This window comes from Aegilops tauschii, chromosome 5 (genome assembly GCF_002575655.3).
Source record: "Aegilops tauschii subsp. strangulata cultivar AL8/78 chromosome 5, Aet v6.0, whole genome shotgun sequence".
NCBI lineage: Eukaryota > Viridiplantae > Streptophyta > Magnoliopsida > Poales > Poaceae > Aegilops > Aegilops tauschii.
Window position 1 is genome coordinate 125,699,395 of NC_053039.3, and position 72,089 is coordinate 125,771,483.

General features: G+C 45.8%; 1 protein-coding gene across 1 annotated transcript; it reads left to right on the forward strand.

Moving 5' to 3' along the window:
- Nucleotides 1-32,637: 32,637 nt before the first annotated feature.
- LOC109763505 (zinc finger CCCH domain-containing protein 67) lies at nucleotides 32,638-35,728 on the forward strand. Its single transcript, XM_020322353.4, has one exon. The coding sequence runs from the start codon at nucleotides 33,316-33,318 to the stop codon at nucleotides 35,167-35,169; it is 1,854 nt and encodes a 617-aa protein (XP_020177942.3). The 5' UTR covers nucleotides 32,638-33,315; the 3' UTR covers nucleotides 35,170-35,728.
- Nucleotides 35,729-72,089: the final 36,361 nt, after the last annotated feature.

The following is a 72,089-nucleotide window of genomic DNA, read 5'->3' on the forward strand; positions in this document are numbered from 1 at the left end:
GGAAGTAGCTCTATGGCCCATTTGGCGATCCGTCCCGTGGCATCGCTGTTGTTTATTATGTCATTGAGTGGGACCTCAGAAGCCACCGCGATGGAACACTCCTGGAAGTAGTGTCGTAGCTTGCGGGATGCCATGAAGACCGCGTATGCTATCTTTTGGTAGTGGGGGTACCGGGATTTGCACGGTGTGAGGACAGTTGATACATAGTATACTGGTTTTTGTAGCGGAAATTTGTGTCCGTCCTGTTCTCGTTCGACGACGAGCACGGCGCTCACCACCTGATGTGTTGCCGATATGTATAACAACATGGGCTCGCCAGTGTTTGGTGCGGCCAGGACTGGGTTGCTTGCTAGAGGGCCTTTATTTCCTCCAGTACGGCAGTCGCCGCGTCTGTCCATTCGAAGTTATCAGTGCGCCGTAAGAGGCGATAGAGTGGTAGTGCCTTTTCTCCTAATCTGGAGATAAAGCGGCTTAGTGCTGCCACGCATCCCGCTAGTTTTTGGACCTGTTTGAGGTCTGTTGGTGTAGCCAACTGTGACAGAGCTCGGATTTTAGCCGGATTTGCTTCGATTCCTCTATTGGAAACAATGAAGCCCAGCAGTTTTCCAGCGGGGACGCCGAAGACACACTTTTCCGGGTTGAGCTTAATGTCATATGCCCGGAGGTTGTCGAATGTAAGACGTAAGTCGTCTATTAGTGTTTTGACGTGCCTAGTTTTGATGATGATGTCATCAACATAAGCTTCTACCATTTTGCCGATCTGTTTCTCCAGGCATGTTTGAATCATGCGTTGGTATGTGGCTCCGGCATTCTTGAGCCCGAAGGGCATGGTGTTGAAGCAAAATGGCCCATATGGGGTGATAAATGTTGTTGCGGCTTGATCGGACTCCTTCATTTTGATTTGATGGTATCCGGAATATGCATCGAGGAAACACAGTGAGTCGTGTCCTGCGGTGGCGTCAATGATTTGATCAATGGGGGGGAGGGGGAAGGGATCCTTAGGGCAAGCCTTGTTGAGGTCTTTGAAATCGACACACAGGCGCCAGGATTTGTCCTTCTTTGGTACCATCACCAGGTTTGCCAGCCAGTCCGGATGTTTGATTTCTCTAATGAATCCGGCCTCGATGAGTTTGGACAGCTCCTCCCCCATGGCTTGTCGCTTGGGTTCAGAAAAGCGCCGCAGTGTTTGCTTAACCGGTTTAAATCCCTTTAATATATTAAGGCTGTGTTCGGCCAGCTCGCGTGGGATCCCTGGCATATCTGAAGGGTGCCACGCGAATATGTCTCAGTTTTCGCGCAGGAATTCTCGTAGTGCGGTGTCAACTGTTGGGTTCAGTTGAGCTCCGATAGATGCTGTCTTCTTGGGGTCCGTTGGGTGGACCTGGAATTTGACTATTTCTTCTGCTGGTTTGAAGGAGGTGGATTTGGGGAGTTTGTCAAGAATCACGTCGTCCCTGTCCACAGTGGAGCGTAGTGCGGTTAACTCTTCGGCCGCGAGGGCTTCGGATAGCGCCTCCAGGGCCAGGGATGCGGTTTTGTTTTTGGCGCGGAGTGCTATGTCTGGATCACTGACAAGAGTGATCATACCGTTTGGTCCGGGCATTTTGAGCTTCATATACCCGTAATGGGGTATGGCCTGGAAGTGTGTAAAAGCATCCCGCCCCAACAGGGCGTGATATCCGTTGCTGAAAGGGGCCACTTGGAAAGTTATTTCTTCGGACCGATAGTTCTCCCACGTGCCGAATACTACATCAAGTGTGATTTTGCCCGCGCACCGCGCCTCCCGACTGGGAATAATTCCTTGGAAGGTTGTGTTACTTTGCTTGATGCGGCTCCTGTCTATTTCCATTTTATGGAGTGTGTCCTCATAAATGAGGTTTAGTCCGCTGCCGCCGTCCATGAGGACCTTGGTGAGTCGAAACCCGTCCACGATGGGACTGAGGACTAACGCGGCTGGCGCTCGTACTATTCTGTATTTTGGTTCGTCACCGGCGTTGAATGTTATAGCCGTGTCGTTCCAGGGGTTTATTGCAGCAATTTGGCAGAGTTCGGCGAGCTCGCGAAGTGCCCTTTTGTGCTTGTTGTTTGAAGCGAATGTCCCAAAGACCGTCAATACTCTTGAGTCGTCGTCTTCTGGGGGATGCTGTTCTGGGGCGTCCTTGATAAGGATGTCCTCACCGCTCTTGGCTACCTATCTTAGTATCCAACATGCTCTAAGGCTGTGGGTTGCCACGGTATCTGGTGTTGTATGTATTTTGCATGGGCCATCGAGCCACCCCTCCAGAACGGTGCCGTGCCGCATAGCGGTTTTGTGTTTCTTGACTGTTAGACTGGGCGTGCTACGAGGGTGCGCCCTTTTCTCCTGTAGGGGGAGTTGAGTTGGGACTGACGGTTCCCAGCGAGCTGCCTGATTTTTCCAGGCGCTCTCCATCGCGCTGTACTTTTGTACGATGGTTGTTAAGTCAGCGAATTTCAGTATGCGGCGGCGATTGATGGCGTTGAGGATTCCTTCGTCCGCGCAAATGTTGCAGAACGCTGATATTGCGTCCTCGTCACGGCAATCTTTTACCTTGTCCTTCACAAGGAGGAATCTGGCCCAAAAGTGGTGGACCGTTTCCTGAGACTGCTGTTTTATGCTCCTGAGAGCGTCTATGTCCGGGTGGGTGGGTGGAATTTAAATCCGAACCCCGACCTTTCCGATTATCTGGAGTCTGACGACCTTCCGGGCTTGACAGTCCGGGTTCCGGAATATCTTCTGATTGTTTAGGACCGTCATCCGATTCTATGTTCGGAGGGCTGGTCGCATCCTTTCGCGGGTGAGTATCCGGCTCTTCCTGACCGGCGATCCGAACATAGTCCGTCTTCGATATAGAAGAATACTCGCCGTCCTGCTCCTCGACTACCGCAATCTGGTGGGTGACCGGTGGAGTCTTGATTTCTCCATGATCAGTTTTAGGCCCGATCCGATCGTAATCTGTGGCGATTCCCAAAGCGGCGATGCAATCTAGGAGTTTGTTCAAGGACGAAAACTCTACCGGGTCCATCTGTTTGGAGTGCTCACAGTTGATGCGAAGGGGGTTTTCGATGGCCCGAGAGGTCATCGTCGGCTCAACGGCTGGGCGATCATAGTAAAGCCGCCCAGCCGGAGGGTTTGGCCTGGGGCCAGAGCTCCCCCGGAGGTGATGTTATCTTTAAGGACAAGGCGAGCCATTGAGCCTTTCGTCGACGGCACAGTGGAACTCTCAATGAAAGCCCCAATGTCGATCTCAAAACCGGCGGATCTCAGGTAGGGGGTCCCGAACTGTGCGTCTAGGATCGATGGTAACAGGAGACAGGGGACACGATGTTTACCCAGGTTCGGGCCCTCTCTATGGAGGTAATACCCTATTTCCTACTTGATTGATCTTGATGAATATGAGTATTACAAGAGTTGATCTACCACGAGATCGTAATGGCTAAACCCTAGAAATCTAGCCTATATGACTATGGTAATGTATATATCCTTTTCGGACTAACCCCTCCGGTTTATATAGACACCGGGGGGGTCTAGGGTTACATAGAGTCGGTTACATAAGAAGGAATCTTCATAGTCGGTTGCCAAGCTTGCCCTCCACGCCAAGGAGAGTCCAATTCGGACACGGGTACAGTCTTCGGCCTTCATGTCTTCACAGCCCATCAGTCCAGCCCATTGGACAACAGGCCGGACGCCCGAGGACCCCTTAGTCCAGGACTCCCTCAGCTCCCACAACGTGCTGTCGGGGGTGTACCTCGGCCCTTCTCTCGCCGCCTGCAGCAGAGAGGCACGGATACGGGCGATCTCCGCACAACACACCGCCCCGGTGGGCGGCGGTGGCATCGGGACCCCGCCGGCGCTTATCCTCCACGCCCCGGGCACCCGCATGTCCGGCGGGAACGGGTACTCGGCCTCATAGAGAAGTCGGGCTTCGTCCTCGTGATGGTGGTGGCGGCCGAAGACGTTCGCCGCCGCGCCATCGCCTGGGTAGCACTCGGCCATTGGGTGAACTGGGAACGGCGAGAAGAGAGGGAGGAACGGGGGCGTCTGCGATGGAGAGTGAGGTGAGTGCGTGGCTCACCGGTGCGGGAGGGGGCGGCTTATATAGGCGGCGCTCGCGTGGCCGCCGTGTGTACGCGTGGCGGGCGAGGGACGCGCGTCGCCCCGTCTTCAATGCGCCGCTCGTGAGGCATCAATGGAGGAGGCTGACCGGCGCGGCAACGCGCGGCAGCTTTGGCATTGATTCCCCCACGGGAACCGAGGCGATGAGGACGACGAAGCGACGAGAAGATCCGAGTCGCTGCCAAGGAGGCCCCGCCGATTTTCGCACTAAAAACGATTCAGCCGGCGCCCCCAGCGCGCCGGGTTTGGCCTGGGTCCGCCGGCGCCAATTTCGGCCCGAGCCGGCGAAAAAGGGCCTTTGGGGGCGCGACGGCGGCCAAAAAATCGCCTCGGTGGCCTTGTTGGGGGCGCGGCTGGAGATGCTCTAACTGAGCATGGTTAATGGTTAAGACTACGGAGTACCCACAGTGGGAGTAACATAGCGGTAACATCACACATCTTTAGGCAAAACTGATGATGTGACGAGTAATTAATGAGGAAATAGAGGCATATGGTAACATAGCTAGTTACTGTAACATCACACATACCAATACAAAATGAGTCTACAACCTAAGGCTGGTCATGGTGGGGAGTAACTTATACTAATGTTATGCATATGACACTAGTCTAAGTTACTATCTTCATAATGCAAAGTAACATACTCCCTTCGTCTAGGTGATTAAATCACATTAGAAGGAGCAGCGCGACCTAGGTAGCTTAAGATTGAACGAGAAGCGGCACCTGATACGTCCATTTTGCATCATGCTTTTATATCGATACTTATTGCATTATGGGCTGTTATTACACGTTATGTCATAATACTTATGCCTATTCTCTCTTATTTTACAAGGTTTACATGAAGAGGGAGAATGCCGGCAGCTGGAATTATGGGCTGGAAAAGCAGCAAATATTAGAGACCTATTCTGCACAGCTCCAAAAGTCCTGAAACTTCATGGAAGTCATTTTTTGAATTAACAAAAAATACTGAGCAGAGAAAATACCAAAGGGGGGGGCCACACCCTCGCCACGAGGGTGGGAGGCGCGCCCTACCCCCCTGGGCACGCCCCCTGCCTCGTGGGCCCCCTGGCAGGCCTCCGGTGCCCATCTTCTGTTATATGTAGTCTTTCGTCCGAGGAAAAATCATAAGCAAGCTTTCGGGAAGAAACTCCGCCGCCACGAGGTGGAACCTTGGCGGAACCAATCTAGGGCTCCGGCAGAGCTGTTCTGCCGGGGAAACTTCCCTCCGGGAGGGGGAAATCATCGCCATCGTCATCACCAACGATCCTCTCATAGGGAGGGGGTCAATCTTCATCAACATCTTCACCAGCACCATCTCCTCTCAAACCCTAGTTCATGTCTTGTATCCAATCTTTGTCCCAAAGCCTCAGATTGGTACCTGTGGGTTACTAGTAGTGTTGATTACTCCTTGTAGTTGATGCTAGTTGGTTTATTTGGTGGAAGATCATATGTTTAGATCCATTATGCATATTAATACCCCTATGATTATGAACATGAATATGATTTGTGAGTAGTTACGTTTGTTCCTGAGGACATGGGAGAAGTCTTGGTATAAGTAGTCATGTGAATTTGGTATTCATTCGATATTTTGATGAGATGTATGTTGTCTTTCCTCTAGTGGTGTTATGTGAACGTCGACTACATGCGGATTTCCAAGCTTCCTTTCGTGCCCGCTTCATTCCTCAGTGAATCATGGACAGGAAGAAGCGAGATTTCCGCAACCTCACTCAAGGCAACAAGTCTATAGATGCTTATCAGCGGGAATTTCTTGACTTGTCACGTTATGCTGAAGAAGACATTGCAACTGATGCTCGTAAGCAAGAGAAGTTTCATGATGGACTTCACCCTGATATCAAGCTAGCACTGCTCGTCCATGACTTTGCCGACTTCGCCACCTTGGTGAACAAGGCCATTCATGTCGAAACTGGTCTGCAGGAACATCAGGGATCCCTCAGGCGCAGTCGTGACGCTGGCTCATCTTCGGGCCCGTCAGCGCAGAAGCGTCAGATATGGATTCCCCACAGCATGTATCGTCCAACTGCACCTGCACCAAGATAGTCCTATGCTGCACCTCATCTGCCTCCTCCACCGCAGAGGCAGCCTCTTCGAGATGTACCACCCCAAGCTTCTGCTCCCAACCCCAATGACGGTCTATGCTTCAAGTGTGGCCTTCCTCTAGGCCAAAATAATGGTGAAGTGTCATGTAGTCGACGTTCACATAACACCACTAGAGGAAAGACAACATACATCTCATCAAAATATCGAACGAATACCAAATTCACATGACTACTTATAGCAAGACTTCTCCCATGTCCTCAGGAACAAACGTAACTACTCACAAATCATATTCATGTTCATAATCAAAGGGGTATTAATATGCATAATGGATCTAAACATATGATCTTCCACCAAATAAACCAACTAGCATCAACTACAAGGAGTAATCAACACTACTAGTAGCCCACATGTACCAATCTGAGGCTTTGGGACAAAGATTGGATACAAGAGATGAACTAGGGTTTGAGAGGAGATGGTGCTGGTGAAGATGTTGATGAAGATTGACCCCCTCCCTATGAGAGGATCGTTGGTGATGACGATGGCGATGATTTCCCCCTCCCGGAGGGAAGTTTCCCCGACAGAACAGCTCTGCCGGAGCCCTAGATTGGTTCCGCGAAGGTTCCGCCCCGTGGCGGCGGAGTTTCTTCCCGAAAGCTTGCTTATGATTTTTCCTCGGACGAAAGACTTCATATAGCACAAGATGGGCACTGGAGGCCTGCCAGGGGGCCCACGAGGCAGGGGGCGCGCCCAGGGGGTAGGGCGTGCCCCCACCCTTGTGGCCAGGGTGTGGGCCCCCTCTGGTACTTTCTTCGCTCAGTATTTTTTATTAATTCCAAAAATAACTTTCGTGGAGTTTCAGGACTTTTGGAGTTGTGCAGAATAGGTCTCTAATATTTGCTCCTTTTCCAGCCCAGAATTCCAGTTGCCGGCATTCTCCCTCTTCATGCAAACCTTGTAAAATAAGAGAGAATAGGCATAAGTATTGTGACATAACTTGTAATAACAGCCCATAATCCAATAAATATCGATATAAAAGCATGATGCAAAATGGACGTATCAACTCCCCCAAGCTTAGACCTCGCTTGTCCTCAAGCGGAAGCCGATAACGATAAATATGTCCACCTGTTTAGGGATAGAGGTGTCGATAAAATAAAATACAGACATGAGGGCATCATGATCATTCTTATAACAACAACATATATGGATATTGTCATATGATTTCTTATGCTCAAGTAATAATCTATTCACAATGTCAAGTATGAATCAGAAACTTCATTGAGAACTAACAAACTATGATCTCAGTCATTGAAGCAATTGCAATTTATCATAACATCGGAAAGAGTCAATATAAGAGCTTTCAGCAAGTCCACATACTCAACTATCATTTAGTCTTTCACAATTGCTAACACTCACGCAATACTTATGGGTATGGAGTTTTAATCGGACATAGAGAAAGACAGGGGCTTATAGTGTTGCCTCCCAACCTTTTACCTCATGGGTAATGTCAACAATAAAAGTTCATGATGAGTTACATCCAATTGGATATATATATATATATATATCAGGATCTTTCCACAATGTGCTTGCCAAAGGATAATATGTAAAAAGGAAAGGTGAAGATCACCATGACTCTTGCATAAGGTATAAGACAAAAGTAAAAGATAGGCCCTTCGCAGAGGGAAGCAGAGGTTGTCATGTGCTTTTAGGGTTGGATTCACAAAATCTTAATGCAAAAGAACGTCACTTTATATTGCCACTTGTGATATGGACCTTTATTATGCTGCCCGTCGCTTTTATTGCTTCCATATCACAAGATCGTGTAAAGCTTATTTTCTCCACACTAATAAATCATACATATTTAGAGAGCAATTTTTATTGCATGCAACATGACAACTTACTTGAAGGATCTTACTCAATCCATAGGTAGATATGGTGGACTCTCATGGCAAACTGGGTTTAAGGATATTTGGAAGCACAACTAGTATCTATACTTGGTGCAATGAGTTTGGCTAGCATGAGGGAGAAAGGCAAGCTCAACATGTTGGATGATCCATGACAATATACTTTATTTCGGATATAAGAAAACATAACCCATTACGTTGTCTTCCTTGTCCAACATCAACTCTTTAGCATGTCTTATTTTAATGAGTGCTCACAATCATAAAAGATGTCCAAGATAGTATATTTATATGTGAAAACCTCTCTTTCTTTATTACTTCCTATTAATTGCAAAGATGACCAAAACTATGTTTGTCAACTCTCAACAACTTTTATTCATCATACTCTTTATATGTGAAGTCATTACTCCCCCATAAGATCAATATGATCTCTTTATTTCTTTTTATTCTTTCTTTTTCTTTTATTCCCTCAAGATCAAAGCAAAATTATCAAGCCCTTGACTCAACACTAATCTTTATTATATATAGCTTACGGACTCGATTACATAGAAGGATCATAAGGCAAAACTCAAAACTAAATCATACTAAAACTTTATTCTATTAGATCAAGATATTACCAAAACGGATCGAACTAAGAAAAACAGTGAAGATAGGAGTGTGATGGTGATACGATACCGGGGCACCTCCCCCAAGCTTGACAGTTGCCAAGGGGAGTGCCCATACCCATGTGATTATGTTTCTATTGCTGGTGAAGAAGATGGTGGCGATGATGGATAGTCGCACATCGAGCGTAGGAGATCCTCCAATTTGTGGATAATGCCCTTGAGTGCGGTGATATGCTCCTTCAACAAAATATTTTCACGTGTGAGATACTTGTTTTGTATACGAGCTAACTCAATCATCTTGAAAGCTTCAATCTCAGTTGGGGTAAGAAGATTGTGATGAGGTTGAAGGATGTCTTCTTCTTCTGCTGCCGGAACTTGATCCTCCATGGCCTTATTGATCCTATCATCCTTGTTGATCTCCACGGGTTCTTCTCTCTTCAGCTCTATCTTCATTAGCCAAGCATTGTTTCCCACATTGTTGGAGGAGGGGGGCGACATGATGCCTGGCCTTGACAACTCTGGCAGAAAACAGCTCGAAACAAGAACAGAGGATATTTGCATGATACGGTGGTCAAAACCTTTGGGAGATTATATAATGAATTTTTACCGACCAAAAGAAGTATCGTGCAAGAAAACGGAGTCCGGAGAGCGCGCGAGGTGCCCACGAGGCAGGGGGCGCGCCCAGGGGGTAGGGCGCGCTCTCCACCCTCGTGGACGCCTCGTGTCCTTCCCGGACTACTTCTTATTTTCCTATTTTCTTAAATATTCCAAAACGGAGAAAAATTACTATTAGAACTGTTTTGGAGTCGGTTTACATACCGTACCACGTACCTATTCCTTTTCTGAGTCTAAAACGTTCTGGAAAGTGTCCCTTATGTATTCCTCCGGGGTTATAGTTTCAATAACATTAGTTTCAACATTTATAGGATTACCTGAGATATAATGTTTGATTCTTTGACCGTTCACCACCTTTGGATTTGTGCCTTCGAAGTTGTTGATTTTTATGGCACCGGAATGATAGACCTCCTCGATAACGTAAGGACCTTCCCATTTAGAGAGAAGCTTTCCTGCCAAAAATCTTAAACGAGAGTTGAATAGCAACGCATAATCACCTACAATAAACTCACGCTTTTGTATCCTTTTGTCATGCCATCTTTTAACTTTTTCTTTAAATAGTTTGGCATTCTCATAGGCTTGAGTTCTCCATTCATCAAGTGAGCTAATGTCAAAAAGCCTCTTCTCACCGGCAAGTTTGAAATCATAATTGGGCTCTTTAATGGCCCAATATGCCTTATGTTCTAGTTCGAGAGGTAAGTGACATGCTTTTCCATAAACCATTTTATACGGAGACATACCCATAGGATTTTTATATGCAGTTCTATAGGCCCATAATGCATCATCAAGTTTCTTAGACCAATTCTTTCTAGATCTATTAACAGTCTTTTGCAAAATTAATTTGAGCTCTCTATTACTCAATTCTACTTGACCACTAGACTGCGGGTGATACGGAGATGCAATTCTATGATTAACATCATACTTAGCAAGCATTTTACGAAAAGCACCATGAATAAAATGTGAACCACCATCAGTCATTAAATATCTAGGGACTCCAAACCTCGGAAAAATAACTTCTTTAAGCATCTTAATAGAGGTGTTATGATCAGCACTACTAGTTGGAATAGCTTCTGCCCACTTAGTAACGTAATCAACAGCAACTAAAATATGTGTATACCCATTAGAGGAAGGAAACGGTCCCATATAATCAAAGCCCCAAACATCAAATGGTTCAATAACAAGTGAATAATTCATAGGCATTTCTTGATGTCTACTAATATTACCAATTCTTTGACATTCATCACAAGACAAGACAAACTTAGGGGCATATTTGAAGAGAGTAGGCCAATAAAACCGGATTGCAATACCTTATGTGTAGTTCTATCTCCAGCGTGGTGTCCTCCATAAGCTTTGGAGTGACACTTGCGTAGGATCTGTTCCTATTCATGCTCAGGTATAGAACGTCTAATAACACCATCTACTCCTTCTTTATAAAGGTGTGGGTCATCCCAGAAGTAATGCCTTAAATCATAGAAAAACTTTTTCTTTTGTTGGTATGTGAAACTAGGTGGTATAAATTTAGCAACAATGTAATTAGCATAATCAGCATACCATGGAGCGGTACAAGAAGCATTTATGACAGCTAATTGTTCATCAGGAAAGCTATCATCAATAGGTAGTGGGTCATCAAGAACATTCTCTAACCTAGACAAGTTGTCTGCAACAGGGTTCTCAGCTCCCTTTCTATCAATAATATGCAAATCAAATTCTTGCAGCAAGAGAACCGATCTAATAAGTCTAGATTTAGCATCTTTCTTTTCCATGAGATATTTAATAGCAGCATGATCAGTGTGAACAGTTACTTTAGAATCAACAATATAAGGTGTGAACTTATCACAAGCGAATACAACTGCTGAAAATTATTTTTCAGTAGTAGCATAATTTCTCTGGGCACTGTCTAGAGTTCTACTAGCATATTGAATAACATCTAATTTCTTATCAACTCTTTGTCCTAGAACAGCACCTACAACATAATCACTAGCATCACATATAATTTCAAAGGGTAAATTCCAATCAGGTGGCCGAACAATAGGTGCAGAAATCAAAGCTTTCTTAAGTATTTCAAATGCTTCTACACAATCATCATCAAAGACGAAAGGAATATCTTTTTGTAAGAGATTAGTCAGAGGCCTGGAGATTTTAGAGAAGTCCTTAATGAACCTCCTATAAAAACCGGCATGACCAAGGAAACTTCTTATACCTTTAATGTCCTTTGGACACGGCATCTTTTCAATAGCATCAACTTTAGCTTTGTCAACTTCAATACCTCTTTCAGAAATTTTATGCCCCAAGAAAATACCTTCATTAACCATAAAGTGGCACTTCTCCCAATTCAAGACAAGGTTAGTTTCTTCACATCTCTGCAAAACTCGATCAAGGTTGCTCAAGCAATCATCAAAAGAAGTTCCATATACGGAGAAATCAACCATGAAAACCTCAACAATCTTTTCACAAAAGTCAGAGAATATAGCCATCATGCATCTTTGAAAGGTAGCAGGTGCATTACATAAACCAAAAGGCATATGTATATAAGCAAAGGTACCGAAAGGGCAAGTAAAAGTGGTCTTTTGTTGATCCACTTTTGACACAGGTATTTGAGAGAAACCGGAATAACCATCTAGAAAGCAAAAATGTGTATGTTTGGATAATCTTTCTAGCATTTGATCAATAAAAGGTAAAGGGTAATGATCTTTTTATGTACCTTTATTTAATTTGCGGAAATCAATTACCATTCTATAACCTGTAATAATTCTTTGTGGGATCAATTCATCTTTATCATTAGGAACAACAGTAATACCTCCCTTCTTAGGGACACAATGGACAGGACTTACCCACTGACTATCAGCAACGGGATAAATTATACCTGCTTCTAGAAGCTTTAGTATTTCTTTTCTTACCACTTCTTTCATCTTAGGATTTAACCGTCGTTGGTGATCAACAACTGGTTTAGTGTCTTTCTCCAATTTTATTTTGTGTTGGCATAAAGTGGGACTAATGCCCTTAAGATCATCAAGAGTATATCCAATAGCAGCACGGTGCTTCTTCAGAGTTTTCAATAATCTCTTTTCTTCATGCTCTCAAAGGTAGCACTAATAATAACAGGATATATCTTCTTTTCATCAAGATAAGCATATTTGAGAGTATCAGGTAATGTCTTAAGCTCAATCACGGGATCACCCTTGGGTGGAGGAGGATCCCCTAGGATTTCAACAGGCAAGTTGTGTTACAAAATGGGTCCCTGTTTAAAGAATACTTCATCTATTTCTCTTCTTTCGTTCATAAACATATCATTTTCATGGTCTAGCAAATATTGTTCTAAAGAATCATTAGGAGGCACGACAATAGAAGCAAGACCAATAATTTCATCTTTACTAGGAAATTCCTCATCACGGGGTTGTCTACGAAATTTAGCAAAATTAAACTCATGAGACATATCACCCAAACCAATAGTAACAACATCCTTTTCGCAGTCTATCCTAGCATTAACAGTATTCAAGAAGGGTCTACCAAATATAATGGGACAAAAGTTATCTTGTGGGGAACCAAGAATAAGAAAATCAGCAGGATATTTAACTTCCCCACACAAGACTTCAACATCTCTAACAATCCCGACTGGTGAAATAGTATCTCTATTGGCAAGCTTAATTGTAACATCAATTTCTTCTATCTCAGCAGGTGCATTATCATGCATAATTTCTTTTTATAAGGAATGAGGTATTGCACTTGCACTAGCACCCATATCACATAAGCCATGATAACAATGATCTCCTATTTTAACAGCAATAACAGGCATGCCTACAACAGGTCTATGTTTATTTTTAGTATCAGGTCTAGCAATTCTAGCAGTTTCCTCACAGAAGTAAATAACATGCCCATCAATATTATCAGCCAAGAGATCTTTAACCATAGCAATACTAGGTTCAACTTTAATTTGCTCAGGGCATTTGGGTGTCTTAATGTTACTTTTATTGACCACAGTTGAAACTTTAGCATGATCCTTTATTCTAACACGGAAAGGTGGTTTCTCAATATAAGCAGTAGGAACAACAGGATCATTATAAGTGATAGTATTTTCTTCAACTTCAATAGGTGTAGCTACTTTTACTTCAATGGGAGGATTATATTTAAACCACTTCTCCTTAGGTAGATCAACATGAGTAGCAAAGGATTCACAGAAAGAAGCTACTATCTCAGAGTCAAGTCCATATTTAGTGCTAAATTCACGGAAAACATCGGTATCCATAAAAGATTTAACACAATCAAACTTAGGTATTATACCTGACTCCTTACCTTCGTCGAGATCCCAATCTTCAGAGTTGCGTTTAATTCTCTCCAATAAATGCCATTTGAATTCAATAGTCTTCATCATAAAAGAGCCAGTACAAGAAGTATCGAGCATGGAGCGATTATTGAGAGAAAGCCGAGCATAAAAGTTTTGAATAATCATTTCTCTTGAGAGATCATGATTGGGGCATGAATATAACATTGACTTAAGCCTCCCCCAAGCTTGAGCGATGCTTTCTCCTTCGCGAGGCCAAAAATTATATATATAATTACGGTCACGATGAACAAGATGCATAGGATAAAACTTCTGATGAAATTCCAATTTCAATCGGTTGTAGTTCCATGATCCCATATCATCACATAGCCTAAACCATGTCAATGCCTCTGCCTTCAAAGATAAAGGGAAGAACTTCTTCTTGATAACATCCTCGGGCATACCTGCAAGCTTAAATAATCCAGAAACTTCATCCACATAGATTAGGTGCAAATCAGGATGTAATGTTCCATCTCGTGTAAAAGGATTAGCTAGCAGTTTCTCTATCATACCCGAAGGAATTTCAAAGTAAACATTTTCAGTACGTTCAGTAGGTTGAGGAGCAACTCTTTGCTCTACTGTTCGGGGTGAAGATACCCCGAACAAGCCCCACAGAGGATTACTTTCCATAGTAACAAGTGACAGTAAATTTCAGCACACTATATGAATTTTTCCTTACCAAATTCCACCTACCAAAGGCGCTTTACTCCCCGGCAACGGCGCCAAAAAAGAGTCTTGATGACCCACAAGTGTAGGGGATCTATCATAGTCCTTTCGATAAGTAAGAGTGTTGAACCCAACGAGGAGCAGAAGGAAATGATAAGCAGTTTTCAGTAAGGTATTCTCTGCAAGCACTGAAATTATCGGTAACAGATAGTTTTGTGATAAGGTAATTTGTAACGGGTAACAAGTAATAAAAGTAAATAAGGTGCAGCAAGATGGCCCAATCATTTTTGTAGCAAAGGACAAGCCTGGACAAACTATTATATGAAGGAAAACGCTCCCGAGGACACATGGGAGTTATCGTCAAGCTAGTTTTCATCACGCTCATATGATTCGCGTTCGTTACTTTGATAATTTGGTATGTGGGTGGACCGGTGCTTAGGTGCTGTCCTTCCTTGGACAAGCATCCCACTTATGATTAACCCCTATTGCAAGCGTCCGCAACTACAAAAGAAGTATTAAGGTAAACCTAACCATAGCATGAAACATATGGATCCAAATAAGCCCCTTACGAAGCAACTCATAAACTAGGGTTTAAGCTTCTGTCACTCTAGCAACCCATCATCTACTTATTACTTCCCAATACCTTCCTCTAGGCCCAAACAATGGTGAAGTGTCATGTAGTCGACGTTCACATAACACCACTAGAGGAGAGACAACATACATCCCATCAAAATATCGAACGAATACCAAATTCACATGACTACTTATAGCAAGACTTCTCCCATGTCCTCAGGAACAAACTTAACTACTCACAAATCATATTCATGTTCATAATCATAGGGGTATTAATATGCATAAAGGATCTGAACATATGATCTTCCACCAAATAAACCAACTAGCATCAACTATAAGGAGTAATCAACACTACTAGCAACCCACAGGTACAAATCTGAGGCTTTGGGACAAAGATTGGATACAAGAGATGAACTAGGGTTTGAGAGGAGATGGTGCTGGTGAAGATGTTGATGGAGATTGACCCCCTCCCGATGAGAGGATCATTGGTGATGACGATGGCGATGATTTCCCTCTCTCGAAGGGAAGTTTCCCCGGCAGAACAGCTCTGCCGGAGCCCTAGATTGGTTCCGCCAAGGTTCCGCCTCTTGGCGGCGGAGTTCCTTCTCAAAAACTTGCTTATGATTTTTTTCAGGGTAAAAGACTTCATATAGTAGAAGATGGGCACCGGAGGCCTGCCAGGGGGCGCGCCCAGGGGGGTAGGTTGCGCCCCCACCCTCGTGGCCAGGGTGTGGGCCCCCTTTAGTACTTTCTTCGCTCAGTATTTTTTATTAATTCCAAAAATAACTTCCGTGGAGTTTCAGGACTTTTGGAGTTGTGCAGAATAGGTCTCTAATATTTGCTCCTTTTCCAGCCCAGAATTCCAGCTGCCGGCATTCTCCCTGTTCATGTAAACCTTGTAAAATAAGAGAGAATATATATAATTATTGTGACATAACTTGTAATAACAGCCCATAATGCAATAAATGTCGATATAAAAGCATGATGCAAAATGGACGTATCACCTGTCAGCCTCCCACCCGCATGGGGCGTCGTCCTATTTAATGTGGAAGCCGCGGACCGGCCAGTCCACACTTACACTCCCGGCGACGCATGCCTCCTCGAAACCCGTCACGACCAAACCCTAGTCACCGGCCACCGAAGCTCCACCCCCTCTCCTCCACCCCATCCTCGCTATCGGCCATAGGGTGGCACTGGATTGACGGGCGCAAGAGGAAGCACGACCATGAGGCTGGGTCCTCCTCCGGTCGCCACAGCCGCTCCACCCCTCCAACCCCTCCTCCTCCTTTGTTGTTCTTCACCGCCCCGTCGACGGCCAACCCTCGCAACGGGGCGTGCTGCCGGGAGCGCTACTGGGAGACAGGGACGCCATTTCTATGGAGTGACATCCACCTCCCCAACAATTGGCACTTATCCGCGGACCGCGTGCCCATCCTGCCGGTCCCGGTCGGTGGCCAAGCCCATCGCGAGGAGATCCAGCGCCGCCTCGCCCTCCTGCCCTCCCCAACCTCGTCGACAACGCCAGGTACATCGTCGACTCCCTGCTATGGGACACGTGGTTCCACGACGAGCACGACCTGCGGCGACAATCGTACTTCGCCGGTCTTGGTTCGAGCGTGTCACGGGCGAGCGGTCGTGCGCGGATCTACGGGCTCACCCTGACATCGTCCCCGTCCCCGCCACCACCACCTCCCATGACTGCCGAGGAGGCAGAGGAGCTCGTGCGGCGGGTTCTGGAGGAGTTCGTCCACGACCAGAACGAGGCCCACTAGCATGGGCTTGAGGTGATGATGGCCCTCTCCGCCACGGGCGATGTCGTCATCCCCCCTGAAGCTGCAGGACTCTGCCGTCGTCAAGGAGGAGGAGGTCGTCATCGGGCCACACTTTGCGGCAATGGTCGGGTAGGCGTGGTCCTGGATGGACACGATGTCGTGCATGCTGAAGTTCGTCTCCGTGCCGCCCTCGTGGGTGGGTGTTGAGGCGTGGTCCCCGTCCCTGGCACGATAACAGGTCGTGCAGGCGCATCCGGCCATGCAGCCGCCGCAGGAACCGCCTGCCAACCTCTGGCAGTCACCGTCGTACATCAACCTCACCGGGACGACGACTAGTGAAGAAAATATGCCCTAGAGGCAATAATAAAGTTGTTATTTATATTTCCTTATATCATGATAAATGTTTATTATTCATGCTAGAATTGTATTAACTGGAAACTTAGTACATGTGTGAATACATAGACAAACAGAGTGTCCCTAGTATGCCTCTACTTGACTAGCTCGTTAATCAAAGATGGTTAAGTTTCCTGACCATAGACATGTGTTTTCATTTGATGAACGGGATCACATCATTAGATAATGATGTGATGGACAAGACCCATCCGTTAGCTTAGCATAATGATCGTTTAGTTTTATTGCTATTGCTTTCTTCATGACTTATACATATTCCTCTGACTATGAGATTATGCAACTCCCGGATATCGGAGGAACACTTTGTGTGCTATCAAACGTCACAACGTAACTGGGTGATTATAAAGATTCTCTACAGGTGTCTCCGATGGTGTTTGTTGAGTTGGCATAGATCGAGATAGGATTTGTCACTCCGAGTATCGGAGAGGTATCTCTGGGCCCTCTCGGTAATGCACATCACTATAAGCCTTGCAAGCAATGCGACTAATGAGTTAGTTATGGGATGATGCATTACGGAACGAGTAAAGAGACTTGACGGTAACTAGATTGAACTAGGCATGAGGATACCGCGATCGAATCTCGGGCAAGTAACATACCGATGACAAAGGGAATGACGTATGTTGTTATGCGGTTTGACTGATGAAGATCTTCGTAGAGTATGTAGGAGCCAATATGAGCATCCAGGTTCCGCTATTGGTTATTGACCGGAGATGTGTCTCGGTCATGTCTACATAGTTCTCGAACCCGTAGGGTCCGCACGCTTAACATTCGATGACGATTTGTATTATGAGTTATGTGATTTGATGACCAAAGATTGTTTAGAGTCCCGGATGAGATCACGGACATGACGAGGAGTCTCGAAATGGTCGAGAGGTAAAGATTGATATATTGGAAGGTTATATTCGGACACCGGAATGGTTCCGAAGTGATTCGGGTATTTTTCGGAGTACCGGGAGGTTACCGGAACCCCCCGGGGAAGTAGTGGCCCTTCATGGGCCTTAGTGGAAAGGAGAGGAGGGTCGCAAGGGTTGCCGCCCACCCATGGCAACTCCGAATTGGACTAGGGAGGGGGCGGAGCCCCCCTCTTTCCTTCTCCCTCTCCTCCTCCTTCCCTCGCCCCCCTCTTGGAAAAGGAAGGGGAGTCCAACTAGGAAATCCTAGTTGGACTCCCCCTATGGCGCACCCCTCCTGGCCGCCGGCTCCTCCTCTCCCTCCTTTATATACGTGGCCAGGGGCACCCCAAAGCACAACAGACAATCTCTTAGCCGTGTGGTGTGCCCCCTCCATGGTTTAACACCTCGGTCATATCGTCGTAGTGCTTAGGCGAAGCCCTGCGCCGGTAAATTCATCATCACCGTCGCCACTCCATCGTGCAGACGGAACTCTCCCTTGTCCTCAACTAGATCAAGAGCTCAAGCGATGTCATCCTGCTGAACGTGTGCTGAACATGGAGGTGCCGTACGTTTGGTACTTGGATCGGTTGGATCGTGAAGACGTTCGACTACATCAACCGCGTTACTAAACGCTTCCGCTTTCGGTCTCCGAGGGTACGTGGACACACTCTCCCGTCTCGTTGCTATGCATCTCCTAGATAGATCTTGCGTGATCGTAGGAATTTTCTTGAAATATTGCGTTCCCCAACAGTGGCATCCGAGCCAGGTCTTTGCATAGATGTTATATGCACGAGTAGAACACAATGAGTTGTGGACGATAATAGTCATATTGCTTACCACCAACGTCTTACTTTGATTCGGCGGTATTGTTGGATGAAGCGGCCCGGACCGACATTACATGACCGCGTTCATGAGACTGGTTCTACCGACGTGCTTCGCACACAGGTGGCTGGCGGGTGTCCGTTTATCCAACTTTAGTTGAATCGAGTTTGACTACGGCCGGTCCTTGTTGAAGGTTAAAACATCACACTTGACGAAAAATCGTTGTGGTTTCGATGCGTAGGTAAGAACGGTTCTTGCTAGAAGCCCGTAGCAGCCACGTAAAACTTGAAACAACAAAGTAGAGGACATCTAACTTGTTTTTGCAGGGCATGTTGTGATGTGATATGGTCAAGACGTGATGAGATATAAATTGTTGTATGAGATGATCATGTTTTGTAAAAGTTATCGGCAACTGTCAGGAGCCTTATGGTTGTTGCTTTATTGTATGAAATGCAATCACCATGTAATTGCTTTACTTTATCACTAAGCGGTAGCGATGGTCATGGAAGAAATAGTTGGCGAGACGGCAACGATGCTACGTTGGAGATCAAGGTGTCAAGCCAGCGATGATGGAGATCATGATGGCGCTTTGGAGATGGAGATCAAAGGCACAAGATGATGATGGCCATATCATGTCACATGCTTTGATTGCATGTGATGTTTATCCTTTATGCATCTTATTTTGCTTAGTACGGCGGTAGCATTATAAGATGATCCCTCACTTAAATTTCAAGGTATAAGTGTTCTCCCTGAGTATGCCCCGTTGCTACAGTTCATCGTGCCTAGACACCACGTGATGATCGGGTGTGATAAGCTCTACGTTCACATACAACGGGTGCAAGTCAGTTTTGCATGTGCAGAATACTCAGGTTAAACTTGACGAGCCTAGCATATACAGATATGGCCTCGAAACACTGAGACCGAAAGGTCGAACGTGAATCATATAGTAGATATGATCAACATAGTGATGTTCACCATTGAAAACTACTCCATCTCACGTGATGATCGGACATGGTTTAGTTGATTTGGATCACGTGACCATTTAGATGACTAGAGGCATGTTTATCTAAGTGGGGGTTCTTAAGTAATATGATTAACTAAACTTTAATTTATCATGAACTTAGTACCTGATAGTTTTTGCATGTCTATGTTGTTGTAGATCAAAGGCCCGTGCTACCGTTCCCTTGAATTTTAATGCGTTCCTAGAGAAAGCTAAGTTGAAAGATGATGGTAGAAACTACACGGACTGGGTCCATAACTTGAGGATTATCCTCATCGTTGCATAGAAGAATTACGTCCTGGAAGCACCGCTAGGTGCAAGACCCGCTGCAGGAGCAACTCGGGATGTTATGAACAACTGGCAGAGCAAAGCTGATGACTACTCGATAGTTCAGTGTGCCATGCTTTACAACTTAGAATCGGGACTTCAAAGACGTTTTGAACACCATGGAGCATATGAGATGTTCCAGGAGTTGAAGTTAATATTTCAAGCAAATGCCCGAACTAAGAGATATGAAGTCTCCAATAAGTTCTATAGCTGCAAGATGGAGGAGAATAGTTCTGTCAGTGAACATATACTCAGAATGTCTGGGTACCACAACCACTTGACTCAACTGGGAGTTAATCTTCCTGATGATAATGTCATTGACAGAGTTCTTCAATCACTGCCACCAAGCTACAAGAGCTTCGTGATGAACTATAATATGCAAGGGATGGATAAGACAATTCCCGAGCTCTTCGCGATGCTAAAGGCTGCGAAGGTAGAAATCAAGAAGGAGCATCAAGTGTTGATGGTTAACAAGACCACTAGTTTCAAGAAAAAGGGAAAAGGAAAGAAGGGGAACTTCAAGAAGAATGGCAAGCAAGTGCTTCTCAAGTGAAGAATCCCAAGTCTGGACCTAAGCCTGAAACTGAGTGCTTCTATTGCAAAGGAACTGGTCACTGGAAGCGTAACTGCCCCAAGTATTTGGCGGATAAGAAGGATGGCAAAGTGAAAAGTATATTTGATATACATGTTATTGATGTGTACCTTACTAATGCTCATAGTAGCGCCTGGGTATTTGATACTAGTTCTGTTGCTCATATTTGCAACTCGAAACAGGGGCTACGGATTAAACAAAGATTGGCTAAGGACGAGGTGACGATGCGTGTGGGAAATGGTTCCAAAGTCGATGTGATCGCCGTCGGCACGCTACCTCTACATCTACCGTCGGGATTAGTTTTAGACCTGAATAATTGTTATTTGGTGCCAGCGTTGAGCATGAACATTATATCTGGATCTTGTTTAATGCGAGACAGTTATTCATTTAAATCAGAGAATAATGGTTGTTCTATTTATATGAGTAATATCTTTTATGGTCATGCACCCTTGATGAGTGGTCTATTTTTGTTGAATCTCGATTGTAGTGATACACATATTCATAATATTGAAGCCAAAAGATTCAAGGTTAATAATGATAGTGCAACTTATTTGTGGCACTGCCGTTTAGGTCATATTGGTGTAAAGCGCATGAAGAAACTCCATGCTGATGGGCTTTTGGAATCACTTGATTATGAATCACTTGATGCTTGCGAACCATGCCTCATGGGAAAAATGACTAAAACTCCGTTCTGCGGAACAATGGAGCGAGCAACTGACTTGTTGGAAATAATACATACTGATGTGTGCGGTCCGATGAGTGTTGAGGCTCGCGGCGGGTATCGTTATTTTCTGACCTTCATAGATATGGGTATATCTACTTGATGAAACACAAGTCTGAAACATTTAAAAAGTTCAAAGAATTTCAGAGTGAAGTAGAAAATCATCGTAACAAGAAAATAAAGTTTCTATGATCTGATCGTGGAGGTGAATATTTGAGTTACGAGTTTGGTCTTCATTTGAAACAATGTGGAATAGTTTCGCAACTCATGCCACCTGGAACACCACAGCGTAATGGTGTGTCCGAACGTCGTAACCGTACTTTATTAGATATGATGCGATCTATGATGTCTCTTACTGATTTACCACTATCGTTTTGGGGTTATGTTTTAGAGACGGCTGCATTCACATTAAATAGGGCACCATCTAAATCCGTTGAGACGACACCATATGAACTGTGGTTTGGCAAGAAACCTTAGCTGTCGTTTCTTAAATTTTGGGGCTGCGATGCTTATGTGAAAAAGCTTCAACCTGATAAGCTCGAACCCAAATCGGAGAAATGTGTCTTCATAAGACCCAAAGGAGACTATTGGGTACACCTTCTATCACAGATCCAAAGGCAAGATATTCATTGCTAAGAATGGATCCTTTCTAGAGAAGGAGTTTCTCTCGAAAGAAGTGAGTGGGAGGAAAGTAGAACTTGATGAGGTAATTGTACCTTCTCTCGAATTGAAAAGTAGTACATCACATAAATGAGTTCCAGTGATTCCTACACCAATCAGTGAGGAAGCTAATGATGATGATCATGAAACTTCAGATCAAGTTACTACTGAACCTCGTAGGTCAACCAGAGTACGGTCCGCACCAGAGTGGTACGGTAATCCTGTTCTGGAGGTCATGTTACTTGAACATGACGAACCTATGAACTATGAGGAAGCGATGATGAGCCCAGATTCTGCGAAATGGCTTGAGGCCATGAAATCTGAGATGGGATCCATGTATGAAAACAAAGTGTGGACTTTGGTTGACTTGCCCGATGATCGGCAAGCCATAGAGAATAAATGGATCTTCAAGAAGAAGACTGACGCTGACGGTATTGTTACTGTCTACAAAGCTCGACTTGTTGCGAAAGGTTTTCCACAAGTTCAAGGAGTTGACTACGATGAGACATTCTCACCCGTAGCGATGCTTAAATCTGTCCGAATCATGTTAGCAATTGCCGCATTTTATGATTATGAAATTTGACAAATGGATGTCAAAACTGCATTCCTTAATGGATATCTTAAAGAAGAGTTGTATATGATGCAACCAGAAGGTTTTGTCGATCCTAAAGGTGCTAACAAAGTGTGCAAGCTCCAGCGATCCATTTATGGACTGGTGCAAGCCTCTTGGAGTTGGAATATACGCTTTGATAGTGTGATCAAAGCATATGGTTTTATACAGACTTTTGGAGAAGCCTTTATTTACAAGAAAGTGAGTGGGAGCTCTGTAGCATTTCTAATATTATATGTGGATGGCATATTATTGATTGGAAATAATACAGAATTTCTGGATAGCATAAAAGGATACTTGAATAAGAACTTTTCAATGAAAGACCTCGGTGAAGCTGCTTATATATTGGGCATCAAGATCTATAGAGATAGATCAAGACATTTAATTGGACTTTCACAAAGCACATACCTTGATAAAGTTTTGAAGAAGTTTAAAATGGATCAGTCAAAGAAAGGGTTCTTTCCTGTGTTCCAAGGTGTGAAATTGAGTCAGACTCAATGCTCGACCATTTCAGAAGATAGAGAGAAAATGAAGGTCATTCCCTATGCCTCAGCCATGGGTTCTATAATGTATGAATGCTGTGTACCAGACCTGATGTGTGCCTTGCTATAAGTTTAGCAGGGAGGTACCAAAGTAATCCAGGAGTGGATCACTGGACAACGGTCAAGAACATCCTGAAATACCTGAAAAGGACTAAGGATATGTTTCTCGTTTATGGAGGTGACAAAGAGCTCGTCGTAAATGGTTACGTTGATGCAAGCTTCGACACTGATCCGGATGACTCTAAGTCCCAAACCGAATATATATTTATATTGAATGGTGGAGGTGTCAGTTGGTGTAGTTCCAATAGAGCGTCGTGGCGGGATCTACGTGTGAAGCGGAGTACATAGCTGCTTCGGAAGCAGCAAATGAAGGAGTCTGGATGAAGGAGTTCATTTCCGATCTAGGTGTAATACCTAGTGCATCGGGTCGAATGAAAATCTTTTGTGACAATACTGGAGCAATAGCCTTGGTGAAGGAATCCAGATTTCACAAGAGAACCAAACACATCAAGAGACGCTTCAATTCCATCCGCGATCAAGTCAAGGAGGGAGACATAGAGATTTGCAAAATACATACAGATCTGAATGTTGCAGACCCGTTGACTAAGCCTCTTCCATGAGCAAAACATGATCAGCACCAAGACTCCATGGGTGTTAGAATCATTATTATGTAATCTAGATTATTGACTCTAGTGCAAGTGGGAGACTGAAGGAAATATGCCCTAGAGGCAATAATAAAGTTGTTATTTATATTTCCTTATATCATGATAAATGTTTATTGTTCATGCTAGAATTGTATTAACCGGAAACTTAGTACATGTGTGAATACATAGACAAACAGAGTGTCCCTAGTATGTCTGTACTTGACTAGCTCGTTAATCAAAGATGGTTAAGTTTCCTAACCATAGACATGTGTTGTCATTTGATGAACGAGATCATATCATTAGAGAATGATGTGATGGACAAGAACCATCCGTTAGCTTAGCATAATGATCATTTAGTTTTATTGCTATTGCTTTCTTCATGACTTATACATATTCCTCTGACTATGAGATTATGCAACTCCTGAATACCAGAGGAACACTTTGTGTGCTATCAAACGTCACAACGTAACTGGGTGATTATAAAGATGCTTTACAGGTGTCTCCGATGGTGTTTGTTGACTTGGCATAGATCGAGATTAGGATTTGTCACTCCGAGTATCGGAGAGGTATCTCTGGGCCCTCTCAGTAATGCACATCACTATAAGCCTTGCAAGCAATGTGACTAATGAGTTAGTTACGGGATGATGCATTACAGAACGAGTAAAGAGACTTGCCGGTAACTAGATTGAACTAGGTATGAGGATACCGACGATCGAATCTCGGGCAAGTAACATACCAATGACAAAGGGAATGACGTATGTTGTTATGCGGTTTGACCGATGAAGATCTTCGTAGAATATGTAGGAGCCAATATGGGCATCCAGGTTCCGCTATTGATTATTGACCGGAGATGTGTCTCGGTCATGTCTACATAGTTCTCGAACCCGTAGGGTCCGCACGCTTAACGTTCGATGACCATTTGTATTATGAGTTATGTAATTTGGTGACCGAAGATTGTTCGGAGTCCTGGATGAGATCACGGACATGACGAGGAGTCTCAAAGTGGTCGGGAGGTAAAGATTTATATATTGGAAGGTTATATTCGGACACCGGAATGGTTCCGGAGTGATTCGGGTATTTTTCGGAGTACCGGGAGGTTACCGGAACCCCCCGGGGAAGTAGTGGGCCTTCATGGGCCTTAGTGGAAAGGAGAGGAGGGCCGCAAGGGTGGCCGTCCCCCATGGCAAGTCCGAATTGGACTATGGAGGGGGCGGCGCCCCCCTCTTTCCTTCTCCCTCTCCTCCTCCTTTCCTCTCTTCCCCTCTTGGAAAAGGAAGGGGGGTCCAACTAGGATTGGGAATCCTAGTTGGACTCCCCCTATGGCGCACCCCTCCTGGCCGCCGGCCTCCTCCTCTCCCTCCTTTATATACATGGCCAGGGGGCACCCCAAAGCACAACAGACAATCTCGTAGCCGTGTGCGGTGCTCCCCTCCACAGTTTAACACCTCGGTCATATCGTCGTAGTGCTTAGGCGAAGCCCTGCGCCGGTAACTTCATCATCACCATCGCCACGCCGTCGTGCTGGCGGAAATCTCCCTTGTCCTCAACTAGATCAAGAGCTCGAGGGACGTCATCCTGCTGAACGTGTGCTGAACACGGAGGTGCCGTACGTTTGGTACTTGGATCGGTTGGATCATGGAGACGTTCGACTACATCAACCGTGTTACTAAACACTTCCGCTTTCGGTCTACGAGGGTAAGTGGACACACTCTCCCGTCTCGTTGCTATGCATCTCCTAGATAGATCTTGCGTGATCGTAGGATTTTTTTTGAAATATTGCGTTCCCCAACAACTAGGAGGACGACGGCGTCTGAAGACGGCAACGACATCGAGCACGGCCACGGCGGTGGCGGTGTGAAGTTTCTTTTTATGTTTTTTTAAGTTTTAAGTTAAGTTTAATGTGTGACCGGGACTTGTTTAAATGGTTTAAATATTTTAGAACTGTTTAATTAAGTTTATTTATATGTTTCTAAATGTGTGGCCGGTATTTTTTTCATCGCGAGCCGGACAAAATGCGATGCGGCTGCTCGTTGGGTGCACCGACCGACGGACGGGCCAAACCGTATACGGGCGCCCGTTTTGCCGCCCCAAACGGGAAACATCCGGACAAATTGGACGTTCGTTTGGGTCGACGATTGGAGTTGGCCTTAGACCATGGTTAACAATGTAGGGCATGGCAAGCTATATGAAGTTGTCATGTCATGAATAGCCAACCTAATATCCCACTGGTATAATAGGAAATAATGTTTGTATTCTAGTGCTATTAATACATAGCTCATCTTTTTCTCGCATAAAAAGTATTGGAACAGGTGCTACAGCTGGCTGCAAGTTTATAGTCCGCTTCTTTTCTCTCTCCCCTTCTCTTTTATCCAACTAGGCAAAATCTAATATGGCATCTTTTATAATTAGCCTACACCATCCTATTGTATTTGCTCTTACCACTCCCATTCTCGGGTATAATGAAGTGGTAAGAGCAACAAATTCACTTTGGATGACGAGAGAGCCCTGTATTTTGAATAGTGTCAAAATAGCATTTCAAAAAAAATCAACATGTTTATGGATGTACTCCCTTCATATTAGTGTTGTCTCCGGTCAAATTTTCTAAATTTTGATCAAGTTTATATAAAAATATTAACGTCCACAAAACCAAATCAATGCCATTAGAATCATCATTCAATATATTTTATATCATATATTTTTTATTGTGAAAGTTTAGATTGTTTATGAGAAACTTGGTACCTTATAATGTTTGACTTATGTCAAACCTAATATGTTGAGTAAATAAAAGCAGAGAAAGTATATTACACATGTGCAAATTTTGATGCTTAAATAAATAAATAACCATATAAGTTACATAAAAAGGACAAAATCATGATTTTGGAAAGATGAACACTACATATTATTTACTATTTAGAAATCACCAATTTGTCACTTTTGTATAGCTCACATGTTTACTTATTTCATCACCAAACTTATACATATGTAATATACATCCATACAAACACACAATTCTTTTCAGAATTTTTTGAAACTTTAAATGTGATTTTAATAAACTATTGAAAATAAGGTTCCTCCCAGGCACCCGGGCTCCAAAAATCCACTTTTGTGGTAAAAGCATCAATAACCCTGGTTGCCTAATTTGGGGCCATATACGCATGCGGACGAGGTCGTGCGCGACAGGTGTAAGTGATCGGGCACATCCCTTTTGTCCCTGTCCACAACCACAACCCCCATATGTCCACACCCAAATCCATACAAGAACATGCACACTACGTAGATCGTCCATACAAACACAACAATTGGACATAGATAGGGGAATCCAACATAGATAAGTTCATACTAGCCGATCCGAAAGGGTCACCGCACATAGATAAGTTAATAAATTAACTAAAATGCAAGATTAAAAAGTAATTAAACATCGGAAGCGGGCCAGAGTGAACCACTTCCTCGCACGCCACTTCCTCTTGGGGTCTTGGGAGTGGCGGTTGCCTTTGGTGTAGGCGTTGGCTGCAGGTCCGTCATCCTTCGTCGTGCCGCTGTCCAATAAGGAGGACGAACTAATAATCCCCGCCAGGATCCAAGTGGCACGGGTCTGCTCCCTTGCGAATTTTGCTGCTCTCTCCGCCGCCGTTGTCCTCTGCGTCGCGGACATCTCGGACCTCAAGCCCGATGCACAGCACCTCCGCATTTGCGGTACCGACGACGAGCATCAACCAAGGTTTCGTCACCTCATTGACCGAGGTTCCCCCTCCTTGTTGCATGGTTCATCATGTGGTCAGTTTTCCCTCTCGGGGTCACCATCGAGGTCGTTACCGTTGTTGTTGTCTTTGCCCGGACTAGCGTTTGGCATTTCGACCATGTAGCAATCGTAGGTCGAGGTCGTGTGCCACTTATGTGAGGGCACCATGGCTGGCGCTTGGCTGTCCGCGCTCGACGACTTCGTCTTTCGTGTCTTCTGCCTCCTCCATGGCTCCCTCGAGGACCTCCATGAGATATTCTATGTTGGCGATGACATGGGTAGTGGATGGATCGGCAAATTCGACTTCTTCCAGAATATCCTAGATCGAATCTGAAAAACATGGTTGCTACTGCTCCTGGATCTGTCTTGACGCCAAACCCTAAAGGATCAACTCTTCACGGGAGTCCATGGAGTACTGAGGGCACCATGGCTGGCGCTCGGCTGTCCGCGCTCGATGACTTCCTCTTTCGTGTCTTCTGCCTCCTCCATGGCTTCCTCGAGGACCTCCATGAGATATTCTACGTTGGCGATGACATGGGTGGTGGATGGATCGACAAATTCGACTTCTTCTAGAATCTCCTGGATCGAAACTGAAAAACCTGGTTGCTACTGCTCCTGGATCTGTCTTGACGTCAAACCCTAGAGGATCAACTCTTCACGGAAGTCCATGGAGTACTCAAGATTGCCTAATTTGACGATCCGACTTGGAGTAAATGTCTCGACCTGGCCGAGGTGGCCAGCCCAGTCAATGACGAATGTGGCAACGCCGAAATGAACAACGACCTGGTCTTGTTGGATCCCATCTGAGCGTCCATCTTGATTCCCATTTAGCCGCAGTGTTCACCTAGCAGGATCTACATGGTCCACCACTATCGGAGCTGCCTCGGACAGATACCTTGGTATGATATCCTAGCTAGGCGACTTGGTAGGGTGATAACAGGGACAAGGGTTTTTACCCATGTTCGGGCTCTCATGGAGGATATAATACCCTATGTCCTGCTCTTTGTTTATTGCGTTGGGATGTATGCAGAGTACAAAGTACCAAGGGATTGTAATGTGTCTATCTACAAGCCCGGCTTCGGGTTATATAACACACCGGGGGTCCTAGGGTTACAAATCCTAGCCGGCTACATAGGTGGAGGTAGATCCCTCAATGACTCCATCCACTTGTCTTGTACATCATGGGCCGCCCAAAGTGGCCCAGGACGAAACTGACCTAGGGGTCCGCATCCCGGCCCAAAACTGTCTCCCGGGGTCCAAAATTTTCATTTCTAGGCCTGATAGTCTTCAACAGAAAAAAGTAGGACGGAGAACTAGTATGAATTGTGCCTGACATTCAATTCATGACGTAGATGATCCGCTGACGGAGTCGATTAGGTGAAACAACTCTGCAAAGTTTGTTTATTCCCAGGCTGGGAACTGACATGACAAGGACCCCCTCGACCAGGACGCTGGCATCGAGTCCAAATGTAGTGTATATACACTCGTAAGAACATCTACCCATGGCTAGAACCACCAATAATATAAGCCAATGAACTCACGATGAACGTTCGTTATCTTTTATTCATCTGTGCAATGCATGTTAATATTTCTTATATATTAATCACATTGCACACTAGTATTTTGGCAAGATCATACATACATGTTGATATTAGGTAGGATATAATTAGTTGGTTAGCTCTAATGCTGCTATAAGATATGCTAAACATCGGGACAATATAGACCATTGAATAGATGCTGTTGTTTTACATGTGACATGTGTTGAATCTTCGCAATTCGCTTTTTATATTTTTATCATATATTAAATAATATAAATAAAGATGAATGCGCATTATCTTTATTTTCTACGTTGTCGCATCGCTCTCTAGGGGGGTGGCACGGGTGAACCCTAGCCGCCGCCCCGTACCTCTCTAGCCCTGACCGCTATCGAAGGAGGCTGACGGGAAAAGTTAGCTCCAGCAGACGGCGACGGCTGAGCGTGCTCCTCTTGCGACGAGTGTTATGTCCCTGACTGCGCGCGCATTCTTGGAGTGTTACGGTCTTATTTTGTTTTTCAAGACATCGAGTACAAGTATGGTGTATGTGTATATATACTTGCAGAGAACATCTATCCAAGGTCGGAACCACCAATACTATACATAAATGAACTCATCACGAACGCTCATTATTTGTATTTCTGCAAAAACGCCTATTATGAACCATTACGTTCTTTACCTTTCAAAGAATTACCCACTTTAACCCTATTTTGTGAAGCATAGCTGTTTTTGGTGGAGCTGAAAAAAAGATACTTTGCTCACAGAGTCACACCCCATCTCAATCTTGCACATCTAATCATGTTCGTCTCTAGAGTTGCTGCGAAATTTCCCTCGTTTGACATTTAGTATACCCCGACCGAATAGCACACCTAGCCCCTTTTCTCCTTGTACTAGAGATTAGTGGAGGACTGAATCTCTTTCAAACGAAGTTTAGTTACTTTGTACTGACTAGTAAATGTGTACGTGCAATGCACGTTGATATTAGGTAATATGTTAATTACACATAAATATTAGGTAGAATATTATTTGCGTATTAATTATTTCCTCCTTTCCGGTTTATAGGGCTTATCTTAAAATCTTAGGTTTTTCATTTTATAAGGCTCAATTTGGTTGTTCCCCATCACAATTTCAGATTCTAAGGTGCATTAAATAATTGCATGCAAGTATTAAGAAAAAATTGACTAATGCATGTATTTTATCCATGCATGCATTGCAATTAATACATTGGTAAACATAATTTTTTGAGGAAAACAAGAGCATTAATTGGGTGCTTTTGTAAATTACAAAAAATATTCCATCACTCATCATCTACTTCCTCCGTCACGGTTTAGAAGGCGCGCTTGGAAATTCTCTGGGACCTAGGTGGTTATCTATTGGTTGTGAGATGAGCTAAAAAATAGCATTCACACTACGCATGCATATAGAAATAGTATATCGGAGTACTAATTAGGTACTAGAAATAAATGCAATGCGCCCTAAACCTTGTCTATTGTGGAAACGCACGCAAATTTAACTGTGCCTTCTAAACTGTGACGGAGGGAGTACCTTGGTTGGTGAGATTTTTAAATTGAGCCCTATAAACCGGAAAGGAGGGAATATGTGATTAGCATTGACATTAATATTTGATATGGTATTAAGTGCACGCTAAACGTGTTGAGCGTTCACCATTGGAGCAGCCTAATTCGTTGGATTGACCTGATTTGACGGTCTGGATCTATTAAATATGTCCTTTTGAGTCTTTTTATATTGATGATATAGATATAGATGCTTCGTTCTAAACCTAGAATACGTGAATTGGATACTAACAAATTACATACAAGTTTCCTAAATGATAAAACCTTGTAGACGACTTATTTGGTGTCTAAAATGATGAATGCAAGACTAGGCATGTGCGCCCCATCATTTCCTATAACATAGGTTGATTTTTATTACCAGAAAAATGAGAAAAAACGACCAATACACTTCATGGAGTATGTTACTATATTTGGATAATGACACCAAGTGATTGTTTAAAGACGCTTAGTCTCTAAGCAAGATACACTTAGCGGTTGCATTTATTCCCCAATCTTTTCTGTTTTATTTACCATCGTGGTGCTTTTAATTCTTATTCTTGTAGTACATATGCTACTTTTAGTGAGAAAGAAAACTGAAATGAGTGCTTTTAGAAAAGTCATTCACGTGATCTTACATGTTGACCAACATTAGACCCCCAATGAATCAGCTTGCCGCATAGACTAGAAAGAGTGGACATAGCCAAAGCACTTTAGCATCACAAAACCAACGAAGTCAAACAAAGTAATACTTAGGGCCTCTTCGGAGTCTCACCACTCTAGAACTCTACTCCCGGAGCAGGGGTAGGTTCAGCTGGAAATAGAGGAGCGGGGAAACACCCGCTCCGCAGATCCTCGTATTTCTTGAAGCCGGCGGACTACCGAACAGGGCCTTAGTAACACTCATCACCACGTCAACATATTTGCGTCAGGAGTGTTGCAAGGTTGTCATGATGCAATGAACAATGGGTTGGGTAAGATTAAATTTCATACCGTAGACATGTTAAGTTCAAATTTTAATAACCATCAATCAGGTCATCACAAGAAAAAAACATATTTTTGACAAATGCTGAATTTTGTTAGCTCAAAATGAAGCATCAAAAGGATACATAACACAATGAGCACACACCTGGTCTCTGCATAGTTAGGATTCATACAGCCAACATCAACATGCACGAAAACACGACGCCAATTAGCAAAGTCATATAAGACCAAAACTATGCGTAAGCGAGGAAAAAAAGCTCCAAAGCGACCAGATACGCGATCAGAAAACTGCAGCAATGACCATATCCACATCAACTGTATCATGACAGCACACAGACGATGAGGTTCTTCAACAACAATGCCTTCAGAAAGGAAGCGACACTCACGTGCCTCTTTCACGACTAGGATCTAGGATCTGAAGAATTAATCTGAACATATCCGAGCAATGCCTTCAACAAGTAACAACGTAAAAAAACATCGTCATTGCTAGGTATAACCAGCTTGGGTTAGACCTAGGCTATCACTTCGAAGCTCGAGATCAGGTGCTCGAGTAGCACCACCATCGAAGTCACTTAAGTGCTGTCTCCTGCACCTTTTCTTAATCCCAACAGTTACATGTGATGCAACCGCTGTCGCTGCAAAACCCTCGTCCATAATTTGGACCAATCTCTGCAAAAAAAGGGCAAAAAATATGGAGGGGCCTCTTCGGCAAGCCGTCGTCCATAATTTGCATCTCATAACCACTGGATCTTGAGAGATGAACACTTCTGAAGACCTTTCAATGACCACTGCCATCATAGAGTCGTAGGAGGTCGCTGTAGCACAGTCTGTAGTCATCGCTACCCGGTCGACCGGATCTGGATCACCACCACCAAGCCCTAGACCGTAGCGCCGCCGAGCGGCCACCGCCCGCCCGGAAGGCCGACGCAACACATGCTAGTTGCTACTCTACTAATGTATTTTCTCCGATTCTCTAACAGTTTCTATTTATAGCAAAGTTATGATCAAACTACTCATAGTTGAATCATTTATAACAAAATATATATCTAAGTAATTGTTGTAATTATATGCAATTCCATTAGCTTTGTAAATACGTTAATGCAAAAATTGGCGGTGAAATTGTGTTTTGGAATCTTGCTTGCGTAGATCTTGTTTGTACAATACAATTTTTGACCAATCTAAAGAAAGCACGCGTAAATACCGCCTACCCTTTCTAAGATAAAGAAGGAGAATGTGCCTTTTTCTAATAGGATGAATCTTCAGTGTGAGCACCTCCACTCAAACTATTCAGCACCTTTTTCCTCTGCCCTATAGAATTGATTTCGTGTAACCTCCTCCACTCAAAATCCTACGACACCATCGCCGGTAAAAGCTACTCGTAAAAGCTATGAATCCATTGCATCTCAATTCGATTTTTTTTCTTTCTTTTTTGAAGAATCCATTGCATCTCAACCAAAAATTCACCGTGCCCCGAGGAACAAAGCTGTGAAAACGACATTTTTGCCCATGGAGCATAGCAAATACCAAAACCCAACCCCAACCAAAACCTAGCTTTGTCCAAAAACCCAAAGGCCCCCTCCCTTTCCCCTCCCACTCCCCGCTTTCCACCATTTCGTCGAACACCTTCTCCGATCGCGCGCCGCCGCCCATGGGGGAGGCCTCCGAGTATGACGGGGTGGATGTGGCGGCTGTATCGGCGAGGTTGCTGGAGCTGGTGGCCGACGACGACGTGACGGCGCTCGTTGACCTCCTCGCCGCGCACCCGCTCCTCGCGGATGAGCCGGCGCCGTGGTACTCTCCGGCGCGGGGCGCGGAGCCCATGACGCCGCTCATGGTCGCCGCCGCGTACGGGTCCGTGGCTTGCCTCGACGCCCTCCTCTCGCCGCCCCACCTCGCCGACCCCAACCGCGCCTCCGCCTCCTCGCTCTCCACCCCGCTCCACCTCGCCGCCGCAGGCGGCGCTCCATCCGCACCCACCACCGTTTCCCGCCTCCTCGCCGCCGGCGCCGACCCTACCCTCCTTGACCATCTCCACCGCCGGCCGTCAGACCTCGTCGCGCTGCCGCCCAACTCGTTGCCCCTCAAGAACCACATCCTCTCACTCCTTGGCGCCCGGAAGGAGTGGCCACCGGACCCCTCACTCCCGGACATCAAGAACGGCGCATACGCTTCCGACGACTTCCGCATGTATTCCTTCAAGGTCCGCGCGTGCTCCAGGGCCTACTCCCACGACTGGACGGAGTGCCCCTTCGTCCACCCAGGAGAGAACGCGCGGCGGAGGGATCCGAGGAAGTACCACTACAGCTGCGTGCCGTGCCCGGAGTTCAAGAAGGGCGCCGGGTGCAGGAGAGGGGACATGTGCGAGTATGCGCACGGGGTGTTCGAGAGCTGGCTCCACCCGGCGCAGTACCGGACGCGCCTCTGCAAGGACGGCATCGGCTGCGCGCGCCGCGTCTGCTTCTTCGCTCACACGCCAGAAGAGCTCCGGCCGCTGTACGTGTCCACAGGCTCGGCCGTGCCGTCGCCCCGCGGGGCGATGGAGATGGCCGCCATGGGGATGGGACTGTCATCACCGGGATCTTCGTTCACGCCGCCGCTGTCGCCGTCCGGTGGAGGGAGTGGCATGTCGTGGCCGCAGCCTAACTTGCCGGCGCTGTGCCTCCCCGGGAGCGCAGGGAACCTGCACCTGAGCCGGCTGCGTACCTCGCTGAGCGCGAGGGCCATGGCGGTCGACGAGCTTCTGGCCTCGGGGGACTATGACAACCACCTTGGATCGCCTGCCTCTGTGCGGTCGGCGAGGGGGAAGGCGCTTGTGCCGTCAAATCTGGATGAACTGTTCTCGGCGGAGATGGCGGCCTCCCACTCGCCGCGGTACGGCGACCAGGGCGGCGCTGCGTTCTCGCCGACGCACAAGGCCGCCTTCCTGAACCAGTTCCAGCAGCATCAGAGCTTGCTCTCGCCACGGGCTGCGGCCACCCCAGAGCCTGTCTCCCCAATGAGCTCCCGGCTGCTCGCTGCGTTGGCGCAGCGGGAGAAGATGCAGCAGCAGACACTGCGAAGCATGAGCTCAAGAGACCTGGGTTCCAGCGCCCCGCTCCTGGTCGGCTCACCGGTGGTGGGCTCTAGCTGGTCCAAATGGGGCCTCCCCTCGGGCACCCCAGACTGGGGTGCCGACAACGATGAGCTTGGCCGTCTCAAGCGGTCGTCCTCGTTTGATCTCCGGTCTGGGGCCAACACCGATGAGCCTGACCTCTCATGGGTCAATACCTTAGTAAAGGAGCCCACGCCGGAGAAATCATCAACCAACGGGACCATGGCAACAGAGTCTATTGGCATCTTGGGCCGATCAGCAAGCCACCACGAGAGCATTGCCGGTGATGACAGTGCCATCTTGGGTCGATCAGCGAACCACCGTGAGGGCATCGACGGTGAGGAGGACGCCGCCACTGGTGTCATCGGTGGCTGGCTCGAACAGCTTCAGCTCGATGAGATGGTAGTTTAGGACAACCAAACACACAGATGAATCAAGAGAGGTGACAATTTTTTGGCTGTGCTTCAACCGGCTGCTACTGCCTGCTGCTGCTAAGTTACCAGCCTCAGGACATCATGCTAGCAAGTACTGGTGCCACATTCTTTTGGGGTTGTTTGGTGTAGAAGGTGAGGAGATTTCTACCATTTCGAGCTTGGCCACAGGTGAAGCAAATGGAGGAAATGGAGCCTGATCAACTGTATCAAAGTTGCCAGCTTTGCCTAGGTGAGGCATTTCTCCTCTTATTTCTACTTTGGTGCCCCCTTTCTCGTTGATCTTTATAAAGGTGACTTCTTCACTATGAGGATTGTGAATTACTCTTAAGGTACTATCTTATCTGTTGCCCCCTTATCCTTTGGTTGTGTTGTGAACCAAGGACTAGGGAGGGGAGAAGGATATTACATCAAATTGTTGCTCCATGACTCGACTCATGGTTGTTGTAATAACATATTGTTGTTGTACTTGAGATTCATGAACCATGATTGATGTAAAGTTCCCTCTCGCTATTCCAAAATTAAGCTCCGTCCTTCAAGATTAAGTTCTGCTACTGCTTGATTTTTCTTCACAATGAACTGTCTAAATGCAGATTACATTATAGCATCACACAGCATTACATCTACTCTATGTGGAGTAATCGTTGTTCAGCTGCTGTTGCTGGTTCCAAATGCGGGAATTATTTTCTTCATTCCTGCAGGGAATTAAACCTTTCCGGGCGGGGAAAAAGAATCCCAGGTCGGCAGGGGCATTGACAAAGATTGTGCTTGGAGTTTGGACGGATCCCTTCTCTTTCTCGTGGAGGCATTGAAAAGGATCGGATGGTTAACATCATAGTACACATCGACCACTGCGAGGTTCATTTCTGATGCGCTATCGATGAGTCCTCGTCTGCCCTGACCGATGCATCTTTCTTGTCATAATAAAACAACTGGCACGGACGGTGGCTCGGTATGGTCGCCTCACGCCTTGGCTCACCCGCTGTGCTGACATGTACTGTGTGACCTGGAATACAAAGTAAAATTGGGCTGCATTATCCTGCCATGCATAATTTTACTACGAAGGTCTTGCACTGGAGACAAGAGCTGCTGTCTCGGGCCTACCAACATGACCTGCAAAACGTGGGTGCGCCAATATGAACAATTACTGTTTTTTAAGGGGAATATATTAATATCAAGCCGATACCAATTACACACAGCCTTTGCAACAACAAGATGACTAAAAACATTCAGGATGCACACAACAAAAAAGAAAATAAAAAGATAAAAAAAAACCGTCACGGTGATCAATCACCCGCAGTAGCAGCACTCTAACCACCACCAAAGACATCACCCAGAATATATATGAGGTTCTCCAAAAGCAACGCCTCGAAGAAGAAAACAAAGCACAAGTGTTGTTGTTGCCCGATAAAAAAAAAAAGAATGATTACTGTGCTAAGAGTTGCTATATATATAAAAAGCAGGGCGAAAGCCTGTTTTGAGAGGAGTATGATAAAAACTTACCGTTTTCTTGAAGTTTCAAGTCTCTACCTAATAATAAAGAAAATTGGGTTTCTGTCGTCCGTCAAAAAATACCCCCAAAGTTGCAATAAATTACCCACTATGCCACCCATAAGTAAAGTAAACATTTTTTTTTCAAAAGTCAACTCCGTCCTCAGTTCTTTAAAGGTATGACTCCCTTATTAAACACAGATGCATGAGTGCTCCAGTGGCTAACTCATTGCTTTTCTTCCCTGGAGACCAGGTTCGATTCCCACCTTTCACACTTTTTCCCTTCCTTTTCTCACAAACGTTCACTGTATTAGTGGGCCGGCCCATGTGCGTGGCTTCACATATCTTTTTTTAATTTCATTTTTCTCTTTTTTCTTTTCTCATTTTATTTCCGTTTCAGAAAATAAAATGTTTGTGAATTCAAAAATGGAAAATTCGGGATATTCCATATGTTTCTCATTTGGGATATTCCAAATTTAAAAGTTACGAGTTTCAAAAAATTGTTAAAGAAATCATAAAATGTCTGTGCATTCAAAAATGGAAAATCATCAAATTTTCTCGGATTCGAAAAGTGTCGGTGATTTTACATACTGTTCACAAATTATAAAAATAATGATTTTAAAAAGTGGTCAGGAAATAGTATCATGTTCATGATTTTTAAAAAATAACCATGTATTCGAAACACATTCGTGTATCTGAAAAAAAAAATCCATGAAATTTTAGAGTTTGTTAACAAAAGTTCAAAAAAATTACAAATTCACAACAGTTCAAAAAAATCACAAATTTTAAAATTAGTTCTCCAATATTTTTAAAAATCATTGATTAAAAAAGTGTTGAGTCAAAAAATGTTGAAGTATTCGAAAACTATTCATGCATTTCAAAAAATGCTCATAAACAAAATGAACATTTGTGATTTAAAAAAAAAATCCAAAATTTCAAAAAAGAACTTTTTCGATTCGCTAAACTGTTCGCCAATTCAAAAGTCTTTTATGTATAGGATTTGATTAGTTTTTGAAAACTCTTTATATGTCTAACCATTGTTAGTAGTTTGTGGTTGATGAGATAGAAAAATTTAAGTTTTAAACATTCCCCTGCGCAACGTAATGACAAGTGTGGCGTGAAGTGGCAAGCTCATAGCCTTGGGATTTACCACGTCAAATGCATTGTGATCACGTGGACATCGCGACCATCATTAGCGAGGGTGAGAGAAAAGATAAGTGGCAACATGGTGAGCCTCCGTGTTAAAATAGAGGAAGCTCATATGTCGTGGTATTAAGTCCAACTTATTAGACTAATGCATAATTTTTTTTCTAAATTTTTTATCTCCCGTTGCAACGCACGGGCATGTTTGCTAGTGATACCAAACTAGCTCCGGTCACAAATGTATGCCGGGTTTTTTCCCCGGGAAAAACATGTCGGTTCGTACTCCCTAACAACCTAATTTGGTTACACAGACTTGTACTCCCTCTGTAAAAAAAAATATAAAAGCAAACGCTCTTATATTTCTTTATGGAGGGAGTACTACTTTGGACATGCATGGTATGAGGATAATATTCTCTTATAGTCTAATTTTCGCAGAATTCTTTGTTTCAGAACAAAATACAGAGAACACATGAATATAAGTAAAGTGCGAATGTTTAACACTAGTATATGTTGTTTATTGTTCACTGTAACTAACAGGAGAATGGCATGTTTGAAGGGGAGTACATCGCCGATTTACAATATATTATTTTTCTTTAGCAGCTGTGGCATAAAGCACATGGATTAAAATTTAATTTCTGTTTTCGGATAGTTTATGTTAAATATTCGATCCTTCTGAGAGTACAATGATGTAAGATCTCTTTTATAATGAGTTGTTTGGTGCATGATCAAATGTTAGTTAGAAAAGTGCTTGCACAATTGGATTAGGCTATTAGGCTGCCTACCTCACTCTTGCTGACATTCAGGTGCATCTACTTAAGCTATATGTCCAAATATTTCCTTTTCAAAACCGTAAATTTGTAATTTCTAGAATAAATAATTTTGGTGGATGGTATACAAAATTTCCACAAAAATAAGCCACACCTGCCAGTACTCTTGGCTATTGGGCCATTGACTCTACAAATTTAACTCGAAAATGTCAACAAAAGAAAGAATCAATCTGACAAGTTAAAAACTTGGATATGTTACAACATTTTTCTCAAAAGAAAAAATACAATTATAAAAAAAATCAACTCCGAGAAAGTATTCCTTGGATGATATTAGTTGAGGAACCTATTCTGCATTATGCATTGGAATCGACCAAATGCTACTTTGCTTTTCAATTTTATAAATGTGGTTTGGTAACCTAGTGACACAGATCATGGACCCACAAGAATATTATAGTCAAAAATCAATACAGGTAAACCACTCAACCGATAGTCGGTGAGGATCTAACCATAGTTCTTTTTTTCCTAAACTTAGGATCTAACCATAGTTAGCGGAAAGAGAGACAAGGTGGTACGCTGCTAGGCATCGATATGTGTAATAAAAAAGAACTATACCATATGTGTTGGTGAAATTGCTAATCATGATTAATTTTCTGTCAGCATCATCTAGTGTAGCATTCACATCTTGCTGTTTGTGATCTTACTTCCGGCAGACCGGTTTTCTTGGAGAAGAAAAGGACGTGAAGTATCATATGTGTCATGGGTTACAAGTCATCTTTTTTGACATTTGTTAGCTTGGTGTGGAATGCTTTTTGACGAGTTGGGTCCTTTCGGTTTGGGGTTTTGTGGCTGTGGAATTGTCGGTAACGCGTGGATTTTATATCAATTCTTTGTTTCAGGATCACATGAGCTCCTCTATAAGGTTTCTTTAACAAAAAGCAAACAGTCTAGAAGCCCGCGAAGAACACACTCATCATGGAGGAGTGATAACCCAAAATGCTAGGGTGTTAGTTGTAACCTTTTCGATAAGTAAAAGTGACGAACTCAACAACGAGCTAAAGATAGAATAATATTCCCTCAAATTTCATCGACCACCAATACAACTCTACGTATACCGATAGTTTATTTTATCTAGAAACAAGAAATAAACTACTTTATAGGTGTAATGGAATAGATTTGCAAGATAATAAAAACTTGTAAGTAAAAATTAGTCGCTGATTTGTAAATGAACAATAAAGGGAAAAATTGAGTATGAAACAAAGTGATAATTACCATACTTATGCGGGAGACATGTTCTTATGTTTGAAACTCTAGCAAGCATCCTCAAATACCAAACATTCATCAGGTAAACCCCAACCATAGCATTAAGTTATAAGGTCCCCTTCTGTTGAGGATATAGACCTTAGAGTCACCCGCCAGGAGGGGCTGGGTTACTCATAATGGTCATTGCCAGAAGCCCGGCGCCAAGCTTGAAGACGGTGGGCCAGAGATGGGCTAAGACCCGGATACGGCTTAAGGCCCGTAGTTGCAATCTTTATCATGGTAGAACTTGTAGTGTAAGGCAAGAATAGTTGAGAGTCCGAGCCGGACACTCTGATGAGCCGGCCGGGACTCTGAGAGCTGTAGGGCGTCAGCCTCCCTATATAAAGGGACGACCCGGCAGCGGTTTAGGAGGAGGACAATCTCATCGAAAGCCAGGCATAGCGGTTTAGCTCCCTGGTTATCGAAACCCTAATCAATACCACCTAAAACTGGACGTAGGCTTTTACCTTCACCGTAAGGGGCCGAACCAGTATAAACCCTCGTGTTCCTTGTCCCGCTTAACCCCTTCAAGCTTCCTAGCTGCGATGGCTCCACGACTAAGTCCTAGCTCGAGGACATCTGCCGTGACAATTCCACGACAGTTGGCGCCCACCGTGGGGCCAGCGCACGGTGGATTTGAGTTCTTGAAGGGCAGCTTCGAAGTGCTCAAGGGATATGCTGTGGGCCGGATGACCAAGAGTCGTCGCGGCAAGCTCTACATCGACGATGCAAGCTGGGGCCCCGACGCCGGCTCAATTGAGTACGGGTACCGGGTCCCCTTCGGCGGAATTCATGTTTTCATTGGCAAGATTGGTGAGCCGGGCCCTGAGCCGGACCTTTGCGCCGATCTCATCGAGACGGCTCAGCGTGCACGACCCGCCCGGGCCCGGCCTGCCTTACGGCATGCTTTTGTGGGATGTATCCATGGAGGGCCCTCTGATCAATCTGGGTCTGGTGATGAGGCGGCCGCCGGCTCTGACGGCGAGTCGTCCACCGATGAGTCAAACTCGTTGTATCAACTTCAAGATGGCAGGCTCATGGGTTGTTCCGATGGTGACAGTATTCCGGACCCGTTTGAGCCGCCAAGTCAGGTTGGAGTCTTTATGGCCGGTGCACAGCCTGTTCAGAACCCCGCTGCTGGAGCGGGAAACCCGGTGCCCTCGCCGGCTCAGGTACTAATGGATCTCACGGACAAGATGACGGCTCTGTTAACCGCTACGGTTGACCCGACAGATCAAGCTCAGCATGATGCGGAGGTGGCGCAGTTAAAATTGGATCTAGTGAAAGCTAAGGAGGATCTGGCAGCAGAGGGGATCAGGATGGCTGCGGAAAGGGCGGCTCTCGACGCCCAAACCCAGTTGATTCAAGCGCAGTCCTTCCGGCTCACGATGGATCAAAACGCGTCCAATGAGGTCCTGAGAAGGAGGCATCAAAAGGCCCAATCTCGACTCCCTCCGGTTTACGATCCACGAAACCTCTTCAACACGCCAGGTGCAGGGTCTAGTAACCCGCCAGGGGTCATAGTGCCCGGGTCTGGGACCCCTATTCAGCCACAAGTGATGGGGCCTCCCCAGGTGCCCCCTGCCCCGCCTCAGTACGTGCCAATACCCCCGGGTCATTATAATAACCCGCTGGAGAACATGGTCGCCGCGGCGGCACGGCTGGCGGCTCTCCCAGTTGACGGCGACTCTTCGACGGCTATTGAAACCCGCCGGGTCAGGGAACTCCTTCAGACAGCACTGGCGCAGCAAGAGGCATATTCCTACAGCCGGGACAGGATCCACTCGACCCCTCGTCCAGGCCGGAGCCCGAGTTACAGCAGGCACATGGTCTCAGCGACCGGCTCAAGTAACGTCCGACGCCATGACCCGCCCCCTGGCCATGGCCCGGTTCATAACGGAGCCTTTCACGCAGCAGACCAAGACAGAGCACGGCGAGAGGCGGAGCAGGTGCCCCAGCTGACGGCTTACCAGACTCCCCCAGCTTATCCGACGGCTTCCGTCGACGTGGGTATCCCTACCAGGACCGGGGGTGTCCCTTGTTTAGTGCCGGCTATCCGCAACGAACGTCTACCCAAGGACTTCAAAGGCCCTAGGAAGGTGCCTAATTACACAGCAGACTTACAACCCGCAGCCTGGATCGAGAGTTATGAGATGGCTATGGAACTGCTGGAGGTCAGTGAGGCGGCCATGGCTAAGTACTTCACCATGATGTTAGATGGGACTGCCCGCACTTGGTTGAAAGGGCTACCGCCGAATTCCATTGGGTCTTGGGCTGAGCTGAAGGCCCGGTTCATCCAAAACTTCAAGGATACCTGCAGGCAGTCTATGTCAATTGTAGATTTGACTAACTGCAAGCAGCAGGAAGGTGAGTCTACGACACATTGGGTTCGCCGGGTTAAGGAGATCATACATTCGTCAGATAAGATGGATGCCGGCTCAGCGGTCTTAATGTTGGAGCAGAATTGTCGTTTTGTGCCCCTGAAGATGAAACTCGGGCGGCTTAAGCGCGACTGCAATGATATGGGTACACTGATGGCGGCTCTTGTCAAGTACGCCGATTCTGATGGTACCAAGGACCCCGCTTCAGATGATGAAAGGACAGGGAAGGGAAAGAAGAACGGCAATGGCAAGGGTCCTCAGCATAACCCGGGGAACCAAGGAGGAAGCAAGCGCAAGGCCGATGGCAGCCTAGAGTTTGTAGCCAACGCCAGCTCACAAGGTAATAACCAGCGACGCAAGGGGAGGCCCCCTCCCCGAGGCGGCGGGTCAGGCCCGACGCTGGAGCAGCTGTTGAATGAGCCTTGTCCAAGGCATGGCTCTAGAGAGAAGCCAGCGACTCATCTATGGAAGGACTGTGCAATCATGAAGGCCTTTAAGAATTACAATGGCCCGGGCGGCGGCTCAGGCGCCGGCGGTTTTCATGGCCCGGGCGGCGGCTCAAATTCCAATCCTCCGAACGGTCAAGGGGGCTTTAATCAGCAGTCTGGCCAGGGTCATCAACAGCAGCAGGGGGGTTATCAAACCAATCCAAAGCAGCTTAGCGGTGGACAGTACCATGTATTCACCACCAGTCTGTGTAAGCGAGACCAGAAGCTTCATAAGAGGGCCGTGAATGCTGTTGAGCCGACGGTTCCACGCTACTTGCGGTGGTCTGAGCAGCCTATAGTGTGGAGTAGAGAGGATCACCCTCCTCGGGTAGACAATCCGGGTCACTTGGCCTTAGTGGTGGCTCCTCAGGTGGGAGGATATAAGTTCACTAAGGTGCTCATGGATGGAGGCAGCAGCATCAACATCCTCTATTATGAGACTTTTCGCCGTATGGGGTTGGTTGATAAGAACCTCAGCCAGTCAAACACTATCTTCCATGGTGTGGTACCTGGTAAGTCGGCTTATCCAGTCGGCAAGATCGAGTTGGAAGTGGCCTTCGGAGATGAAAACAACTACAGGGTGGAAAAATTGACCTTTGAGGTGGTCAAGATAAGAAGTCCGTACCATGCTATATTTGGGCGGCCGGCTTACGCCAAGTTCATGGCATGGCCGTGTTATGTTTACTTACAGCTCAAGATGCCGGGTCATAATGGGACCATTACGGTTCACGGCAGCCGGAAGGTGGCCTTGGAATGTGAGGAAGGCGATGCAGCTTATGCAGAATCTGTTTGCGCAACAGAGGAGTTGAAATTTTACAAGGACAATGTTGACCCCACTGATATGACCTTTCTGAAAAAGCCGACTACGGAGCATGAGCTGGCAATGAAATTTAAGTCGGCTGATGAGACTAAACTTGTTGATTTCGTTCCAGGAGATTCATCTCAGCAATTTAGCATCAGTGCCAATCTGGATCCAAAATAGGAAAGCGCGCTCATCGGGTTCATTCGTGAGAATAGGGACATCTTCGCATGGAAACCTTCTGACATGCCAGGTGTACCTAGAGAACTCGCTGAGCATACTCTCAATGTTGATCCGAAATTTAAGCCGGTCAGGCAGTTCCTTCGGCGATTTAATGAAGAAAGGCGGAAAGCTATTGGCGAAGAGGTGGCCCGGCTCTTGCCGGCCGGGTTTATTGTTGAAGTCTTTCACCCAGAGTGGTTAGCTAACCCGGTGCTCGTGCTCAAGAAGAACGGCACTTGGCGGATGTGTGTGGATTATACGGACTTAAACAAGGCGTGTCCGGCTGATCCTTTTGCCCTCCCCCGTATTGATCAAATTATTGATGCTACGGCAAGTTGTGCGCGCTTAAGTTTCTTGGATGCTTATTCCGGATATCATCAGATTAAAATGGCAGTTAAGGACCAGGAGAAGACGGCGTTTATCACTCCCTTTGGAGCCTTCTGCTATGTGTCTATGCCCTTTGGACTCAAGTGTGCACAGGCGACTTACCAGCGTTGTGTACAGAACTGTCTTCATAAACAGATCGGGCGCAATGTTCACGCTTATGTGGACGATATTGTGGTTAAGTCCATAAAGGAGGAAACCCTGATAGATGATTTAAGGGAAACCTTTGATAATCTCCGGGTCTACAAGATGATGCTTAACCCGGCCAAGTGTGTTTTTGGTGTTCCTGCAGGCAAACTCTTGGGTTTCTTGGTTTCTGACAGAGGCATTGAAGCTAACCGGGAGAAGATCAAAGCCATCACCTCCCTAGCTAAGCCGGCGTGTATAAATGATGTTCAACGCTTGGCGGGTCGCATTGCTGCTTTAAGCCGGTTTATAAGCCGTTTGGGTGAGAAGGCCATGCCATTATATCAGTTGATGAAGAAAACTGATAACTTTGTCTGGAATGATGCAGCTAATACTGCCTTTGAGGATTTGAAGAAGCAGCTGGCAGAGCCCCCAGTCCTTGCTGCTCCGGTGGATAAGGAGCCCTTATTGCTGTATGTGGCTGCTAACGCACGAGCCGTCAGTGTGGCCGTGGTGGTGGAACACAAGGAAGAGGGTAAGGAGCATCCGGTTCAGCGGCCGGTTTATTATGTCAGCGAAGTGCTCATTGAGTCCAAGCAGCGGTATCCGCATTGGCAGAAGCTTGTTTACGGTGTGTTCATGGCAAGCCGGAAACTTAAGCATTATTTTCAGTGTCATCCCATCACTGTGGTCAGTTCTGCCCCTCTTGGTGATATCATTCAAAACAGAGAGGCCACAGGGAGAGTGGCTAAGTGGGCTATAGAGCTTGGACCTCATGGTCTCAAGTACGTGCCACGCACTGCTGTTAAATCTCAGGCCCTGGTGGATTTCATCAATGACTGGACAGAGTCACAAGTGCCCGAGCAGAAGCCGGATAACACATATTGGACTATTCACTTTGATGGGTCCAGGCAGTTGGAGGGCTCGGGGGCTGGAGTTGTGTTGGCTTCCCCTAAGGGTGACAAGTTCCATTATGTGCTACGGTTGCTGTTTCCTTGCACTAACAACGCGGCTGAGTACGAGGCCTTGCTCCATGGTCTTCGGATGGCTAAAGAGATGAGCTTAAGCCGGGTAAGGTGCTTCGGCGACTCAGACTTGGTGGCTCAACAAGTATCAGGAAAGTGGGATTCCAAGGACCCTCTCATGGCGGCTTATCGCCGCGAAGTTGATGCCATTGCTGGGCACTTTCAGGGTTACCAAGTGGAACACATCGATCGCAGGAAGAACGAGGCGGCGGATGCTTTAAGCCGGCTAGGCTCTCAGCGAAAACCGGTGCCGCCTAACACTTTCCTGGACGTCCTGTATGGCCCTTCTGTTAAGTTGCCTACAGAGGAAGACTTGGCTGTCCCTGACCCGGAGGCACGACTGGTGGCGGCTCTCCATATCATACCAGACTGGACAATGCCCTATCTGGCTTACATGACCCGGGGTGAGTTGCCTGAGGATGAAAATTTGGCCAAGCAAATAACCCGGCGGGCTAAGTCAATGATTGTTATCAACGGTGAGTTGCATCACCGCAGTGTTACGGGAGCGTTTCAGCGTTGTGTTTCCCCTGAGGAAGGTCAAGAGATCTTGCGTGAGATCCATGAAGGGGATTGTGGCCATCACGCCGGCTCAAAATCTCTTGTGGCCAAGGCTTTTCGTCATGATTTTTATTGGTTGACGGCTCATGCTGATGCAGAGGACTTGGTCAGTAAGTGTGATGGTTGCCAAAGGTTCTCGCGACGGGCTCATGTACCGGCTCAAGAACTGAGGATGATCCCAATCACTTGGCCCTTTGCGGTCTGGGGGCTTGATATGGTTGGGCCTTTCAAAAGGTCCAAGGATAAGAAGACTCACCTTTTGGTGGCGGTTGACAAGTTTACCAAGTGGGTTGAAGCGGAGCCAGTTAGCAAGTGCGATGCAGCCACGGCGGTTCAGTTTATGAAAAAGGTGGTCTTCCGCTTTGGTTTTCCGCACAGCATTATCACTGACAATGGCACCAATCTCTCCAAAGGCGCCATGGAAGAGTTTTGTCAATGAGAGCATATCCGACTTGATGTTTCCTCAGTGGCTCATCCTCAATCCAATGGTCAAGCTGAGAGAGCTAATCAGGAGATTCTGAAGGGCATTAAGCCCCGGCTTTTGGTCCCTTTGCAACGGACGCCGGGTTGTTGGGTGGAGGAGTTGCCCTCCGTATTATGGAGCATCAACACTACTCCTAACAGGTCTACAGGTTTTACGCCTTTCTTCATGGTTTATGGGGCGGAAGCAGTCCTCCCCAGTGACATCCGTCATGACTCACCTCGCGTGGCGGCTTACGTTTAGGCGGATAATGAACAGGCGCGCCAAGATGCTCTTGACTTGTTGGACGAACAGCGTGATGTGGCAGCAGCCCGTTCAGCGATTTACCAACAAGACCTGCGCCGTTATCATAGCCGCCGGGTTAAATCCCGGGTCTTCCAGGAAGGCGATCTCGTGCTCCGGCTCATCCAGGATCAAATAGATGCACACAAGTTATCCACGCCTTGGGAAGGGCCCTTTGTGGTCAGCAAGAACTTGCACAACGGGTCATATTACCTCATTGACATTCGGGAGCACAAAGATTCACGTAAGTCGGAGGAAGAGACCCGTCGGCCGTGGAACATAGCTCAGCTTCGGCCTTACTACACTTGAGCCACCGGCTCTCATAATGTACATATTTCTCTCAGCCATGTATATATTATGATAAGCAATAAAACAGGACCTCTGTCCTTTTTCTCCTCCAAATGTGCACGTGTTTGTTTTCTTTGCAAGATTAACATGATAACTTGAAGGAGGATCCGGCTTATGATCGTATTCGAATCTAGCCGCAGGTAATAAGGTCACCTGGGGGCTTCCTGTTCAAACGTGGGTCGTATTCGAACCAAAGAGAACATAGCTGTCGATACCCATTTGATTGGCAAAGTGCCGAGCTCATTGGGAGGTTTTCTTTGGTCATATTTGAATCATAGTTTAACCCCTTTGAGAACCGACGTGGATCGTATTCGAATCAGCGTCGTTAAACAATTCTTAAAATCACTTGGGGGCTTCCTGTTCAAACATGGGTCGTATTCGAACCAAAGAGAACATAGCTGTCGATACCCTCTTGATTGGCATCGCCACACCCACTGGGGGCTATATGATCGCATTCGAATCCTAGCATAATCCCTTTGGGCCGGGTCTCTGGTCGTATTCGAACCGGAAGTCCCTAAGTTCTTCTGCTTTATAGCAAGTTTCTTCTGATTATTTCAATGTGTGTACAGCCGGGTCTCACTTTGCCGGCTTAAAACTTGATTAACAGTGTTGGTTGGACACAATGGGTGTCATTAGGACAGGTACACCGGAGTTGAGGTACCAACCTTATTACCCGGATTACCTAAGCCGGAAGTATGCTTGCAGGCCGCTAAGTATGATATTACGGCTGTATTAAGGATATAATTGGAGATCAGTCCTTTTTTTTCTCCATATTCCAGGTTATATATCTAAAACTTATGATTCTCAGGACGGTAAGCCGCCTCGAGACTTGTGATTTTCCCTTTTATGCAGGATAGTTAAAGGCAACTATTTTGAGGTTAAGGAAAACAAAGGATTGATTATGACCCGGAGAAACATACCGGAGACAACTTCATCAGACTTTAACATTCAAGGCGTGTACGATGGCACGACAAGGATAAAAGTATTGGTCCTACTCTATTACAAAGACTCATTGAGTCCAAAAGGGTGAGGCATTGATTGATAATCCGCCAGCTGAGTTACGACGCCTGCTGAGTTGAAGTCTCCGGCTCGTTCCCCTCTTCTCCTCCGGCTGATCCCAAGATCCGGAAGGTTGATGACTTCCAGTCGATGCCACTGAGAGCTTCGAATTGGGCTTCCTCGTCAATTAACCCGGCCGGGTCAATCTCCGGGGCGAAAGTGTGCTGACGAGCCGGTGGGATCAAGTTGAGGGCTTCATAGCGCGGAGTAGGGATCCTCTGATTTTCTGCGTCGTAGCCCGGCTGATACTTGGTCAGATCTGTATCGTTGCCAATAAGAGTGGCCACCGGGCGTACGGTCTTCACGCAAGCTGCGAAGTCCTTCTAATCAAAGGCGGTGCCGTCTTCCTTCAGACTTGGGTAGCCGAGGGCGATGTCCGCCGGGTCTAACTCTGGCAAGAACGCCTTGGCCCGGCTCAGCGCAGCGATCGCTCCGGCCCTTGCAGAGGCCCGTCGCAGCTCCTGGATCCGCTGAGGCAGAACGGCGAGCCGGCGAAGGACTTCCGCCAGGTGAGTCGGCACCTCGTTGGAGAGGGCCACCACAGCCAAGGCACGTTGTGACCCGGTGTAGAGATGTTCCACCAGGGTGTATACGGCCTTCAGCTTGGTCACCACACTCTGATTCAGGTTGGCACTTCTGGGACCTGTTTAACAGAGTCAGATAAGCCGTCGACAAGGATGAATTATGAGATATAAAAATTATAAACTTGATGAAAGCCGGTGAGACGACTTACCGAAGATTGCGGCCACCATCTGGGACACTTGGCGCTTTAGGCCGGAGAGCTCGGCGGTCTTCTCGGAGAGAGCCTTCTCCGCCTGTTCGGCCCGGTTCACCAATGCGGCCTTTTCTTCGGCCCACGCCTTCCGCTCAGCGTCAAACTCTGTCTTCAGCTTCTCTTGCGCGGGGATGCTGGATACAAACTTGGCGTTTGCCTTCCGGGTCTCCATCTCTTGCATCTTCAGCCGGTTCTTGAGATCGGCAAGGTCAGCCTCAAGCTTCTTGCCAGCAGCCTGTATAGATTTCCGGGTTATGGCATGAACAATTACTATGTAAATGTAAAGTCCCAAGCGTTTTCCAAGAAAAGACACTTGGCCCTTGGGGGCTAATGCATATTGAACGTTTCTATCTACACATTGCCGGTTCAATGGAGTAAGCCGGAACCTAAGTCTACAACATACTCAATCATAAGTCGTCGACTTGGGGGCTAGCATGGTACAGGTAACTAAGCAGTAAGTAAGAGGACAAAAGGATATTACCTCAGATTTTTGCTGGATCTGGGTCACCATAGCAATCTCTGTGTCCTGGCTCTTGTGCACTTGGCTGACGAAGCCGGAGACGATCTCTCCAATGTTCAAGTTGGAGTAGTCGGTGAGGTCCAGGTTAACCCGACGCGACTCTAGCAGCTCCCCTTTGGCGGAGCACTTGGCCAGCACGGTAGGTCTCCCCGGCTCAACGAACTCCGTCCGGGTGATTACCACGTCCGGGCCGTCTCCTGGTGGAGCCGAGCTGGAGGCCTCCGGGTTAACAGAAGCTTCTGTAGTTGCCTTGGTGGTTGGGGCAGCGGCCTCAGGTACAAAGGCGGCTGGTGGCTCTTGAGCGGCTGCCTCTGGCTCAGGCAAGTCCGGCTCATCGACCGGCTTGGACTTCTTCGCCCTCTTGGTGATCTTGGCCTGGGCACTGAAAGGACAAAAGATTAAACACAACAGGGTAAGTGAAGACAAAAGTACAACATGAGATGGTTATCATTACCCGGGCACGGTCTTGAAAGCCGGCAGACTTGACTGCATAGAGTCGCCGGAAGAGGGGGAAGTTTCCTGATAATTTGAGTCAGAAGAGTTGAGTGGTTGACGTATAACACCTGCCAATGGATGAAAAGGGTACAATTTTGAGATCACCTCGGTCCGGCGTTTCCTCGATGCGTCAGGTAAACCGGAGGAGAGGTCGGTGCTTTTGTCGGTCCGGGTGTGCCACCGGCTCTCATGCACCTGTCGCTTCAAAATAAATTGAGGGTCTTGATAAGCTAAAGGATGTGAAAAGCTTACTTTCCGGGTTACCCTTCGGATTTTCAGCCTGGGCAAGGGCTCCGAGTCGGAGGAAAGTGTCGTTACCTCTTCAACCACCGGGTTACTTGCTCCGGTGTCGTCCTATTGATGAACAAGTATTGATAAGGCGGACAGAAGTAAACAACAAAGTACAACAAGGACTTACAGGCTCAGGGGTTACCTCTGACTCGGAGCTGTCGCTTAGTTGCATCAGCTCTGAAGCAGTAGGCCTGTTTCCTTTCTTGCGAGGGGCGGCTTTCTTGGCGGCTTTCTTCGCCTTTCTGGCCTTTTTGGCCGCCTCATGGTCATACTTGGCCCGCCAGAACTTATCATCAGCCTGAAAAAATGCAATGAGGTTTTCTTAAAATGATTCAGATGAAAGTTATGTACAGATAAGATGTTCAGATCAGCGGCTTACCGCTGGGGCTGGGTTGGTCTTGCAGAAGGGGGCTAACCCGGTCCTTCCGCAGTCTGCCAGGCTCTCGTTCAAGAGAGCCTTGGTCATCTCCTCTGCAACATCTTCAGGAAGATCGTTGCGGCTGTGTCTCTGAGGATCGTCCTTTCGGCCCGTGTACTCACAATTTAAGCCGGGGCGGCGGCTCAATGGGATCACCCGCCACGAGATCCAGACCCGGACCAGATCGATTCCATTCAGACCATTGCCCAGGAGAGCCTTGATCTTGTTGATAGTGGGGAGCAGAGGTTGGCGCTCCGCTTGAGTTAGCTTGTCTGACAGTGGGTGAGTCGGCTCCAGACGTGAGGGGCGAAAGCCGGGCAACGGACTTTCATCAGCCGGCGACGTGTCTTGGCAGTAAAACCACGTCAGATTCCAGTCCTTGGGGTGGCTGGGCGGCTCTGCGTAAGGGAAAAGACAGTCCCTTCGCCGCTGAATGGAGATGCCACCTAGCTCCAGACTTGGCCCATTGGCGCACTCATTCTGACGGTTCAAGTAAAAAAGCTCTCTGAAGAGCAGCAGACTAGGTTCTTCTCCAAGGTAAATCTCGCAGAACACTTGGAAGTTGCAGATATTGGACACTGAGTTGGGTCCTATGTCCTGAGGCCGCAGATCGAAGAAATTCAGAACGTCTCTGAAAAACTTTGAACCGGGCGGTGGAAAGCCCCGGCTCATATGATCCGCAAAAATCACTACCTCCCCGTCCTTTGGCCATGGTCTCTCTTCTGACGGGTCAGGGGCACGGTAGGACATGACGTCCTTCTTGGGCAGATATCCAGACTTGACAAAATCTGCTAGGGTCTCATTGGTGACATTGGACCTCATCCAGTTGCAAGTAATGGAGGCTTTGGGAGCTTTGGGAGGCATGGTGAAAGTCGGCAGTCTATGATAAAAGGAAAAACATCCGGATTAATTATAAGCCAGAAGAAATCTACAGTTCAATGTCAAGGTGGCGGCTTATGAAGGGGACTAATGGTATACACCTAAGTGCATCGGGCTATTTAAGCCGCCGAGGGATTGAGAGTAATTTGATTGTCTATAGGCCTTATCACAGCTAAGCCGGAAATTTTTATGGCGCATGGTTTTCTTTAAGCCGGAAGGTTCTACGGCGCGTGGTTTCTTTAAACCGGAAATGTAAACCGCCGAGATTCAATGATTGCAGTTTTTTACTAAGTGGTAAAACAGGTTTCACACATCGCAGTAAATATTTTGGATCAAAATGGTCGGGCAAAAGAAAAGTTTCTAGACCTAGAAACAGACGCGAGGAAGTTCTTGAGATCGAACAAGGCTCTTATGCAGTAAAAAGAGGGCTATTTGCATGTGAAATGGGTCTTAAACATCTATCGCAGTGAGTCTATACAGAGCTAAGATCAAAAAAGGGCAGTAAAATTCAAATCTACTGAGGGCCGCGATGAACTACGAAGAACAGAGGAAGAACTATGAAGCCCTAGTGCGGATCTGCCCTATGGAGTAGCGAGGACTCACCGGAGCTGAAGAGGAGCGGAGGTTGCCGCCGTTTGTCTGGACCGAGTCAGGGTGATGCAGCGGCCAAGGTTGACGAAGACCGGGGGCGCGACGGCGGCGGCAGAGTTCGAGCTCGAGCAGAGGAACAGTGGCGCAAGGAGGAAGAAGGGTGGCAGAAAGGCCCGTCGGGCCGGCCTATTTATAAGGGCGAGCTCATAAAGCGGGCACGAGAATCAAGGAGACCACGGCGTGGTTATCTCCCCACGAAACGCCTCGATTTTCGGGATGACAGTAAAGGTAAAGATCCGTTGCGAATCTGGCGGAGTAAAAAACGGGCTTAATGGAAGATGACGTCACGGCGGATTACCCGGAGTCCAGAGGATGATGTCATGCCGGGTTATGGCCTTCACACAATTGTAAGCCGGAGGTTTTCTGTCGAAAGAATTGAAGATTGACATGAGCCGGCTCAAATCAATCTGGGGCCTAATGTTGAGGATATAGACCTTAGAGTCACCCGCCAGGAGGGGCCGGGTTACTCATAATGGTCATTGCCAGAAGCCCGGCGCCAAGCTTGAAGACGGTGGGCCAGAGATGGGCTAAGACCCGGATACGGCTTAAGGCCCGTAGTTGCAATCTTTATCATGGTAGAACTTGTAGTGTAAGGCAAGAATAGTTGAGAGTCCGAGCCGGACACTCTGATGAGCCGGCCGGGACTCTGAGAGCTGCAGGGCGTCAGCCTCCCTATATAAAGGGACGACCCGGCAGCGGTTTAGGAGGAGGACAATCTCATCGAAAGCCAGGCATAGCGGTTTAGCTCCCTGGTTATCGAAACCCTAATCAATACCACCTAAAACTGGACGTAGGCTTTTACCTTCACCGTAAGGGGCCGAACCAGTATAAACCCTCGTGTTCCTTGTCCCGCTTAACCCCTTCAAGCTTCCTAGCTGCGATGGCTCCACGACTAAGTCCTAGCTCGAGGACATCTGCCGTGACAATTCCACGACACCTTCAATCCCAAATGCAACAAATCACGAACTGGGGTTTAGGTTTCTATTACTACAACCCATCATAAGCAAACCATTAACATATTGCAACACCCTACAACGGGAATCCCACACGTTTGCGCGAGACAGCGGACACCATAGGACAACACCATGATAACATACAACTCATATCAACCATAACATACCACAATTAGCTCATAGGACAAAAAGAAACTACTCAAACATGATAGAGGTGCAATACATCATTGGATAATAAAATATAGCATAGAGCACCATGTTCCATGTGTAAACGCAATATGGGCTCTTTCTTGACCAAGTAAGTTGTGGGAACCCTCCCTGGCATGACCAGCAGATGTAGATTTGCATGTAGGGAAACCGGACTGTTCTGCCTGTGGGAGAGGGCTACTACTTCCCAAAAGTCTAGTCTTGATCTGCCTAACTACTTCACAAGTGAAGTTTAGTATCAGGAGGGTGTGATTGGGAATCACGGGTAAAGTATACAAACCTCTACCGGGTGTCCAAAACTACATGATTAGTCGTCCCTAGTTACGGACATTTTTAGCAACTCATTGGAGAATTGTTAGCTTGAACTCATCACCTCTTCTAATAAAACTTGACGGGTTGAACCAAAGGGGAGTATGGACCCAACTCAGATACCTAGGGTGATACCAGGGAGATTATCTGGAGTTTGGCTTGGGACAAGTGTGTGATGCGGAAGCCCACATACTCAAATGCTTCATGGGTGACCGCGTGATACGATTGTCCAGAACTACTGTGTGAAATGGTATGTCCAGCTATTAGCGTAGACCACTACTACAAAGGTGGGGGAAAACTATTTCGTGCAAAAGGAAAACCAGCCACACCAAAATGCATGTTTATTTTCTTAAAGCCAATTCTGGTGAAGATTGCCAATACTTTCAGTGTATTGACCCTTGTGGTGTCAACGTATCATGCTGTAGATTTATCGTATCGAAGGAAGGATACATGACACGTCTCCAACGTATCTATAATTTTTTATTGTTCCATTCTATTATAGTATCAATCTTGGATGTTTTATATACACTTACAAGCAATTATATATCATTTTTTGGACTAAGCTATTAACTTAGTGCCCAATGCCAGTTGAGTTTTTTTTGCCTGTTTTTATTTTTTCAGAATATTAGTACCAAATGAAGTCCAAGTGGCATGAAACTTTTTGGAGACTTTTTTCTAGACATAAGAGACCCTGGAAGCTTCGAGAGGGGACGAAAAGATGGAGCAGAGGACCACAAGGCACCATGGTGCGCCCAGGGGTGTAGGAAATGTCTTGGTGGCTTGTGGGGACCACGTGGCTCCGTTTGACCTAACTCCGCCTCTATAAATTTTCTAAAATCGGGAAACCAACAGAGGAGTCCACGGAATACTTTTTTCGCCGCAAGTTCCGGTTCTCGAGAGATCCCATCTAGAGGCCTTCTTCGGCACTCTGCCGAAGGGGTCCGGATTCGATCACGGAGGGGCTCTACATCAACCTTGTTGCCCTTCCGATGATGCTTGAGTAGTTTACCACAGACCTACGGGTCCATAGTTAGTAGCTAGATGGCTCTTCTCTCTAGGCCTATCAACTGTCATAGGCTTCGTATTTCTCTCCGATCTATTGATTTGGTTTGGCCAACTAGATTGATTTACCTTGCAAGGGGAGAGGTGCTTTGTAATGGGTTCGATCTTGCGGTGCTCAATCCCAGTGACAGAAGGGGACATGACACATATTGTATCATTGCTATTAAGGATAAAAAGATGGGGTTTATTCATGCGTGAGTTTACTTTGTCTACATTATGCCATCTTGCTTAAGGCGGTACTCCGTTTTTTACGAACTTAATACTCTAGATGCATGTTGGATAGTGGTCGATATGTGGAGTAATAGTAGTAGATGCAGAATCGTTTCGGTCTACTTGTCTCAGACGTGATTCCTATATACATGATCATTGCCCTGGATATCGTCATGATTATTTTCTTTTCTATCAATTGCCCAACAGTAATTTGTCTACCCACCGTATGCTATCTTCAAGAGAGAAGCCTCTAGTGAAAACTATGGCCCCCGGGTCTACTTCTATCATATATTAAAAATCCTAAAAATACTTTGCTGCACTTTTACTTTATTTAGTTTATTTTGAATTTTTGTTCGATCTATCTATCTATCACCATACAATTTAATCTTGCAAATAACCGCCAAGGGATTGACAACCCCTTGTTCATGTTAGGTGCGACACTGGTACGCGTCGCTGCTAAACAAACGGTTTTTAACCCCTTTCCTCGACGGCATTTGGAACCATCGCCAGGTGAGTGTGGGTGATAGGGGGGTCCTTCCCAGACGACCCAGAAACCGTTGGGGATATGCCCTCCTGGCACACACGCTCGGCAAAATGAGGTCGTGTGCGACCGGCGAGCACTCAAATACAGAAATACATAGAGTAGTGCTAAAAAAATACAATTATATAGGCGAAATCATTTCCGGTCGTAAGTACATCCCACACAGTCAGTCACCGCTAAACGTTTCCGTTTCTATATACATCCCACACAGTCACTCTAAGGAAAACATTTGCGCAAGGTGGCGTAACGCAAACAGTTTTCAAGAGAATGTCGTGTGTGATTGTTCATTGATCCAACATGGTTTATTCCTAGAAACTGTGTGCATTGTCTAAGGTCATCGCCCACGGTGTTTTCTCATTAACCGTTTGCAATAGGAAAACCCAATTAGCGAGCTAATTGCCCTATTATTAATAATCCATTTACTAATCTAATTGACATTCATATTAAGCACATAATATATTCTATTTTCATATTAAGGAAGCAGGATTTCATAATTGAAATACATCGGAGTACAACATGATATAGCTTCAGCACTCAGCTACCCCATTACACAACTGCACCAGCAGTAAGTTTCACATGCAACATCTTGAACCTTTCGAAATTAGCATCATAGATGGTACATAGAGAGATGCATCTCATCTGGAAAACTGCTGAAGCGGAAGGCGAATATTGAGCCTTCATTCATGTTGAAGGTCTTTGCAACTTTAGGCCAGTGCCTGTGGATGATTGACCGTCCATCCTTCGACCTCTTCAGGAACACTTCAATATTGAACCGTGGTTGTTGTATGAAAACTTTCCTCGCCTCCTGACGAGAGAGGTGATTTGAGAGATAATCATCAGTGAAGCCTGAAAACAAGGATGTGCATAAATATCTTCTCTATATTGGAAATGGGGCAAAGGAATAAAAAAGGCAAGGTATAATAGTTAGTACCATCTTGTAAACCTCAGTGCTTCCCATTGTTTCCCTGCAACACATATAAGGTAGTTAGTCATCAGGTTAAGTAAGGGTTCGCATGCAATCAGTAAAATATGTTGATGAAAAATAAGCACATTGCAGATTCATCAGATTCATTCAAGCCACATGGAAAACCCATTTATCCAAACAAAGCATGATTGAGAATTAGGAAATATAGCACTTGTATATGTTTCTCATGTATTAAGTGCAGCCAAATTCGATTTATTCCTCACATGGTATACAATAAGAGAATGCAGCCACATCAATTGAACATCGCATTGCAGAATTGAACCAAGCAGTTAACTTAACACCACAACAAATGAACCAAACGTTAACTGAGCACCACATTGCACAATATAACATACTCCTAATAGAAGATCAGACAGTTAACCAAACCAAGCATGCTTAACAACTTGGAAATATTGCACCCTGAAGAATTGAACATCACATTTGCAGAATTGAACCAAGCAGTTAACTGAACACCACATTGCACGACATATAGAACATATACACTATAGCAGAAGATTGCATGGTAAAAGTAGATAGCACAATTCATTAGAATTTGTTAAGGAAAGGCAATAGCTAGCAAACTGAACATGGGTTCTTATAGTGAGCTAATAAGACAAGCTACTCCTCATTGTCGGAGATATCGATGACGATTGGCTCCTTGGACATGGAAGAGGGTGAGGCCTCCGCATCGTGGGTGCCCTCATTGTAGTGGTGAGTTGCCTGAGCCACTCCGGGCACCAACCTGCTGGCTCTCGAGATGAGGTAAGCACGTGCACGCTGAGAAAACACCTCGTAGTCTTCATCGAAGGCACCGACGGTAGCCTCGAGAAAACACCACGAAATGTCGTTTAAAGCATCCAACCGCGCTGCGGCATCGGCACGCGAGGCGTCAACGGTGGCCTCGATGGCGAGGTGCTTCTCCAAGATCTGGGGGTCGGCACGAATGGCAGCCATTGCAACCTCATCCCCACGTGCGGCCGCGATTTGCTTCTCCGCTGCCAAATGCTCCTTGAGGTCCTGGCTATACTGTGTGCACCATGGCTTAGGACGATGCTTATTTGGTGGAGGGGTCGGTGATTTGGGTGGAAGGTGTCGCGCTCGTGCCGGCGGTCAGGGCATGTGGGATGTGGAAGGAGGAGGAGGATGGGGATCGGGTGTGGATTACCTGCCTGGATAGGCGAGGCCGAGCAGCGTGAAGGAGGGTCGCCGGCGAGGAGGCGGCGCTGCAAGCAAGGAGTGAAGGTTTCAACTTGGAAAGGAAGGTGGAAACAGGGGAAATGTGGCTTTTCGTAAGGGGGAGGGCAGGGAGGTAGATATTTCTGCGGAAGCCAAAAATTTGGAATCGCTTCAGCGAAAAAACTGGCGCGCAAAGTGTCATCAGACACGGTCCCTTATTCAGAGCGGGTTGTGGACTATAGCCGTCGCACCTTCTCGCGTAAGCCGTATGTGTATTATACTCTGACGGTGCTCCAAGATATTTTGTGCTGCATCTCACACGGTTGGTTATAATAACCTCTGTGGGATCTACTTGATTTATCGTCTTGATTTGAATTACATAATGGGGTCACAGCGGCCATGGATGGTGTTTGAATTGCTAGACCTTTTATCTGCAGTGATCACAAAAGAATTGGAATTATTTAGGGTTCGTTTGGACATTTTTATGCATTAAGTGAGTTTTCAATGCATTTATGTGAATAATTCAAATTTGAACTACATGCACATGCTCCAGTGCATATAAATTGGTTGAAAAATCAAATCTTTTGTCCTTGGGTGCATGCTTTGTTGGGAACGTAGTAATTTCAAAAAAATTCCTACGCACACGCAAGATCATGGTGATGCATAACAACGAGAGGGGAGAGTGTTGTCTACGTACAATCGTAGACCGAAAGCGGAAGCGTTAGCACAACGCGGTTGATGTAGTCGTACGTCTTCATGATCCGACCGATCAAGTACCGAACGCACGGCACCTCCGAGTTCAACACACGTTCAGCCCGATGACGTCCCTCGAACTCCGATCCAGCCGAGTGTTGAGGGAGAGTTTCGTCAGCACGAAGGCATGGTGACGATGATGATGTTCTACTGACGCAGGGCTTCGCCTAAGCACCGCTACAGTATTATCGAGGTGGACTATGGTGGAGGGGGGCACCGCACACAGCTAAAAGATCAAATCAATTGTTGTGTCTTTGGGGTGCCCCCTGCCCCCGTATATAAAGGAGCAAAGGGGGGAGGTGCGGCCGGCCAGGAGGAGTCCTACTCCCACCGGGAGTAGGACTCCCTCCCTTCCTTGTTGGATTAGGAGAAGGGGGGAAAGAGGAGGGAGAGAGGAAGGAAAGGGGGGGGGCGCCCCCTCTCCTTGTCCTATTCGGACTAGGGGGGAGGGGCGCGCGGCCCTGCCCTGGCTGCCTCTCCTCTTCTCCACTAAGGCCCACTATGGCCCATTAAGCCCCCGGGGGGTTCCGGTAACCCCTCGGTACTCCGGTAAAATCCCGATTTCACCCGGAACATTTCCGATATCCAAATATAGGCTTCCAACATATCAATCTTCATGTCTCGACCATTTCGAGACTCCTCGTCAAGTCCATGATCACATCCGGGACTCCGAACAACCTTCGGTACATCAAAACTCATAAACTCATAATATAACCGTCATCGAAACTTTAAGCGTGCGGACCCTACGGGTTCGAGAACTATGTAGACATGACCGAGACACATCTCCGGTCAATAACCAATAGCGGAACCTGGATGCTCATATTGGCTCCCACATATTCTACGAAGATCTTTATCGGTCGGACCGCATAACAACATACGTTGTTCCCTTTGTCATCGGTATGTTACTTGCCCGAGATTCGATCGTCGGTATCTCAATACCTAGTTCAATCTCGTTACCGGCAAGTCTCTTTACTCGTTCCGTAATACATCATCCTGCAACTAACTCATTAATTGCAATGCTCGCACGACTTATAGTGATGTGCATTACCGAGTGGGCCCAGAGATACCTCTCCGACAATCGGAGTGCCAAATCCTAATCTCGAAATACGCCAACCCAACAAGTACCTTCGGAGACACCTATAGAGCACCTTTATAATCACCCAGTTACGTTGTGACATTTGGTAGCACACAAAGTGTTCCTCCGGTAAACGGGAGTTGCATAATCTAATAGTCATAGGAACATGTATAAGTCATGAAGAAAGCAATAGCAACATACTAAACGATCGAGTGCTAAGCTAACGGAATGGGTCTCAAGTCAATCACATCATTCTCCTAAGGATGTGATCCCGTTAATCAAATGACAACTCATGTCTATGGCTAGGAAACATAACCATCTTTGATCAACGAGCTAGTCATGTAGAGGCATACTAGTGACACTTGTTTGTCTATGTATTCACACAAGTATTATGTTTCCGGTTAATACAATTCTAGCATGAATAATAAACATTTATCATGATATAAGGAAATAAATAATAACTTTATTATTGCCTCTAGGGCATATTTCCTTCAGTCTCCCACTTGCACTAGAGTCAATAATCTAGATTACACAGTAATGATTCTAACACCCATGGAGTCTTGGTGCTGATCATGTTTTGCTCGTGGAAGAGGCTTAGTCAACGGGTCTGCAACATTCAGATCCGTATGTATCTTGCAAATTTCTATGTCTCCCACCTGGACTAGATCCTGGATGGAATTGAAGCGTCTCTTGATGTGTTTGGTTCTCTTGTGAAATCTGGATTCCTTCACTAAGGCAATTGCTCCAGTATTGTCACAAAAGATTTTCATTGGACCTGATGCACTAGGTATGACACCTAGATCGGATATGAACTCCTTCATCCAGACTCCTTCATTTGCTGCTTCCGAAGCAGCTATGTACTCCGCTTCACACGTAGATCCCGCCACGACGCTTTGTTTAGAACTGCACCAACTGACAGCTCCACCGTTTAATGTAAACACGTATCCGGTTTGCGATTTAGAATCGTCCGGATCAGTGTCAAAGCTTGCATCAACGTAACCATTTACAATGAGCTCTTTGTCACCTCCATAAACGAGAAACATATCCTTAGTCCTTTTCAGGTATTTCAGGATGTTCTTGACCGCTGTCCAGTGATCCACTCCTGGATTACTTTGGTACCTCCCTGCTAGACTTATAGCAAGGCACACATCAGGTCTGGTACACAACATTGCATACATGATAGAGCCTATGGCTGAAGCATAGGGAACATCTTTCATCTTCTCTCTATCTTCTGCAGTGGTCGGGCATTGAGTCTTACTCAACTTCACACCTTGTAACACAGGCAAGAACCCTTTCTTTGCTTGATCCATTTTGAACTTCTTCAAAACTTTGTCAAGGTATGTGCTTTGTGAAAGTCCAATTAAGCGTCTGGATCTATCTCTATAGATCTTGATGCCCAATATATAAGCAGCTTCACCGAGGTCTTTCATTGAAAAACTCTTATTCAAGTATCCCTTTATGCTATCCAGAAATTCTATATCATTTCCAATCAGCAATATGTCATCCACATATAATATCAGAAATGCTACAGAGCTCCCACTCACTTTCTTGTAAATACAGGCTTCTCCAAAAGTCTGTACAAAACCAAATGCTTTGATCACACTATCAAAGCGTTTATTCCAACTCCGAGAGGCTTGCACCAGTCCATAAATGGATCGCTGGAGCTTGCACACTTTCTTAGCTCCCTTTGGATCGATAAAACCTTCTGGTTGCATCATATACAACTCTTCTTCCAGAAATCCATTCAGGAATGCAGTTTTAACATCCATTTGCCAAATTTCATAATCATAAAATGCGGCAATTGCTAACATGATTCAGACAGACTTAAGCATCGCTACGGGTGAGAAGATCTCATCGTAGTCAATCCCTTGAACTTGTCGAAAACCTTTCGCAACAAGTCGAGCTTTATAGACAGTAACATTACCGTCAGCGTCAGTCTTCTTCTTGAAGATCCATTTATTCTCAATGGCTTGACGATCATCGGGCAAGTCAACCAAAGTCCACACTTTGTTTTTCATACATGGATCCCATCTCAGATTTCATGGCCTCAAGCCATTTTGCGGAATCTGGGCTCACCATCGCTTCTTCATAGTTCGTAGGTTCGTCATGGTCTAGTAACATAACCTGCAGAACAGGATTTCCATACCACTCTTGTGCGGATCTTACTCTGGTTGACCTACGAGGTTCAGTAACAACTTGATCTGAAGTTCCATGATCATCATCATTAACTTCCTCACTAATTGGTATAGACGTCACAGGAACCGGTTTCTGTATGAACTACTTTCCAATAAGGGAGCAGGTACGGTTACCTCATCAAGTTCTACTTTCTTCCCACTCACTTCTTTCGAGAGAAACTCCTTCTCTAGAAAGGATCCATTCTTAACAACGAATGTCTTGCCTTCAGATCTGTGATAGAAGGTGTACCCAACAGTCTCCTTTGGGTATTCTATGAAGACACATTTATCCGATTTGGGTTCGAGCTTATCAGGTTGAAGCTTTTTCACATAAGCATCGCAGCCCCAAACTTTAAGAAACGACAACTTTGGTTTCTTGCAACCGCAGTTCATAAGGCGTCGTCTCAATGGATTTTGATGGTGTCCTATTTAACGTGAATGCGGCCATCTCTAAAGCATAACCCCAAAACGATAGCGGCAAATCAGTAAGAGACATCATAGATCGCACCATATCTAGTAAAGTACGATTACGATGTTCGGACACACCATTACGCTGTGGTGTTCCGGGTGGCGTGAGTTGTGAAACTATTCCGCATTGTTTCAAATGTAGTCCAAACTCGTAACTCAAATATTCTCCTCCATGATCTGATCGTAGAAACTTTATTTTCTTGTTACGATGATTTTCAACTTCACTCTGAAATTCTTTGAACTTTTCAAATGTTTCATACTTATGTTTCATTAAGTAGATATACCCATATCTGCTCAAATCATCTGTGAAGGTGAGAAAATAACGATATCCGCCACGAGCCTCAATATTCATTGGACCACATACATCTGTATGTATGATTTCCAACAAATCTGTTGCTCTCTCCATAGTACCGGAGAACGGCGTTTTAGTCATCTTGCCAATGAGGCATGGTTCGCAAGTACCAAGTGATTCATAATCAAGTGATTCCAAAAGTCCATCAGTATGGCGTTTCTTCTTGCGCTTTACACCAATATGACCCAAACGGCAGTGCCACAAATAAGTTGCACTATCATTATCAATTCTGCATCTTTTGGCTTCAACATTATGAATATGTGTATCACTACTATCGAGAAAAAATAGACCACTCTTCAAGGGTGCATGACCATAAAAGATATTACTCATATAAATAGAACAACCATTATTCTCAGATTTAAATGAATAACCGTCTCGCATCAAACAAGATCTAGATATAATGTTCATGCTCAACGCTGGCACCAAATAACAATTATTTAGGTCTAATACTAATCCCGAAGGTAGATGTAGAGGTAGTGTGCCGACGGCGATCACATCGACTTTGGAACCGTTTCCCACGCGCATCGTCACCTCGTCCTTGGCCAGTGTTCGCTTAATCCGTAGTCCCTGTTTTGAGTTGCAAATATTAGCAACAGAACCAATATCAAATACCCAGGTGCTACTGCGAGCTCTGGTAAGGTACACATCAATAACATGTATATCATATATACCTTTGTTCACCTTACCATCCTTCTTATCCGCCAAATACTTGGGGCAGTTCCGCTTCCAGTGACCAGTCTGTTTGTATTAGAAGCACTCAGTCTCAGGCTTAGGTCCAGACTTGGGTTTCTTCTCTTGAGCAGCAACTTGCTTGCTGTTCTTTTTGAAGTTCCCCTTCTTCTTCCCTTTGCCCTTTTTCTTGAAACTGGTGGTCTTATTGACCATCAACACTTGATGCTCCTTCTTGATTTCTATGTCCGCAGCCTTTAGCATTGCGAAGAGCTCGGGAATCGTCTTATCCATCCATTGCATATTATAGTTCATCACGAAGCTCTTGTAGCTTGGTGGTAGTGATTGAAGAATTCTGTCAATGACGCTATCATCCGGAAGATTAACTCCCAGTTGAATCAAGTGATTATTATACCCAGACATTTTGAGTATATGCTCACTGACAGAACTATTCTCCTCCATTTTGCAACTGTAGAACTTATTGGAGACTTCATATCTCTCAATCCGGGCATTTTCTTGAAATATTAACTTCAACACCTGGAACATCTCATATGCTCCATGACGTTCAAAACGTCGTTGAAGTCCCGGTTCTAAGCCGTAAAGCATGGCACACTGTACTATCGAGTAGTCGTCAGCTTTGCTCTGCCAGACGTTCATAACATCTGGTGTTGCTCCTGCAGCAGGTTTGGCACCTAGCGGTGCTTCCAGGACATAATTCTTCTGTGCAGCAATGAGGATAATCCTCAAGTTATGGACCCAGTCCGTGTAATTGCTACCATCATCTTTCAACTTTGCTTTCTCAAGGAACGCATTAAAATTCAACGGAACAACAACACGGGCCATCTATCTACAATTAACATAGACAAGCAAGATACTATCAGGTACTAAGTTCATGATAAATTTAAGTTCAATTAATCATATTACTTAAGAACTCCCACTTAGATAGACATCCCTCTAATCCTCTAAGTGATCACGTGATCCAAATCAACTAAACCATAACCGATCATCACGTGAAATGGAGTAGCTTTCAATGGTGAACATCATTATGTTGATCATATCTACTATATGATTCATGCTCGACCTTTCGGTCTCAGTGTTCCGAGGCCATATCTGCATATGCTAGGCTCGTCAAGTTTAACTGAGTATTCCGGGTGTGCAAAACTGGCTTGCACCCATTGTAGATGGACGTAGAGCTTATCACACCCGATCATCACGTGGTGTCTGGGCACGACGAACTTTGGCAACGGTGCATACTCAGGGAGAACACTTTTATCTTGAAATTTAGTGAGAGATCATCTTATAATGCTACCGTCAATCAAAGCAAGATAAGATGCATAAAAGATAAACATCACATGCAATCAATATGAGTGATATGATATGGCCATCATCGTCTTGTGCTTGTGATCTCCATCTCCGAAGCACCGTCATGATCACCATCGTCACCGGCGCGACACCTTGATCTCCATCATAGCATCGTTGTCGTCTCGCCAATCTTATGCTTCTACGACTATCGCTACTGCTTAGTGATAAAGTAAAGCATTACAGGGCGATTGCATTGCATACAATAAAGCGACAACCATATGGCTCCTGCCAGTTGCCGATACTCGGTTACAAAACATGATCATCTCATACAATAAAATACAGCATCACGTCTTGACCATATCACATCACAACATGCCCTGCAAAAACAAGTTAGACGTCCTCTACTTTTTTGTTGCAAGTTTTACGTGGCTGCTACGGGCTTAGCAAGAACCGTTCTTACCTACGCATCAAAACCACAACGATAGTTTGTCAAGTTGGTGCTGTTTTAACCTTCGCAAGGACCGGGCGTAGCCACACTCGGTTCAACTAAAGTTGGAGAAACTGACACCCGCCAGCCACCTGTGTGCAAAGCACATCGGTAGAACCAGTCTCGCGTAAGCGTACGCGTAATGTCGGTCCGGGCCGCTTCATCCAACAATACCGCTGAACCAAAGTATGACATGCTGGTAAGCAGTATGACTTATATCGCCCAAAACTCACTTGTGTTCTACTCGTGCATATGACATCTACGCATAAAACCTGGCTCGGATGCCACTGTTGGGGAACGTAGTAATTTCAAAATATTTCCTACGCACACGCAAGATCATGGTGATGCATAGCAACGAGAGGGGAGAGTGTTGTCTACGTACCCTCGTAGACCGAAAGCGGAAGCGTTCGCACAACGCGGTTGATGTAGTCGTACGTCTTCACGATCCGACCGATCAAGTACCGAACGCACGGCACCTCCGAGTTCAGCACACATTCTGCCCGATGACATCCCTCGAACTCCGATCCAGCCGAGTGTCGAGGGAGAGTTTCGTCAGTACGACGGCATGGTGACGATGATGATGTTCTACCGACGTAGGGCTTCGCCTAAGCACCGCTACAGTATTATCGAGGTGGACTATGGTGGAGGGGGGCACCGCACACGGCTAAAAGATCAAATCAATTGTCGTGTCTTTGGGGTGCCCCTGCCCCCGTATATAAAGGAGCAAAGGGGGGAGGTGCGGCTGGCCAGGAGGAGGCGCGCCAGGAGGAGTCCTACTCCCACCGGGAGTAGGACTCCCTCCCTTCCTTGTTGGATTAGGAGAAGGGGGGAAAGAGGAGGGAGAGAGGAAGGAAAGGGGGGGGGCGCCGCCCCCCTCTCCTTGTCCTATTCGGACTAGGAGGGGAGGGGCGCGCGGCCCTGCCCTGGCTGCCTCTCCTCTTCTCCACTAAGGCCCACTATGGCCCATTAAGCCCCCGGGGGGTTCCGGTAACCCCTCGGTACTCCAGTAAAATCCCGATTTCACCCGGAACATTTCCGATATCCAAATATAGGCTTCCAATATATCAATCTTCATGTCTCGACCATTTCAAGACTCCTCGTCATGTTCGTGATCACATCCGGGACTCCGAACAACCTTCGGTACATCAAAACTCATAAACTCATAATATAACCGTCATCGAAACTTTAAGCGTGCGGACCCTACGGGTTCGAGAACTATGTAGACATGACCGAGACACGTCTCCGGTCAATAACCAATAGCGGAACCTGGATGCTCATATTGGCTCCCACATATTCTACGAAGATCTTTATCGGTCAGACCGCATAACAACATACGTTGTTCCCTTTGTCATCAGTATGTTACTTGCCCGAGATTCGATCGTCGGTATCTCAATACCTAGTTCAATCTCGTTACCGGCAAGTCTCTTTACTCGTCCGTAATACATCATCCCGCAATTAACTCATTAGTTGCAATGCTTGCAAGGCTTATAGTGATGTGCATTACCAAGTGGGCCCAGAGATACCTCTCCGACAATCGGAGTGACAAATCCTAATCTGGAAATACGCCAACCCAACAAGTACCTTCGGAGACACCTGTAGAGAACCTTTATAATCACCCAGTTATGTTGTGAAATTTGGTAGCACACAAAGTGTTCCTCCGGTAAACGGGAGTTGCATAATCTCATAGTCATAGGAACATGTATAAGTCATGAAGAAAGCAATAGCAACATACTAAACGATCGAGTGCTAAGCTAACGGAATGGGTCAAGTCAATCACATCATTCTCCTAATGATGTGATCCCGTTAATCAAATGACAACTCATGTCTATGGCTAGGAAACATAACCATCTTTGATCAACGAGCTAGTCAAGTAGAGGCATACTAGTGACACTCTATTTGTCTATGTATTCACACAAGTATTATGTTTCCAGTTAATACAATTCTAGCATGAATAATAAACATTTATCATGATATGAGGAAATAAATAATAACTTTATTATTGCCTCTAGGGCATATTTCCTTCATGCTTAGGTCCCATGCAAGAAATGGGAATGAATGTCAAACACCCTGCCACCGTCACTTGGCCGCAAACATTGAGATACCTGGTTTTTAAATTCTAGTAAATCCAAAACTCGTCTGAAATTCATGAAACTTGGCATGCTATCATGGAGCGGCATCAACATGTCGTGCTAATTTTTTTGTCCCATTTGGGGCAGGTTTGGGTATATGCTTCTCACAACAAGCATCATGGTTTCGGTAGGGAACACCCCACCTTTGGGGACGAAACGATATCCATTGCCTCTTATTGCTTTCAAAATTTTTCTCGTGTCAACATAGAAGCACGGGAGTGTTGTGTTATTTTTTGTGATTTTTCGGGGTTCGTTTGGTCATTTTTATGCATTAAGTGAGTTTTCAATGCATTCATGTGCATAATTCAAATTTGAACTACATGCACATGATCCAGTGCATATAAATTGGTTGAAAAATCAAATCTTTTGTCCTTGGGTTTATGCTTAGGTACCTTGCAAGAAATGGGAATGAATGTCAAACACCCTGCCACCGTCACTCGGCCGCAAACATTGAGATACCTGGTTTTTAAATTCTAGTAAATCCAAAACTCGTCTGAAATTCATGAAAACAAGCATGATGGTTTCGGTAGGGAACGCCCCACCTTTGGGGATGAAACGATATCCATTGCCTCTTATTGCTTTCAAATTTTTTCTCGTGTCAACATAGAACAACAGGAGTGTTGTGTTATTTTTTGTGATTTTTCGGGGTTCGTTTGGACATTTTTATGCATTAAGTGAGTTATCAATGCATTTATGTGCATAATTCAAATTTGAACTACATGCACATGCTCCAGTGCATATAAATTGGTTGAAAAATTAAATATGTGTCCTTGGGTGCATGCTTAGGTCCCATGCAAGAAATGGGAATAAATTTCAAACACCAGGGGACCGTTGATTGCCGGCAAAACATTGAGATGCCTGGTTTTTAAATTCTAGTAAGTCCAAAACTCGTCTGAAATTCATGAAACTTGGCATGCTATCATGGAGGGGCATCAACATGTCGTGGTAATTTTTTCCCATTTGGGACAGGTTTGGGTATATGCTTCTTACAAACCAGAGTTTCTCACAACAAGCATGATGGTTTCGGTAGGGAACGCCCCACCTTTGGGGACGAAACAATATCCATTGCCTCTTATTGCTTTCAATTTTTTTTCTCGTGTCAACATAGAACAACAGGAGTGTTGTGTTATTTTTTGTGATTTTTCGGGGTTCGTTTGGACATTTTTATGCATTAAGTGAGTTTTCAATGCATTCATGTGCATAATTCAAATTTGAACTACATGCACATGCTCCAGTGCATATAAATTGGTTGAAAAATCAAATCTTTGTCCTTGGGTGCATGCTTAGGTCCCATGCAAGAAATGGGAATGAATGTCAAACACCCTGCCACCGTCACTCGTCCGCAAACATTGAGATACCTTGTTTTTAAATTCTAGTAAATCCAAAACTCGTCTGAAATTCATGAAACTTGGCATGATATCATGGAGTGGCATCAACATGCCATGGTAAATTTTTTGTCCCATTTGGGGCAGGCTTGGGTATATGCTTCTCACAAACCAGAGCTTCTCACAACAAGCATGATGGTTTGATAGGGAACATTCCACCTTTAGGGACGAATCGATATCCATTGCCTCTTATTGATTTCAAATCTTCTCTCGTGTCAACATAGAACAACAGGAGTGTTGTGTCAATTTTTGTGATTTTTCGGGGTTCATTTGGACATTTTTATGCATTAAGTGAGTTTTCAATGCATTTATGTGCATAATTCAAATTTCAACTACATGCACATGCTCCAGTGCATATAAATTGGTTGAAAAATCAAATCTGTGTCCTTGGGTGCATGCAAGAAATGAGAATGAATTTCAAACACCAGGGCACCGTTGATTGCCGGCAAAACGTTGAGATACTTTGTTTTTAAATTCTAGTAAATCTAAAACTCGTCTAAAATTCATGAAACTTGGCATGCTATCATGGAAGGGCACCCGACATGCTATGGTATTTTTCGTGTCCATTTTGAGAGAAGGCGCACTCGAATAATGACAGCCATCAAATGCATTTTGAAAAAATAGCTGCCATTTAATATCTAAAACGTTTGTATATCTCAAACCGTGTGTATTCTGTTTACCATTCACGTGATGCCACGTGTCTTGGTTTTAATGGCTATAGGAGGTGCCGTGTGGACACTTGCTTGACTGAACGGGAGGCGTGCGAGCGTAGTCCGGTGCGCAGGTGATACGTCTCCATCGTATCTACTTTTCCAAACACTTTTGCCCTTGTTTTGGACTCTAACTTGCATGATTTGAATGGAACTAACACGGACTGACGCTGTTTTCAGCAGAATTGCCATGTTGTTATTTTTGTGCAGAAATAAAAGTTCTCGGAATGACCTGAAACTTCAGAGAGAATATTTTTGGAATTAATAAAAAATACTGGCGAACGAATCAAGGCCAGGGGGCCCACACTCTGTCCACGAGGGTGGGAGGCACGCCTACCACCCTGGGCGCGTCCCCCTGCCTCATGGGCCCCCTGGTGCTCCAACGACCTCAACTCCAACTCTATATATTCTCGTTCGGGGAGAAAAAAAACCAGAGAGAAGGATTCATCGCATTTTACGATACGGAGGCGCCGCCAAGCCCTAATCTCTCTCGGGAGGGCTGATCTGGAGTCCGTTCGGGGCTCCGGAGAGGGGAATCCGTTGCCGTCGTCATCATCAACCTTCTTCCATCACCAATTTCATGATGCTCACCGCCGTGCATGAGTAATTCCATCGTAGGCTTGCTGGACGGTGATGGGTTGGATGAGATTTACCATGTAATTGAGTTAGTTTTGTTAGGGTTTGATCCCTAGTATCCATTATATTTTGAGATTGATGTTGCTATGACTTTGCTATGCTTAATGCTTGTCACTAGGGCCCGACTACCATGATTTCATATCTGAACCTATTATGTTTTCATGAATATATGTGAGTTCTTGATCCTATCTTGCAAGTCTATAGTCACCTATTATGTGTTATGATCCGTTAACCCCGAAGTGACAATAATCGGGATACTTACCGGTGATGACCGTAGTTTGAGGAGTTCATGTATTCACTAAGTGTTAATGCTTTGTCCGGTACTCTATTAAAAGGAGGCCTTATTATCCCTTAGTTTCCAATAGGACCCCGCTGCCACGGGAGGGTAGGACAAAAGATGTCATGCAAGTTCTTTTCCATAAGCACGTATGACTATATTCGGAATACATGCCTACATTACATTGATGAACTGGAGCTAGTTCTGTGTCACCCTATGTTATAACTATTGCATGAGGAATCGCATCCGGCATAATTCTACATCACCGATCCAATGCCTACGAGCTTTTCACATATTGCTCTTTGCTTAGTTACTTTGTCGTTGCCACTGTTACAATTACTACAAAACTGCCACTGTTACTTTTGCCACTCTTACCGTTACTTCCATACTACTTTGCTACTAAACACTTTGCTGCAGATACTAAGTTATCCAGGTGTGGTTGAATTGAAAACTCAACTGCTAATACTTGAGAATATTCTTTGGCTCCCCTTGTGTCGAATCAATAAATTTGGGTTGAATACTCTACCCTCGAAAACTGTTGCGATCCCCTATACTTGTGGGTTATCAAGACTATTTTCTGGCGCCGTTGCCGGGGAGTGTTGGAAATATGCCCTAGAGGCAATAATAAAATGGTTATTATTGTATTTCCTTGTTCATGATAATTGTCTGTTGTTCATGCTATAATTGTATTAACTGGAAACCGTAATACATGTGTGAATACATAGACCACAACATGTCCCTAGTAAGCCTCTAGTTGACTAGCTCATTGATCAATAGATGGTTATGGTTTCCTGACCGTGGACATTGGATGTCATTGATAACGGGATCACATCATTAGGAGAATGATGTGATGGACAAGACCCAATCCTAAGCATAGCACAAGATCGTGTAGTTCGTTTGCTAGAGCTTTTCTAATGTCAAGTATCATTTCCTTAGACCATGAGATTGTGCAACTCCCGGATACCGTAGGAATGCTTTGGGTGTACCAAACGTCACAACGTAACTGGGTGGCTATAAAGGTGCACTACAGGTATCTCCGAAAGTGTCTGTTGGGTTGGCACGAATCGAGACTGGGATTTGTCACTCCGTATGACGGAGAGGTATCTCTGGGCCCACTCGGTAATGCATCATCATAATGAGCTCAATGTGACCAAGTGTTTGGTCACGGGATCATGCATTATGGTACGAGTAAAGTGACTTGCCGATAACGAGATTGAACAAGGTATTGGGATACCGACGATCGAATCTCGGGCAAGTAACGTACCGATTGACAAAGGGAATTGTATACAGGATTGATTGAATCCTCGACATCGTGGTTCATCCGATGAGATCATCGTGGAACATGTGGGAGCCAACATGGGTATCTAGATCCCGCTGTTGGTTATTGACCGGAGAGTCGTCTCGGTCATGTCTGCATGTCTCCCGAACCCGTAGGGTCTACACACTTAAGGTTCGGTGACGCTAGGGTTGTAGAGATATTAGTATGTGGAAATCCGAAAGTCATTCGGAGTCCCGAATGAGATCCCGGACGTCACGAGGAGTTTCGGAATGGTCCGGAGGTAAAGATTTATATATGGGAAGTCCTATTTTGGCCACCGGAAAATGTTCGGGATTTTTCGGTATTGTACCGAGAAGGTTCTAGAAGGTTCCGAAGTGGGTCCCACCTGCATGGGGGGACCCACATGAACGTGGGTAGTGGGGGCAAGGCCCCACACCCCTGGTCAAGGCGCACCAAGATCCCACCTTAGAAGGAATAAGATCATATCCCGAAGGGATAAGATCAAGATCCCTAAAAAAGGGGGATAACAATCGGTGGGGAAGGGAAATGATGGGATTTCTTTCCCCCACCTTTGCCAACGCCCCAATGGACTTGGAGGGCAAGAAACCAGCCCCCTCCACCCCTATATATAGTGGGGAGGTGCATGGGAGCAGCACCCCAAGCCCTGGCGCCTCCCTCCCTCCCGTGACACCTCTTCCTCCCCACTTGCGCTTGGCGAAGCCCTGCCAGGATCCCGCTACTTCCACCACCACGCCGTCATGCTGCTGGATCTCCATCAACCTCTCCTCCCCCATTGCTGTATCAAGAAGGAGGAGACGTCGCTGCTCCGTACGTGTGTTGAACGCGGAGGTGTCGTCCGTTCGGCGCTAGGATCATCGGTGATTTGGATCACGACGAGTA

Bases quoted from the DNA above. Each gene is read 5' to 3' on its own strand.
- LOC109763505 (XM_020322353.4), top strand. From the start codon at position 33,316: ATGGGGGAGGCCTCCGAGTATGACGGGGTGGATGTGGCGGCTGTATCG.